Source organism: Nicotiana attenuata, chromosome 8, assembly GCF_001879085.1.
Source record: "Nicotiana attenuata strain UT chromosome 8, NIATTr2, whole genome shotgun sequence".
In the NCBI taxonomy this organism is placed as follows: Eukaryota; Viridiplantae; Streptophyta; class Magnoliopsida; order Solanales; family Solanaceae; genus Nicotiana; species Nicotiana attenuata.
Window position 1 is genome coordinate 25609134 of NC_031996.1, and position 67485 is coordinate 25676618.

Consider the following 67485-nt stretch of genomic DNA (forward strand, 5'->3'; position numbering starts at 1 on the left):
ATCTGGTGTAACAGCCCCGATCCACTATTTACTACTTTTCCCGTATCTTTTCTGCTTATGTGACTTGTCGGAAGGTTTTATTTGTAGTTTCGGAGAGATTTGGGACACTTAGTCCATGAAATGGAAGCTTAAGTTCTAGGATTTTGATCGTAGTCGGAACTGTATGAAAACGACTCTAGAATGGAGTTTCGTCTATTTCGTTAGCCCCGTTGGGTGATTTTGGACTTAGGAGTGTGTCCGGATTGTAAATTGGAGGTCTGTAGCTCAATTAGGCTTGAAATGGCGAAAGTTGAACTTTTGGGAAGTTTGACCGGAAGTGGACGTTTTGATATCGGGGTCAATTTCCAATTCTGGAAGTTGGAGTAGGTCCGCAATGTCGAATATGACTTGTGTGCAAAATTTGGGATTAATCGGACATGTTTTGATAGGTTTAGGCATCGCTTGTAGAAGTTTGAAGTTTGAAAGTTCATTAAGTTTGAATTGGAGTGCGATTCATTTTTTTGGCATTTTTTGATGTAATTTGAAGGTTCGACTAAGTGCCTATAGTATTTTAAGACTTGTTGGTATGTTTGGTTGAGGTCCCGGGGGCGTCGGGTTGATTTCGGATGGTTAACAGATCATTTAGAGTTGTGTTGGATTCGCTGAAGCTGCTGCATCCGGTGTAATCGCACCTGCGCACTTTTGGCCACAGGTGCGGCAACGCAGAAGCGACCATTGGGCTGCAAAAGAGATTATGGACCTGCCCATCTGGGACCGCAGGTGCGGTCAAAGTTCCGCAGAAGCGGACTTGCAGGAGCGGATGAGGGGCGCAGAAGCGGGCGCGCAAAAGCGGCCCTTGCTCGTAGAAGCGGAAATTGGGCACTTAAGTGAAGTCCGCACCTGCGCAAAATCGGCCCTTTACTTTGGGACTTTGAGAGCTCGGATTTGGGCAATTATTTGAAGGATTTTCAGAGGAAGCTATTGGGTAACGATTCTTAACTCATTTATGGTTATATTCCATTAATCTATAGTTGATTTCATCAATTAATTAAGGAATTGGGTTGAGAAATTTGGGGGAAAAGTTGGAAAGTTCTTCAACCAAACGTTTGAGTTTTGATTGGGGTTTCGATATCGGATTTGAGTAATTTTGGTACGAGTGAACTCGTGAGTGAATGGGTGTTCGTATTTTGTGAATTTTACCCGATTCCGAGATGTGGGTCCGGGTCGACTTATTAGGGCGAATTTTTAATTTCTTGCTAAATCTTGATTTCAATAATTATATTAGTTTCTTATAGTTGTATTTATGGTATGTAATTGCTTTTGCCTAGATTTGGTCCATTTGGAGTCAAAAAATCGTGGAAGAGCCATTCTTATTGATTGATTGCGCATGGTTCGAGGTAAGTTGCTTGCGTAACCTTGTGTGGGGGAAATCCTCTTAGGAATTGGTACTATTGTGATTCTTCTGTAATATGTGAGCGCCATGTACGCGTGGTGACGAGTGCGTACATGGGCTAATTATTGTAAAATCCGATTTTTACTGAGCAGGAACCTGTTACATCTTAATTGAGTTATACCAGCATGTGTAGTTACCCTGTTTTAGCCTAATATCACATGTATACTTGTCTTAAATGCTTAATTGAAATATGTGCAACATGCTTAGTTGATTTTTCCTATTTTTCCTTGATCTGTATCAGTCTTAACTGTAGAACTTTTTGCTATTAATTTTTGTATTCATCGTTTCGAGTTGTGTGTTTACTTTTGGATCTACAAGGCGGTACCTCGGGAGATCCCCCTGCATTTTACTTTTGGGGCTACGAGGCGGTACCTCGGCTGCACATTTACTTTTAAGACTATGAGGCGGTACCTCGTGAGATCTCCTTGCATATTTACTTTGGGACTACGAGACGGTATCTCGGGAGATCCCTTGTTGTTTATCCCTATGTGTTGTGCTGCTATTTTCTATGGTTTTCCCTTGTTATATTTCCAGTCTCTTATTACATTGCTATATTCTTCTTCCTTATTTAATATATACCAGTGGGTCTCTGACCTGACCTCGTCACTACTCTACCACGGTTAGTCTTGGCACTTACTGAGTACCGTTGTGGTGTACTCATGCTACTCTTCTGTACATGTTTTGTGTGCAGATCCAGGTACCTCCTATCAGCCCCACTATTAGTTGTGTGCTTGCTGCTGCTCCGGAGACTTTAAGGTATATCTGCCAGCATCCGCAGACCCCGGAGTCCCTCTCTATCCCTTTTATGTTGTTCCTCCTTTATTTCTTCTAGTTACCAATGTATAGAACAGTTAGACAAATTCATAGAGCTTGTGACTTGTGGCTATCGGGTTTTGGGAATATTGTTTATACCCGAGTGTTGGTTATTGTACATGCCGAGCAGCATTTTATCATTTTATAGTTATCTATTGCAGTCTAGTTGTTGAATTCTGTTTCATTTCTATTATTCCGCAAATTGTTAGGCTTACCTAGTCGTAGAGACTAGGTGCCGTCACGACATCTTACGGAGGGAGATTTGGGTCATGACAGTGTATGACAGTGTAATTTTGAAAAACAATGGAAATAAAAGAATGAAGAAATATATAGTTGCATTGAACTAAGGGAAATAAGGCATCACGGAAGAAAACAAGGAATAATATGCCAAGGAAGCGAAGCAACCAAAACACAAGTGATTTAGTAGAAAGGTATCAATAAGAATCACTACCGAGGTACCGCCTCATGGTCTCATATCACAAAACAATTCACAATATTTCCTTATATCACCGCGGGAGCATTGCATTTAGCTTTGAAAATTATTTTTTCGAAATAGCAACTCGTGTTTTCGCCACCTTATCATACCACGTGGCTTCAAGTAGTTCCCCTACTAGAAACATGTGTGTATATATATACCAGGTCCACCTTATCTCACCGCATACGTTTCAACTCCAATCCTTATACCAACGCATGTGTATCAATATCACAACATATCACACCTCAAGTGCCTAAATCACAACTTTTCAAAGAAGTTAACAACAATAGTATTTCCACAATAAATAGCCTAAGGCTCAACCACAATGTACACAAGAGTCTCAACAATAGAAACCGAAAGTGAATAACTCAACAAGAATGGTATTTCACAACTCTACAACTTTGCTTCAATGTGAATCAAAGCTTTTATAACTCAATACCTTTCAAAAATAAGATATTCCAAGAATAATGTAACACCACGAAAAATTTTGAAGTATTTTAAGACCATTAAGAAGATTGACGGGTGTTAATTATATTAATTCGGGTCTGAACAGGACTAATAATATGAAGGATATCAATTGATCATGATAATATATGTAAGAGATGCATTAAGAATGGTTTATGGTCTAAGAAGAGCCTTAAGTTTAAGTCAAGTTGGAAATTATTTGATGGGGGTAAAGTTTCAAGTGAGTTCGCACAAGACCTAACTTCAAACGAGAATAACTCTCAATATATAAAGTGTTATATGGTTTATGATCTATCAAATGAAAGGTATATGTGTCTAGTTTATAATGCTTCAAAAAGTTTGTCATTTGGAGATTTCTATAAGACGTTATGACCTTTTTACTAAAGGGTAGCACAACAGCTACGCAAGTCTTGCATAGCCTACGTAGCATAGCAGCGTAGCCAACGCACCATGCGTAGGCAAATCCAGAAGCTGCCAATTGAAGAGGAATTGAAGGCCACCCTGCGTGGCCTTTGTGCGTAGCCTACGCAGGGGGCTACGCACCCATCAGACCCATCTTTAAAGTGTAGAAATAAGGAGTTTAAAGAGAGAAATAGTTAGTTCTTCAACTTGGAATGGATTTCTAGAGAGAAGGAGGAGCTCTTCCACCATGGATATACTTCAAGGTAAGAATTTTGGTACAAGGATGATTATATAACATCATTTAGTGATAACACTAACATTATTATGGATCAAATCCATAGAAGAAGGGTTGAATCTTCAAGAACACCAAAAAGAGAAAAAGTGAGATTCTTCCACCAAGATGTAATCCCTTCACTTGAGCTTCATATATATGTCATATTGGAGTATGGGTAGCATGTTTATGAGTTTTATTTGAATTTGTAATGGGATATTGTATGAATCCTAAGGGTGGGTCTTGAGAATGCCATTTTGGGTAAAAAAAAGAAGATGTATAGTGATGAATTGATATAATGGAATTGTTTTGAGTTTCTAATGATTCTAATAGACTTGATAACTTAATTGATGAACGAATTGAATTGGGAATCATCATTTGGATTAGATACAACACTAGTTCTTGAAATGGATGTTCTTGAACCTATGGTTTTGTTGGAGAAGACGAAGAATAGTGACTTGATGATGTTGGGTAATTAACGTAGTATTATTAATGACTCCAAATGAGGATTAAATCATCAGAATGAAATTGAATAGGCTAATGAGTGATCCTATTGGATAATTTGGGATGGTTGAAGGCTTGTTGCCGAATTTTGAAGACTAAATGGATGTTTATGAATCTTTTCGTATTTGTTTTGATGTAGTTGGGATATATAATGGTAGATACTGAATTGTGGACGATATTTGGTATTTTAATCAATTGGAGCATTGTAGTATTTTTGGAGCTTGAAGGTTAAGGTAAGTTGATTAAGACACACTCTTCTTGAGGGATTCTCTTTAAAAACATGTCTTAAGTTGATAAATTGTATTATTTGTAAATCAGCATCCGTACTTGTGGGGACACGCGGGAAAGATGTCGCCATGTGTTTCTAAATTGTTGCTTATGAAGTGTCATGTGATTTTATGAAAATCTTGTTTTCAAAATTTGTTGGCAAAATGACACTTAAGGAAATTCTTATAAGTTTTATTAAAACTTAATTGTTGGTAAGAGTATAAAATGCTTGAGTGCTAAATATATGTTTTCATGAAAAAGTTTATATTTCGAAATTTCAACAAAGGAAGCACTAGTTGTATCTTAAGATTGATGTTAATTGCTAAAGGCTTTAACATGAAAAAGGTTATTCATTTGATTTTGTTCAAATGGTTTGGATTGGCTATGAAAATCATGATTTGATAAAAATAGATCCTTTGAGGCAATTATGCTATGAATCTACTTTTGATATGTCAAATATTTTGGGAGTTACTACTGGATACCAGGGAGATTGGTTCAAATGTTGAGTTCGTTACCATAAAACTACACGTGCCAGTATAGGGACACATTCCAAGAAAAAGCCGAGGTTTGTGGGATAAAGTCCCCCAATGAGAGGTCAAATAATCATTACTTAAAGTAATGAGGTTAAGTCGACTCGTACGGTACTATGGGAAGCCGCCCAGACAAGTAGGGTCAAATACTTGTTGCTAGGATGATCACCTAGTAGTTGTTCATTATATCGTTGTCAGTATAGTACTCACGGTGAAAGGTAAAAGAGAACTTTCTTATGTTTAGGCTTAAGGAGCCGAAAATAATTTCAATGACTTAATGAGAATTAAATGGTTTTATATGACTTTTATTAAAATCTTGGGTTGGTAGAGACATTATAAAACTCTATAGCATGGCTTACATTTCATTTGTCTTTTATTTACAATGATAAAGAGCATGATTTATATAATTGTTTATCACTTTATGTCCAATATTGGTTGCATAAGTTTTGTAAAATCTTGTAGAATGCACTGGTTGCGAACGCGGAGCGTTTGGGGCATTACCCTTCACGAACACAACCAGGTTATCGCGAACGTGAAGCATAGGACCTGGGGGAGGGGAAAGTTACTCATCGCAAACGCGACACTAGGCTCGCGAATGCGGAGGCTGGGGGGAGTATGCCTTCACGAACGCGATAAGTATCTCGCGAACGCGAAGGCCTTTGGCCGCTGCGCATCGCAAACGCGACAGGCTTCTTGCGCGAAGAAAACCTATCCAGTGATTTTAAAACAGAACCTAAGTCGGGATTAGACCAAAAGTTCATAATTTCTTCCATAAAACTCGATCCTGGGCGATTTTTGAAGAGGGAATTCAATACCAAATCATAGGTTTGTGTTCTTTAACTCATTTCCTTCAATTTCCATCAACACCCATTAGATTTCTAGCCCTAAATATTGTTCTTTCATGGTAGAATCAGGGATTTTGGGGAAAATTGGGAATTTAGACCTCGATTTGGGGTCGGATTCCAAAACTAATTACATATTTGGGCTCGGGGGTGAATGGGTGAATGGGTTATGGTCCGAACCTCGAGTTTTGACCAAGCGCGCCCGGGGTCGGTTTTTGACTTTTTGAGAAGTATGTTGGGAAACCTATACTTATGCATTAGAATTGATTTCTTTAGCGGTAATTGACGTTATTAAGTTAATTATGACTAGATACGAGTGGATTGGAGGTGAAATCTTGAAGAAAAGCGATATTTGAGCTTTGAGTTGGCCGTTGCGTTGACGTAAGTGTGTGATCTAACTTTGACTCGAGGGATTAGGGATCCCCGACTTACTTGCTATGTGAAATTCCATGTATGTGGTGTATAGGTGTGGTGACGAGTACCTATGCGCCGCCAAATTATCTGTTTAGCCTGTTTCCTTCCCCGTTCCTATTATATTGGTTTTCCCTGTCTTAGTTGCTACTTGCTTATAACTGCTTCCATGTCTAATTGCTTCATGTTAAATATTGTTTTCTCTATTGAAGTATTAATTGTTCTGTAGTTTCATTTTATCATACTGATTGGTTTAAGTTGGTTTATTGGTGCTTCATGGCACACTTTGGTTGGTCTCACTGTGTAATATTAACTGGTGAAGTTTCATAACTGTATAGATCTTCCGTTATTTTGGTATGAGGTATAGATGTTGTGGAGGGTTTCGAGCTAAGTTGTGAAATACTTATTTCTATTTGTGTGATTCGTACTGATATGTGGGATCGGGGTGCACGCCTCAACAGGAGGAATAAGGGTGAATGTGATTGTCTGGTGGGATTGGGTTGCGCGTCGCAACAAGGAGTAATAAGGGTGGACAGGTGGAGTCGGGTTGCACGCCGCAACAGGAGGAATAAGGGTGATATATTAAGGAGTAATAAGGGTGGACTGGTGGGATCGGGTTGTACGCTGCAACAAGGAGTAATAAGGGTGAATGTTCATATTGATACTGATTATATGGTGGGATCGGGATGTGCGCCGCATCACTTTATTGTTTATTTACTTATCTTCTGCTGTCATTTTACTCTGTGGTATCGAAATTCTCTCTTAAGGATTGGTTATAGCTGACTACTGGCAAGACATTTGGGTTCTGTATTTACTTTGGTGTTAATTACTGTTCCAATTTATTTTGTACTTCCTTTTGCTTTATCATATACTGTTGCAGGTTATATTGTATATGCCCCATCGTAGCCTCGTCACTATTTCGTCGAGGTTAGGCTCGACACTTACCAGTATATGGGGTCGGTTGTACTGATGCTACACTCTGCACTTTCTGTGCAGATTTTGGAGTTGTTAATGGCTAATCGAGAGGTCAGTTTCTGATTCTACATTCAGGAGACCCAAGGTAGACCTGCAGGCGTCCGCAGGCCCTGGTGTCCCCTGCTATGTTTATCTTATCTCTATTTTATTTTCCTTCGAGACAAATGTATTTCTCTTCCAAAACCCTTGTTTGTAGTATTCATAGAACGTTCGTGAGTTGTGATACCAGTTTCTGGGTGATACTTATTTCGGCTTTGTCAATAGTATAAGGATGATTAGTTAATCATGAACGTTCGTGAGTTGTGAAACAAGGCCGCACGATGAGGAAAGAAAGAAGAGAAATTTCTCTCTAAGATAGGTATGGACATCATCATACCGATCCACAAGACTCTACTAGACACTTGCTCATGACTTTTTGAACCTATGAATCTAGTGCTCTGATACCAACTTGTCACGACTCAAAATCCACTAGTCGTGAGGGCACCTAACCAATCCGCTAGGTCAGCCAATTGACAGTTAACACAATTCTAATAAAATAAAGGTGATCAACATATGCTATATCTGGATTCCATACAATAACGCAAGGACTGGTAGCACAAGTCATGAGCTACTAAGACTGGATTACTGCAAAAACTAATATGAAATAAATACAACTTCTGCTTGAAATGTATGTAAATAGGATTCAACTCTAAAACTACCCAGGGACAAATGGTATGCACACCCTGAAGGCGCGAATGTCTCCAGAGTCAGCTCCCAATATCCATCGCAGCTCTGCTCCAAGATCTGCACGCAAGGTGCAGAAGTGTAGTATGAGTACAACCGAACTCATATACTCAATATCCTCAATAGCTCAACCAATCCATTCCTTAGAGCGATAACCAACAAAAAACGATAGTAAATCCATAACTTTCATAGTGTGGGAAATGTACTTAAGATATCAAATCGAATGGCAAGGCAACACACTTCGTGCATTTATCTCATCCTCACCAAATATGCATTTATCTCATCCTCACCAAATATGCATATAACAATACAAACCATATGAAAAATTGCCAATAACAGTAATGACAAAGTGGAAAATACACATGTAGCAATAACGAACAAGGCAACACGTATGGACAACGGTAACAGACTAGGTAAAAGGCATATAAGTAATGACAGCAATTAGGAAAGAAGAACATAAATTTTACTAACTAGCATAGTAGAAGGCCTAGATGTAGATATAGCAAATAAGAGGGAAAGCATGATTTTCATGAGCTAACAAATAGAAGACATGAATTACTAACATGGTAGAAGGCTTATACGAAAGTGCAACAAATGAGGAACTGTATGGATGTAGATATAACACCAAGAAGGAATATATTTGCAAGTTAAACATATAGAAGGCATGGACGACACAACAACAATGGAGATAGAGGACAAAGACAGAACAACAATAACAAGTCACATAGAAAACATAGGTAAAACAGTAACAACTCAAGGTAAAGACATGAATATATACACAAGGAAAAGGTATCACAATATAATGCATGTCCCTCGTCCTCGCCTGCACGGAAACACCCTTCATGCCATGAACACGTGATATATAAAAACATGATATATAAATGAAATGGCACGGCATAATCCTTCGTGCTTTTACTCTCATCCTCACATGATAATGTAAAGGAAATCATGATAATGTAAATGAAATGGCACGGCACCACCCTTCGTGCTTTTACTTTCATCCTCACATGACAATGTAAATGAAATGGCACGGTATCACCCTTCGTGCTCTTACTCTCATCCTCACATGATAATGTAAATAAAATGGCATGGCATCATCCTTCGTGCTTTACACTCTTCCTCACATGATAATGTATATGCAATGGCACGACATCACCCTTCGTGCTTTGCATTCTTCCTCACCAAGTATATGTTTATCAATGACAAGCAAGGTAGGAAGCATGAAAAATATCAATGAGAGTGATTAAATGAATATTCCAAATGAACATCAATCACAACTTTTAAGCCAATAACAATTTAGTAAACCTCAAGAACCTTATTGTTCAAGTATTTCAACAAGTCCCAAAATGATTTTCAACTCAAGTACAGAATCCAATATCTCAAGAATAACGATCTAGCAATATATTAGTGATTAAGCATAGTGATGACCGAATTAAACAAATCAATAATTTCACAAAAATTCGTCAAATTTTAATCAAGTTATAATAAGCTAAATCTTAGTTTCTAGCATTTAATTTCATATTCTTAGTAATCTAGAAGTCAAGTAAGACATGAAACAAGAATGTCACGTAATTCTACACGGCGTAATTAATCGTATAATTTACCTCCGAGCATGATTAACCCTGGCACATGCATATACACTCGTCACATCATATATGCATTACCCCCGTATGTAGCAAACAATAGCAATTAGTAGGAAAAATTCCCCTAACAAAGTTAGGCAAGACACTTACCTCAAACAAGCCAAATCAATACACTAGAAGCGCCATCACGCTCAAGTCGTCCTCCGAATGGCTCGAAACTAGCCAAAAGCAACTCAAAATTATCAAATAATGTCATAGGAATCAAACCCAATCGATAAAGGTCGAATCTTTACATATTTATTCAAAGTCAACCAAAAAGTCAAACCCGAGCCCGCACATCGGAACCTGACAAAACTCACAAAATCGGATAACCTATTCAATTACAAGTTCAACCATACGAAATCCGGCAATCCATTCAATTACGAGTTCAACCATACTAGTTTCATTCAAATCCGATTCCGAATTGATGTTCAAAACTCAAAAAATCACTTTACAAAATTTTAGACAAAAACCCCTAGATTTATCTTTAAAATTGATAATCCAGTTACCAAAAATAAAGATAGATTCACGAAATATAATCAAAACCAAGTAGAGAACACTTACCCCAATCCTCGTGGTGAAAATCGCCTCCAAAAATCGTCCAAATCCGAGCTCCCCAACTCAAAATGTGATAAAATAACTCAAAGGTCCGAAATAGAGTACTTATGTCATGTGTCTAGTGGTACTCTACACGATCGTGATGCATAAAATGAGCTCAGCCAAAAACACGCTTCGCGTTTGCGACACTACCCTCGCAAACGCGATGAACACAGGCATCAACACTACGTGAACGCGTCCACAGTCATGCGAACGAGAAGAAGGAAGTCCCCAGCTCCCAGCTACTTTGCGATCGCGAAACTTCACCTGCGAACGCGATGTACCAACCTTTTAATCTTCCGCGAACGCGCTTCGCGTCTCGCGAACACAATGAAGAAACAACCAGCATCTCCCAATACTCTACGCAATCGCGTCTATTCCTCCACTATCGCGAAGAATGCCTGAAACACCAGAACCAACAGAGAATCAGCTATGCCAAACATGAGGAAAAGAGTTTGAAATCAACCCGAAACTCACCTGAGCCCCTCAGGACCCCGTTCGAACATACCAACATGTCCCAAAACATAACGCGGACCTACTCGAGATCCCAAATTACCAATAACAACATCAAAACCACAAATCGCACCCCGAATCGAACTTAATGAACTTTTGAACTTTTAATTTCCAAAACTCGTGCCGAAACATATCAAATCAACCGGGAATGAACTCAAATTTTGCACACAAGTTCCAAATGACATAATGAAGCTATTTCAATTCCCGAAAGCACAATCCGAACCCGATATCATCAAAGTCAATCCACGGTCAAACTTATGAACATTCCAAACCTTCAAATTTTCAACTTTCGCCAATTAGTGCCGAAACCTTCTAGAAATATCCAAAAGCAAATCCGGGCATATGCCCAAGTCCATAATCACATTCCTAACCATCGAAACTCCGATCCGAGGTCAAATACTCAAAAGTCAAACTTGATCAACCCTTCCAACTTAAAGCTTCCTAGTTGAGAATCATCCTTCCAAATCAACTCCGAATTACCTGAAAATCAAAACCAACGATTCACATAAGTCAAAATAAGTCATATGAAGCTACTCAAGACTTCAAACAGCTGAACGGAATGCAAATGTTCCAAACGACCGATCAGGTCGTTACAGTAATAACCTTAAAACTCCATTTCCATATACCATGTAGAGAGGAGAGTTATAGTATACATATTACTTGCTAACAAAGAATCTCCTCTGCCACTAAAACTAACTCTCCGTCAAATGGCACTCCCCAGCTAGAGGTTATTTTAAACTAAATACAGATGTGTTTCTAGCGGAAACCCTGACACTGGAGGATTAGGTGGTGTGATTAATAAATAAACAACCATCCAAACAAGTTGTAAGCTGTTGGGAAAATTAAGCATATTTAGGGAAAACCTAATGAAGTACCATATAATTTTATCAAAGGCCTTTCAAGATCTGTTATAACAGACATGATGAAGGTGATCCAACTCCTTGAAAATGCAACTCCCACTTATGAATCTATTGCACTTGACTACAGTTTGTTAACATTAATCCAATTGGCTAATCAGGCATAATTTCAAGGAAGGAACAAAATGGCTCATTTTTTAACAAAGGAAGGTTCCAAGCAGCCAATAATAATCTTCCGGCCGTGCACTATATTCGGCTCCTCATTTGTTTGTTACTTCCACTGATTTAGCAGATAGAATAGGAGAAACTTTTGTTAAACCATTTCGGCTAATAATTGCAATAATTAGGATAAGCTTGAAAACCTTAACTTCCTATGGGATGAAGTTGTATGAAGTGGTCTTTGTGGTAATACACAATTAGTCCTATTAGTACCCCAAAAAAAAAAGGACTGCGAAGTAGAGGCTTTATTCTATTAGCAATTAATCGTTGAAATAAATATTGTACAGCCTCTTGCAAAAAATGTATGGTAAGGCTGCGTACGATAGACCTTGTGGTCTGATCCTTTTCCGGACTCCGCGAATAGTGGAAGCTTAGTGCACCGGGCTGCCCTTTAATAAATACATTTGTACACTTCATCTGTTCCAATTTATGTGAATCTATTTTTTTTGGTCCGTTCCAAAAGAATGACCTCTCTCTAAATTTGAAAATAATTTAACTTAAGTTTCCAATTCCATCCTTAATGGGAACTTTTATAGCCACACAAATGTTACAGCTTGTTTAGGACCACAAAGTTTTAATTTTTTTCTTAAACTTTATGCACAGTCAAATAAGTTTACATAAATTAGAAGGAAGGGAGTAGTAGTTATGACAAATATAAGAATTATTAAAGTCCTTCCCTATTCATATGGTCCAAGTACTGAAAGTTAGATTACAGAACACAATAATATGCCCACCAGCCACACACAAACTCACAAAAACTACATGCCGACCAACCTCTTTCCAATATTATTGGAAGAAAAGGAATGGAGGGTCCATATCCGAAGCAGCAAACGTACTAAATGAATATTGACAGACTTCACAAAAGTAATATTGACAGACTTCACAAAAGGTGGTGGGCTACTGTACATAATAACAAAGAAAAGAGGACTTCACGGGCATCACGGTTTAGTGCACGTGAACTAGTGCGCACGGATTAGTGCAGGTTAGTGCATGTGAATGTCACGGGCGGCTTTCCAGCCATGCCCCATGATCCCTTGGGCGCGCCCCGTGGCGTCCTAGTAAGCCTCCCAATGCCTAGAACCACGGACGGGCCCGTGGTCTTGGCCGCGCCAAGTGACAAGCGCGCGGGTGCCTCTGTCGCCCCACCGATATCCCTAGCCAGCGCCCAGCCGCAGGCAGATGCCAACAGCGCCGCGCGCGCCGACCGTGATGCCAAAAACGCTGTTGGTGACAACGGACTTGTTTCTGCTTTGTAGAAAACTAAGTCCTTTTCATTGTAAATATAGAGTAGTTATATTTCATGTACTTCTATTATGTTTCTCTAGCTTATTCAAGTCTAGTCTTGTAGCTTTGGATTATTTTTTTTTAAGAATTATTAGGGGGGATCAAGCAATCAAACTTTCTAGCAAGAAAGCAATTCTCTGTACTGGTGTCTCACCCCCTCGACATCGCATTGCTTTTATGTAATAGCTTTCATTACTGCAATCAAGCTTTCTTTCATTCTCAATTCTCATTTATGTTCTCTCAATTGCTCTTGACATTGGTTTTCCCGTACGTCACTGGCAATCTAGTCTAGCGTACGGAGGGGACCTCAGTTGGCGGACGGTAACTGCACTAACATCAGTTGCTTAGCCGTACGTCGCCCTTCCATGGAATCTCAGGAAGGCGCCGCGTAAGAGTTGGTTTCAGAGCCTAGGCTCGACATCGGACGAGGGAACGCATTGCCATTACCACCATTTCAGACCATGGTGAATCATGGGGACCGCATTGCCCTTGAGGAGACAATTGACGTATTATGGCTCATCGTGGATACGGCGCCTGAACTAAGAACCAGCCTATTGCAAAGGTTGGACGACCTGGACCGCAGAGTGCTCCAGGCCGAAGTTGACATAGAAAATATCAGTCGCGACTCTGAGGGAGACTGGCAGACGGCAGCCACAGAGGCAGCCGAAATTTTTGGTAAATTCGAGGAACTCCAACAGGAGCGCACCGAGGATTTAGCCTACAGGGAACAAGAGGCAGACAGGGTGACTGCCATGCAACAAACTATTGACAAATTGACAGACCAGCTCAATGTTATCAATGCTGCTTTACAGGGCCTACTTCGAGGAGGTGGAAACCAAATCGGGGGCGCTGTGAACCATGCTTCCGCGACACAAAAACTGAAAATTCCTAAGCCAAAGCCATACAGTGGAGCTAGGAATACCAATGAAGTGGAGAACTTAATCTTTGACGTCGAATAGTATTTCGATATTGTTGGGGGCCTAGATGAAGCTAAGAAGGTAGCAACTTTTGCCATGTATCTTCAGGGTGATGCTAAACTCTGGTGGCGGGTGAAGTACGAAGCCATCAGGGTCGGTGAAGATGCTCTCGAGACATGGGCAGAACTGAAGGCAGCCATACGCCTACAGTTTTTCCCCGAAAATGTTGAATACAATGCAAGGAGAAAGCTACGGGAGCTCCGCCAGACCAAATCAGTGCAGGACTACGTGCGGGAATTCTCCGCGCTCATGCTAAGCATACGCGACATGGGGGACAAAGACAAGCTCTTCACCTTCCTTGAAGGGTTGAGACCTTATGCCCATGTGGAGCTACAAAGACGAAGGGTAGATACCCTGCCCAAGGTGATCCAAGCAGCCGAATGCCTTGGGACTATCAAATGGAAGCTCGGAAGGATAGGCGTCAACCGCCTGCCTGAACGGGATTCAAAGGGGGCTAGCCTAGCAATGATGGCCCTAGCATAAGTGGGGGAGATCGGAGCTCAACCAAATCTAAGGCTCCCTCCTCAGGCAGCAACAGTGCTGCGTCAAACAACAATGACCGGGGGAGAAAGCCTCCTTCAGGATACCGTCATTACAGCGGACCACATTGGAGCAATGAGTGCCCACATGCACAGATGAACGCACATCAGGCTTGTGATGATGGGACTGATGACGACTCAGATCAAGCGGACCAGACTGAACCAGTAGGTGCCTTTAATGCAATTGCTGGCTCCATTTCTCAGGCATTAGCGAAGACCAGTGCTGGTATCCGTAAGAAGAAGGACCCATGTCCAGTCACCAAGAAAGGGAAAAAGAAGGCGGATGAGGAGACTCCTCTTAAACAAGAGAGGACCTTAATGTTCGTTGAGATGAAGGTGAATGGCAAGCCCATTCGGGCTATGATAGACACGGGTGCTACCCACAACTACTTAGCCTCAACTCAAGTGGAGCGCCTTGGTCTAGTTGTAGGGAAGGTAGAGGTAGTGTCAAGGCTATCAACTCACCTCCCCAGCCAGTGGGTGGAATAGCCAAAGAGGTACCGGTGAAGCTTGGCCCTTACGAAGGAAAATTCAACCTGCAAGTGGTGATCATAGATGACTTTGAGTTGATAGTTGGGTTGGAATTCCTACGGCAAACCAACACCATGCCTGTACCATTTGCAGACATGCTAGTGATGATGGGAACCAATAGGGCTAAGCCCTGCATTATCCCGTGCATGCCCATGAAGATGGTCGTGGAGAACATCTCGGCCTTGCAGTTGAAGAAGGGGGTCAAAAGGAATAAACCTACATTCCTTGCAACCCTCTGCATTGAAGATATAGAACGCTCCTCGGGTCCTATTCATGAACCCGTGAAGGAGCTATTACTGGAGTTTGAAGATGTCATGCCACAAGACATGCCAAAGCGACTCCCGCCTAGGCGTACTGTGGACCATGAAATTGAGTTGGTGCAGGGCGCAAAGCCACCTGCCCGGGCACCTTACAGAATGTCACAACCCGAACTCACCGAGCTTCGGAGACAATTGACGGAAATGCTAGATACAAGGATCATTGTACCCTCCAAGTCCCCATACGGGTCCCCTGTTCTATTCCAAAAGAAACATAATGGCAGCCAGCGACTCTGTGTGGATTATCGAGCTCTAAACAAAATCACCGTGAAGATCAAGTACCCTATTCCTCTAATGGCAGACTTGTTCGATAGACTGGGTGGTACGACAGTGTTCACCAAGATAGACCTCAAGACAGGTTACTGGCAAGTTCGGATCGCAGATGGTGATGAACATAAGACAACATGTGTGACAAAATATGGGTCGTACGACTTCCTGGTCATGCCGTTCGGCTTGACTAACGCCCCAGCTACATTTTGCACTCTGATGAACCAAGTCTTCCGAGAGTACATTGACGAATTCGTGGTGGTCTACTTGGATGACATTGTGGTTTATAGCCAAACAGTGGAAGAACACCTAGTGCACTTGCGAAAGGTCCTAGCCCGTTTGCGGGAGCATGAATTTTCTGTGAAGCTATCCAAGTGCTCCTTTGCTCAGAAGCAAATTGACTTCCTCGGACATGTCATCGAAGAAGGAAGGATCAAGATGGACCAACAGAAGATTCAGGCCATCACAGATTGGCTGCCGCCTAAGGATGTCCACGCCTTGAGGGCGCTCCTTGGCCTATGCAACTTTTACCGGCGATTTGTGAAGAACTACTCCCTTATCGCAGTGCATTGACAGAACTCCTCAAGAAGGTCACACCCTGGGATTGGGGACCGAGGAGAGCAGAGGCCTTTAACGTATTAAAAGCGGCTATGTCTAGTAGCCCCATCTTGGCCCTTCCTGATTTGGCCAAGCCATTCGAGGTACAAACGGATGCATCTGACTATGCCCTCGACGGAGTCTTGCTACAAGAAGGTCACCCTGTAGAGTACGATAGTCGAAAGTTGAAGGATGCAGAGCGACGCTATGCCGCCTATGAGAAAGAATTATTGGTAGTCGTCCACTGCTTGCGCCTTTGGAGGCACTATCTGCTAGGGACCCCATTCGTGGTCAAGACAGACAACACAGCTGTCAGCCATTTCATAACACAGCCGAAGTTGAATGGTCGACAGGGCAGGTGGCAGGAACTCCTAGCTGAATTCCACTTCAACCTGGAGTACTACAGTGGAAAGACCAATCATGTTGCTGATGCGCTCGGTCGGAGAGCTGATCTAGCATCAGTATGCCTACTCGCCACCGTAAGGGGGAACGAAGTGGCCACCTCCATCAAGGACCAAATACAGGATCTACTCATCAAGGATCCTGTTGCTCAGTATTTGGTTGATTTGGTAGGACAGGGCAAGACTCGCCAGTTCTACATGGAAGATGGTTTTCTAAAAGTGAAAGGGAATCGACTTTATGTTCCGAAAGGAGGAGATCTGCGGAGGACTCTTCTAGTGGAATGTCATGACAATCTGTGGGTCGGCCATCCCGGTGAAGAACGCACCATGGAGTGACTTCGTCGGGCCTATTATTGGCCTCAAATGGCCGATGATGCCGCTCAGTATGTGAAGACTTGTCTAGTATGCCAGAAGGACAAGTCGGACCGCTTGACACAAGCGGGACTCTTGGAACCACTAGTTGTCCCAAAGAGACCTTGGGAAAGCGTTTCCCTAGATTTCATCACCGGATTGCCCAAGGTCGGAGATCTCACAACTATCTTGGTTGTGGTAGATCGGTTTTCCAAGTATGCTACCTTTATTGCAGCCCCACAATATATATCAGCAGAAGATACAGCTCGACTCTTCTTCTCTCATGTCGTCAAATATTGGGGCCTGCCCAAAGACATTGTTAGTGATTGCGACTCACGCTTCACTAGCAACTTTTGGACCCAACTCTTTTATTGCTTTGGGTCAAAATTGAGTCACAGCTCAAGTTTTCATCCGCAATATGATGGCCAGACGGAGCGGTTCAATGGTATGTTGGAGGAATATCTTCGCCACTTTGTAACCGGATCGCACAAGAATTGGGTGAAGCTTCTGGATGCTGCTCAACTGTGTTTCAATTCACAAAAGAGCTCTAGTACAAACAAAAGCACTTTTGAAATTGTTACCAGACAGCAACCGCTACTCCCACACACTGTGAATGCACCAAACATGTCTAAATCTCCTCGAGCTGCGAGCTTCTCAAAAGAGTGGAAACGGAATTTGGAGATAGTCGGAGCTTTCTTGTCAAAGCTCAAAAGCGGATGAAGAGGCATGCCGATCAAAATCGTCGCCTTGTTGAATACCAAGTAGGAGACAAAGTGATGGTCAAAATCCCAAAGCGGTACTTATTTGCGGGAGTCCATGACCCTCGCCTATTGCAAAAATACATTGGACCATTATCCATTGAAAGGCGTATTGGGAAAGTTGCATACCGGGTGGATACCCCAGCTTGGTGGAAAATTCATCCTGTCTTCCATGTCAGTCTCTTAAAACCTTTTCGGGAAGACACGGAGGATCCTTCATGGAGCCAGCTCACAATACCCAGTATTCGAGGTACCAATTCAACTGGGAAAAGGCGTATTGAAGCTATCCTTGATGATAGAGTGATTCATGCCTCAAGGAAAGATCACCAATAGTTCTTGGTGAAATGGCAGGGCTGTGATGTAGAAAAGAATACTTGGGAGAGGGGAAAAAACATCAAAGCCTACAAGAGCCTCATTGAAGATTATTTTACAAGTAAGGCGCCGAGGACGTCGCCGACTCAGGTGGGGGAGAATCTCATGGACGGCTTTCCATCCATGCCCCATGACCCCTTGGGCATGCCCCGTGGCATCCTAGCAAGCCTCCCAATGCCTAGCGCCACGGACGGCCCCGTGGTCTTGGCCGCGCCAAGTGACAAGCGCGCAGGTGCCTCTGTCGCCCACTGACATCCCTCTCTAGCGCCCAGCCGCAGGCAGCCAACAGCGCCGCGCGCGCCGACCTTGACACCAAAGACGCTGCTGCTGACAACGGACCTGTTTCTGCTTTGTAGAAAACTACGTCAATTTCATTGTAAATATAGAGTAGTTTTATTTCATGTACTTCCATTATGTTTCTCTAGCTTATTCAAGTCTAGTCTTGTAGCTTTGGATTATTTTTTTTAAGCATCATTAGGGGGGAACAAGCAATCAAACTTTCTAGCAAGCAAGCAATTCTCTGTATTGGTGTCTCTCCCCCTCGACACCGTGTTGCTTTTCTGTAATAGCTTTCATTACTGCAATCAAGCTTTCTTTCATTCTCAATTCTCATTTCTATTCACTCAATTGCTCTTGACATTGGTTTTTCCGTACGGTACTGATAATCTAGTCTAGCGTACGGAGGGGACCTCAGTTGACGGACAGTAACTGTCACGCCCCGAACCTGGGCCTGGACGTAACACGGCACTCGGTGCCTGACTATATGTGACCGAGCGAACCAACTGGATGGCTGAATCAACGTGTGATATTATAACATACTGAATGCGGAAGATAAACTAACACATGCTGACATACTTAAAGTCTGGATGTTATAAATCAAAGTGCGGAAATACTAATACAAGTCTGAAACATATATGTAGCCAATATTGCTTAACATGAAAAACCTAAGACTCTGTCTAACTGTTACTCTAGTCTATGAAGCCTCTATTGAAGAACTGAAAACACTAACTATCTGTAAATATTGAAAGGCTGTAAAGTAATGATAATGCCCCGAAAGAACTGGGGATCACCAAATAGCTGGTACGAGAATCCTAGCTCTCTGAATCGTCGACTTGTAAATCATTACCTGCATTGTGAGATGCAGGCCCCGGGCAAAAGGGACGTCAGTACATTTGAATTGCACTGGTATGTAAAGCAACTGAAAGAAAGAATTATAAAAGCTGAAACTGAAACTAAGCTGATAACTATTGAAACTGAAACTAAAGTGATAACTGATAACTGAACTGAACAAAGAAAGTAAGGATATGAATACTCCCTCTTCTGAATGATGAACAGTCTTGTTTATCTGAATATTAAACTGCAGCCTCAGGCCCATATATATATATATATATATATATATAACTGTGTGTGTGTGTGCACAACTGCGGCCTCGGGCCCAAGTATACGTATACATAACTGCGGCCTCGTGCCCAAAGATGTATAAAACATAAACTGCGGCCTCAGGCCCAAAGATGCATCAAGCATTAACTGCGGCCTCGGGCCCAAATACAGGTGTTCGAAATTCTAGAATTTAAAATCAGGAACTAAGAATCATACTGCAATAAATGATAGTGAAATATTGAATCACGCTGAGTTACATGATACTAAAATACTGAATCATACCGACTTACATAATACTGGAATACTGAATAGGACTAGAATGAGACATGTATTCTTGAACTGATTATGAACACTGAAACTTCAACTGTTTATGACATGTTGAGTAAGCTATACTAAGACTTGGGTATATCAAACCCAAGTCAATATTAAATACGAACTGAGCTCACAACGTTCAGGATGAAAGTCATGAACGAGTTATGAAGCTAGAGAATAGAAGATCTACAACTATTCAAGGAACTAGGCTTAACTATATTTCTGAGGCAATTGATACGTCGTATAAGAAACGTAGTGTAGGGAGAATCCTTAACATCCCCAAACATAGAGAGTTAGCCTCACATACCTTAACTTCCTGCTCTTGAGCGTAATACAACATTCGCTAACCCTTTCAACTTTAATCTATATCAATACAAATCAAAGGGATTCCATATTAGCAATAATTCTTATGTTTTAGTCACTTAAGCATTTTCTCAAACACTTGGTGACATAAAGCTTCATAGTCCTTATTAATAGTGTCTCTATACCCAATAACCCATTCTCTTTCTCCTAGATAAATTCTAAAGTCTCAAATGGTTATAATCAACATCATTCTTTATCACCCATAAGGTAAACAACACCCTTAATCAATAATCAACAATCAACAAGCCAAACCTATAACTGTTCATGCTTTTCTATCAAACCCATCAACTCATATCTCATGAACTTGTAGTCTACAATCATTAATCCAATGCTATAATCAATTAGATGGTGAAGATATTACCTTCTTGACGTTCAATTTTCTTGAATTTGAGTTCTAGGGTTCCTTCTCTCAACAATGATGCCCAATCAAATATCTAATGATATTGAGGGTTTACCCATGTTAATAAGATATTGGGAAATTAAAATTAACTTAGAATCACCATTAGAACTTACCTTGGGTGGTGGAAGGACACTTAAAGAGTTAGGTTTTTGAGAGTTCCCCTTTCTAGAGCAAGTTTTTATCTTTTGGGGCTGTAGGGGACGAAATATGGCTTTAAAACTACCCCCCACGAGCGCCCGCGCTCCTGGAGACCTGACCGCGCTACTGATCGCGCAAAATGGCAGTAACACTACCTCAAAAGAAGCACGGTCGCGCTAGGGGCGCGCTACAGGGCACGCATATCGCATACTGTTCTGTAAAACGCGCATAACTTTTTGCACAGAGATCCGTTCGGGCTCCATAATATATCGTTGGAAAGCTATTTCAAACCTAAACTTTCGTGCTTTAAGTTTTCCCAAATTCCTTACACATTTTCACTAAACCCTGCTGGAATACAGACCTTCTGCAAACTTAGTCGATTTTGTCAAATCTTATGCACCTTACTTTCCATCTTGATTTTGAAACAACTATTTTCACCCATAATCATCCCGATGGGACTTCACACGTTTAAAATATGACCTTACTACTCCTTTAACTCATTCATACCTAAGCCGAATTTATGGGGTGTTACATTATCTCCCCCTTGGGATCATTCGTCCTCGAATGATTGTCCTGACTGTAACTTCTGCTAACTCCGGACCTTAAACGGGTCTGGTGGAAACATGAACTTTCATTAACACTTGTATACTAAACTGAATGAATACATGATTATTGAACTGTTGCGATACTGAACTGAATGACTACTGCATTGACTGAATATTGGTCTACCATGGATACGTGAATACTGAACTAACATGGATATATGAATATTGAACTGGTGCGAATATTTGAGTAGTCTGCGTACTAAGCTGGCATGAATGTCTATGTATTGGACTAACATGAGTAGCTGAGTATTTAGCTGACATGAGTATCTGAGTACTGAACTGACATGAGTATTTGAGTACTGAAATGACATGAGTATCTGAGTACTGAACTGACATGAGTATCTGAGTACTGGAAACTTGAATGTTATAACATGACACGTGAAATACTGGCTGTACCACCACTAATTATGGTGGTAACTCCAACTCATAAGCTAATTGACCGATCCTTCGCAAGAATCTATATGGCCCAATATAGCAGGGACTATGCTTCCCCTTTTTCCCAAATCTCATAACGCTTTTCATAAGCGAAACTTTCAGAAACACCCAATCATCAACTTGAAACTCTAGGTCTCTATGTCGCACGCTCGAATAGGACTTTTGGTGGCTCTGAGTTTTCTTCAAACGCTCTTGAATCAACTTAACTTTCTCTATAGTCTGATAGACCAAATTGGGTCCTAACCACTCCACTTCTCCAACTTCGAACCAACCAATTGGTGATCTATACCTTCGCCCATACAGAGCTTCGTACGGTGCCATCTTGATACTAGAATGGTAGGTTATTATTAGCAAGGTCAATGAGAGGTATGTGATCATCCCAATTACTTTTAACATCAAGGACATATCCTCAACTGTTTGAACAATGCGCTCTGCCTGGCCATCTTTCTGAGGATGAAAAACGTGTGCCTAATCATTTTTGAAAGAAGTTCTAAAAGTTCATTTTAAACTGAGCACCACAATCCGAAATGACGGACAACGGGGTCCCATACATCAGACGATTTCCTAAATGTACAACTTGGTATAATCTTCTACTGAATTTGTAGTTTTTACTGGCAAGAAGCGTGCTGACTTAGTAAGTCGATTTACAATCATCCAATCAAATCTGCTTTCAAGATGAGCAAGATAATCCTGTTATAAACTCCATATTTACCATCTCCACTCAAGATATATGTATTCTGTGATACAACACCAGGCTTTCTGCTACTCGACTTTCACTTGCTGATAATTCAGACAATTGGCCGCAAAGTCTGCGACGTTCTTTTTCATGTCGTTCAACCAATAAATCTCCTCGGTCATGATGCATATTTAGGGAACCTGGATGGAAATAATGCCTGGAATTATGGGCTTCTAACATGATCTTCCCTCTTTAAGTCCATCTATGTCTGGAACACACAATCTGTCTTGGTACCTCAAAGTACCATCATCTCCCCCTTATTCAAAAGTCGTCGTCTTATACTTGTGAATCTCCTCTTTCAACTGCAACACGTAGGGACCATCAATTTGTTTCTCCTTCTCTTCAGCTACTAAGGGGAACAAGTCCTTTTCTAGACAACAACTCTGTCATCTTCGGAATCCAAAGTCGAACTCCTATCTTAGCTGGTGAACTTCTTTTACTAGAGTTATCTTATCTACCTCAATCATGAGTTATACTTCCCACACTTTATCTTCTTAAGCACTTCTTGAAAACACTTATAGCATTGTTGTGACCTAAGTCTTTGACCAGTACTCCGAAGACTAGAGTCTCGTGCAATGGCACTACCCTCATAACACATAAATAGGCATGGTTTTACAGCCTTTTTGTGATCACTTTATCATTGATAACTAAGCTCGGTGATCATTTTACTCATTTTGTGTTTCTTACACATGCTAGACATAATCCCTATGGTAATTACTCCGAAGACTAGAGTCTCGTGCAATGGCACTACCCTCGTAACACATAAATAGGCATGGTTTTACAGCCTTTCTGTGATCACTTTATCATCAATAACTAAGCTCGGTGATCATTCTACTCATTTTGTGTTACTTACACATGCTAGACATAATCCCTGTGGTAATTATACAATTTTCCCTCAATACCGAACTGATTTTCTTTTTCATATCCCATGCTAACTATTCGGGTTTCAAATCTCTAACTGGACTTACTGAAAATTTTCACATCACCCCTTCGACCAAAGGTCTTATACTTGTGGATCCTTCTCTTTTTGTTGGGATCCAAATAACTTTCCTTATTTTCTGCAATTCTTTGCACTCTACGTCAATGACGACTCATCTTCCAACTAACTTCTGAGAAATCCTTCGTGCTAGGAAAGACTATATTACCTATATAAATGGAAAGCTAATGTATTCATAAATATCATACACAATCTTAATGATTTAACTCTGCTCACACTGTCAATCCTGGAGAAACCACGTTTCGATAATTCCTAAATGCTATTCTTCTATAGTTTTCTCTCTTATTTCTAGCTGATTGTTTTTCACACTATCACTATACTTCGGATTTAACTTAAGCTCTTTGGGTTCTAACACACGTTCGGTATTTCAAACTGTCATCCACTCACTAGAGTTAACCTGGCTAAGTGAATCAAATTGTACCTCTACTAGCTCTGCTGAAATCGCTAATTCACTGTATCAACTCAAAACTTACTTATTATTCTTTTACTAAACACCTACTAGAATCATGTTTTCTTGTTCTACTTTGGATAACTAAAGTGAGGAATAAGTTTATTTCTAACTTCACTCATCATCCGATCCTATTTTATGGTCGCATACTATCCCTTTTTTTTCTAAACTATGTGAATAGATCACACTTAGGGAATTCATCTGTCTTAAAAAAAATTAGAATATCTAACCCCAAACATTCTATATAATAAAAAATCGTATCATACTATAAACATCCACGGTAATCACTTAGTTACATAACCTAAGGGGGAACTGCCATATCTTTTATCTTACATCAATAGCTGCTTTTATAGTAGCTTACTAACGTGGTATTTCTAGTTTTGATTTGAATAAATATGAACAACTTAAAATTTCTCCCTGAAATTCACTATTGGCTGCTCTTGGTTCTTATTCCATACATCATATCTACTAGTCATTTGCATGATCACATCTTTGGTAATAACAAACGTTTCTGACTCCTAGGTATTTTACCCTTAGGCTCTTTTCTGTCCAAAACTATAGTGACCAATGTTAGGGTGTGACATATGAACTATCTTCATCCAACTTGTGGCTCCATTTCCAAGAATTAAGTGAAGTTGTTCTAGGAGGTAAAACACATATAAATACACTACCATGCACAAACTTATCCTTCAAAGTATACCATCATCTGATAGATCACTTCCTGCGCCATCCGGTGAGTCTTGGTCTTAATCCAAACCTAAAATATGTGAAGGTTTCTTATAATCGTTGTTACTTACATTTTCTTTGAGAACCCATATGCATCACTGTATACTCACAAGTCACCAGAAATTTTGATACATTGAAAATGGATTTGGTAACCATATAACTGAATACTGGCGTATTAAATAACCATAAACTTGCTAACTGAAAGACTGTATAACTGGAAACTGAGATAAATTAATAACCATAAGACATGATAATTGCTTTTGTACTTTTTGATAAGGTTATGCTCTAATCTGTACTACTATCCATTGCATCCCACTTTTCACATCCTCTCAAGTCTCATATTTACCAACATGTACTCCATAATTATACCCCAATGGGCAATTATCCTCTTTAGGACCTTAGGTTTCTCCTGCGCGTCGCTTGGGCATCCAATACGTTTGGAATTCGATAGGAAGAGAAGGTTAACTATTGCTCTAAGCTTCATGGCACGATCTAGAGTAGAAAGAGATGAGACAATCCTAGATGTCTTGGTAGTTAACCGTTTATATGAGTGCCATGCACACACATATAAAGGAAACTCCACTAGACACGGCTTCATAGACTCCCTAGGACTCTTGAACCTAGTGCTCTGATACCAAGCTTTGTCACGCCCCGAACCTGGGCCTGGACGTAACACGGCACTCGGTGCCTGATTACATGTGACCGAGCGAACAAACTGGCTGGGTGAATCAACATGTGATATCATAACATACTGAATGAGGAAGATAAACTAACACATGCTGCATACTGAAAGTCTGGATGTTATAAATCAAAGTGCGGAAATACTAATACAAGTCTGAAACATATATGTAGCCAATATTGCTTAACATGAAAAGCTTGAGACTCTGTTTAATAGGTACTCTAGTCTATGAAGCCTCTATTGAAGTACTGAAAACACTAACTATCTATAAATATTGAAAGGCTGTAAAGTAATGATAATGCCCTGAAAGAACTGGGGATCACCAAATAGCTGGTACGAGAATCTTAGCGCTCTGAATCATCGACCTGTAAATCATTACCTGCATTGTGAGATGCAGGCCCCGGGCAAAAGGGACGTCAGTACATTTGAATTGCACTGGTATGTAAAGCAACTGAAAGAAAGAATAATAAATGCTGAAACTGAAACTAAGCTGATAACTATTGAAACTGAAACTGAAGTGATAACTGATAACTGAATTGAACAAAGGAAGTAAGGATATGAATACTCCCTCTTCTGAATGATGAACGGCCTGTTTATCTGAATATTAAACTGCAGCCTCTGGCCCAATATATATATATATATATATATATGTGCACAACTGCGGCCTCGGGCCCAAGTATACGTATGCATAACTGCAGCCTCAGGCCCAAAGATGCATAAAGCATAAACTGCAGCCTCAGGCCTAAAGATGCATAAAGCATTAACTGCGGCCTCGGGCCTAAATACAGGTGTTCGACATTCAGGGATTTAAAATCAGGAACTAAGAATCATACTGCAATACATGATAGTGAAATACTGAATCATGCTGAGTTACATGATACTAGAATACTGAATCATACCGACTTACATAATACTGGAATACTGAATAGGACTAGAATGAGACATGTATTCTTGAATTGATTATGAACACTGAAACTTCAACTGTTGATGACATGCTGAGTAAGCTATACTAAAACTTGGGGATATCAAACCCAAGTCTATATTGAATACGAACTGAGCTCACAACGTTCAGAATGAAAGTCATGAACGAGTTATGAAGCTAGAGAATAGAAGATCTACAACTATTCAAGGAACTAGGCTTAACTATATTTCTGAGGCAATTGATACGTCGTAAAAGAAACGTAGTGTAGGGAGAATCATTAACATTCCCAAACATAGAGAGTTAGTCTCACATACCTTAACTTCCTGCTCTTGAGCGTAATACAACATTCGCCAACCCTTTCAACTTTAATTTATATCAATACAAGTCAAAGGGATTCCATATTAGCAATAATTCTCATATTTTAATCACTTAAGCATTTTCTCAAACACTTGGTGACATAAAGCTTCATAGTCCTTATTAATGGTGTCTCTATACCCAATAACCCATTCTCTTTCTCCTAGATAAATTCTAAAGTCTCAAATGGTTATAATCAACATCATTCTTTATCACCCATAAGGTAAACAACACCCTTAATCAATAATCAATAATCAGCAATCAACAAGCCAAACCTATAATTGTTCATGCTTTTCTATCAAACCCATCAACTCATATCTCATGAACTTGTAGTCTACAATCATTAATCCAACGCTATAATCAATTAGATGGTGAAGATATTACCTTCTTGACGTTCAATCTTCTTGAATTCGAGTTCTAGGGTTCCTTCTCTCAACAATGATGCCCCAATCGAATATCTAATGATATGGAGGGTTTACCCATGTTAATAAGATGTTGGGAAATTAAAATTAACTTAGAATCACCATTAGAACTTACCTTGGGCGGTGGAAGGACCCTTAAGGAGTTAGGTTTTGAGAGTTCCCCTTTCTAGAGCAAGTTTTTATGTTTTGGAGCTGTGGGGGACGAAATATGGCTTTAAAATGACCCCCCCACGAGCGCGCCCACGCTCCTGGAGACCTGACCGCGCTACTGACCGCACAAAACGGCAGTAACACTGCGAGCTACAGGGCGCGCATATCGCATACTGTTCTGTAAAACGCGCATAACTTTTTGCACAGAGATCCGTTCAGGCTCCATAATATATCGTTGGAAAGCTATTTCAAAGACCTAAACTTTTGTGCTTTGAGTTTTCTCAAATTCCTTACACATTTTCACTAAACCCTGCTGGAATACAGACCTTCTGCAAACTTAGTCGATTTTGTCAAATCTTATGCACCTTACTTTCCATCTTGATTTTGAAACAACTATTTTCACCCATAATCATCCGATGGGACTTCACATGTTCAAAATATGACCTTACTACTCCTTTAACTCATTCATACCTAAGCCGAATTTACGGGGTGTTACAGTAGCTGCACTGACATCACTTAGCCTTATGTTGCCCTTCAAAACTTCAGCTACGATGCTTAAAATCAGCAATTACAAACAAAAACTTCCACAAATAGAGAACAAAACTTCAGCTACTATGCTTAAGTTCAGCAATTACAAACAAAAATTTCAGCACACTTGCTACTTTAGGCCCGTCTACTAGAATGTTGAAGTTTTGCGTGATTGACTTTGCTACTTCAGCCCTGTATACTGAAGTTACGCGAAAAAGCAGCTACGCTTGCAATTTTTTTTGCAAAGCGGGCACAAGTTAAAACGTGACCCAAAAAGCAAGTATAGATACAAATCCCCCCTTTTTAAGGTAAAAATTGCATGGGGCGCCCTATTTGGTCGCCCCCATTTAACCTATACCCATTTTTTTTAAAGTTTTAATTTGTACCCACTTTTTAAACAACTTCAGCCCCTTTTCTCCTTCTCCTTCTCCTCCTTTATTTTCTTCTTCTTCATCATCATCTTCTTCTTCTTCTTCTTCTTCTTTCTTCTGATGCTGTTGGTGCTGCTATGAAACTTCAGTTTCATGGGATGATTGCCATAAGTATGTTTATCAGATTATTTAAAAACAAATTATAAATAGTTACGTAAGTTAGTAGACAATAATTTGTGAATATTTCCACGTACGGCAAGTTTAAGGTCACACTTAGTGATTCTTTTCATGATAATTTGTTCTTTTCACGTTTAATGTTTCCGAAATTGATGATTTAGATATTGTTGGCAATCTGATTATTTTATAGTAGTAATACACTATGAAAGAATAAGGTGATTATTTATCTAGCATGTTAGAAAGCTTTTTCAAAAACTTCAGCTTATATAGTGCTGAAGTTTTTACAAATGAACTAAATAACTTCAGCATCTTCTGCTGAAGTTTTTCAAAAAGCTTTATGACAAAACTAATGAATCCAGGACAAAAAAAAACTTCAGCTTATTTAGTGCTGAAGTTTTTACAAATGAACTAAATAACTTCAGCATCTCTGCTGAAGTTTTTGAAAAAGCTTATCCAGGACAAAAAAACTTGAGCTTATTTAGTGCTGAAGTTTTTTATAAATGAACTAAATAACTTCAGCATCTTCTGCTGAAGTTTTTGAAAAAGCTTAATGACAAAACTAATGAATCCATGACAAAAAAAACTTCAGCTTCTTTAGTGCAATTACAAACAAAAACTTCAGCAAATGAGAACAAAACTTCAGCTACTATGCTTAAGTTCAGCAATTACAAACAAAAACTTCCGCAAATAGAGAACAAAACTTCAGCTACTATGCTTAAGTTCAGCAATTACAAACAAAAACTTCAGCACACTTGGTTCAACACATGCTACTTCAGGCCCATCGACTAGAATGCTGAAGTTTTGCGTGATTGACTTTGCTACTTCAGCCCCGTATGCTGAAGTTACGCGAAAAAGCGGGTACGCTTGCAATTTTCTTTGCAAAGCAGGCACAAGTTAGAACATGACCCAAAAAGCGGGTATAGATACAAATCCCTCCTTTTTAAGGTGATCTTTAACTTTGGACCATCTCTTCTCCTTTGGGCAAAATTTCAAGATCAAAAGCTTAAAAGTGTTGGGGCAAACACTTGTTAAACCTGAATCTGCTCATGGGGTAAGGGGGGACAAAAAATTGTGTGCTTCGCCAAATTTTTGAACTTTCAACCTAAAATGAAGAACTAACTTAAAAGAAATGTATACATTCAGCCGCTCCCAAAATTAATAGTTTCGGGCCACCGACTATTTTTAATTTAAGAAATTAAGTGGACGGCTAAACGAAAGAAAAACATAAATATATAATCTATGTATACAGTTAAAAAATTAAAGAATAAATCCGATCTATTATTTAGGTAAAGATCCCAAATGTTTTCCTAAGGATAACTCATGGGATATACTAAAAGTTGGATTTGATCCTCATGAAAATAATATGATATGAAATCAACTCTTAGACAAAGAATAATCAGCTACAATTTAATAAGAGAGAATAATATTTATTACAAGAAGATAGAACCTTTCGTGTAAAATTAAAGTTGGTGGATGTTAACTGAATAGATAAATGCGACACATTGTTTGACTCGATTGCACTTGGTCCAAATCTGGGATACCAAATTTTCGATGCGTGAATGCATGAGTTGGTCAGAAATGGCTTCCTCTTGCGTCAATTGAGCAACTGATTGAATAAAAGGTTTCTAAGTGTAGGGTTGTTCCAGAAAAACGAAATATCGAAAATTAAACTAAATTGATATAAATATAGCCATGTTCTTTGACTTATTGTGGGTATCTATGTGTTTGCATATTTAGTCATAAGTAAGTAATATCGACATATTCATGATGCTTGGTTGAGTTTGTGTTCTTCTATACTGGAGTTATTTATAAATAACTACTAGTAATTACTATTAGAACCACATATGTGTGGTGAATATTACAGAAAACTATTCATATAAATTATTATTTTATTTGTTTGAACACATCAAATTTAACTGCTTTAGTAAAGTATCAATTGTTCTTTTGCTTATCTACGTAATGTACCAAAAACAAAAGTTTATGAAATTAAAGAAAGTGAACCCATGTGATGAGTCAATAAATTTTGATTGATACAAATAAATCATGACTATTAGGGGTGTTTGCGGAAAATCAAATAATCGAACCAAGAAACAATTTCATGTTAAAAATAACTTGTCTTTAATAGAGTTAGTAAAATTTATATTACTGTTTAATTCAATTATATTAAAATATCTTGGTAAATGACATATTTACTCAAAGAGAAATTGGTTTGATAAGTATTATGCTGGAATATAGTCTCTGGAATATGTATTTTATAGTGTATTTATCATACTTAAGATAAAAATCGACAAAACCCAAGAAAAATTAAAAAAATTTGACAATAATTGAATCGATAAAAAAACCGACTTAATTGGTTTGATTTGATTCCGATATCTGAGAAAACAACTTAATTGGTTCGATTTCTTTAAGCAAATACCGACCCAAACCGAACCATGAATACCTGACCATATAATTAGTGATAAAAACGAATACCATGGTTCAAAACAAAAAAAAAAGTATATTTACTGACGTCTAAAATTAAATTACGAAAAGCTTATGCATATACTCCTACATTTCGAACTTCAATTTTTATTTGTTTATCATCATAAACCAAAATTCTCAACCCCTCTCACAAACTAGAAAGAGGGGGGTTGCACAGACATGATTATGAATTATTGCTTCTTTGCGAGTAAGAATTAGTATGCACACCATTTTCTTGAGGAGCAAAATAGTCGGAGTTCGAACTTCAAGAAAATCTCCCGACGTTCGCGTGGTAGTTCAATTTCAAGAAAATTTGCTGAAGTTTTAACTATAAGAATTGAACTTCAAGATACTGAACTGTGTTGTGTTGATGTTGGAAAAAAGCATGTGTCTACTACTCCCTCATATTCAATTTGAATGAGGTAGTTTGGCTTAGTCGGAGTGTGATTATAAAAGCTACTCAATTAAGGGGTAAAATGGATTAAATGAAAAGTTTAAAATTGAATTATTTTCAATTATAGAAATGTGTCATTTTTTTTAAACGGACTAATAAGAAAAGTGTTATCTAAATTAAAACGGAAGAGGGAATACATTTTTAAGTTGTTTCAACTTCTGTAAAACGCTGGCTATATTCTAAGCTATTATTTGTTATCGTTTTTACTAAAATATCCATGCGTATACACAAGATGAATTTGTGCTGGAATTTATGCAAGTTCGAAAGTATAAGTTCCATCCACGACAGTCGACAGCTTATCAAAGCAATATCCCACCACTAAATCAATTTAAATACAAAACAAATGATTACAGTACTACTTGTAGTTTAAAATAGTATCTAGTTCTGCTGGCGAAGAGGACATTGTTGTCTGCATTATAACCCACTCCCAGTTATCTTAACATAATAATGTCGCAGTTCACACATCAACATGTATAAAGCCATTATAGTTTAATGTCACAGTCCACGCATATATCAACATGTATAAACCATATCGCCGGCAAGCAACCACTTTTTCGACAATTACCATATATTGCATTACTAATAGTACATAATATTCCACTGTAGAGCAGAAACCCCCACACCAACCCCCACACTCCTGCTTATACACAGGAGATTTCCTCTTTCTTAAAGTTCATCTCACCTCTGTTCTTTCTACATGGTTGTTCGCTTGTGCTTGGTTAGAGACAGTACTACCAACTCTAAGGTTACAAAGCAAAGAATCGCGTCCGGTTAAAAGGATTTGGAAGAATCTATCTGCCTCCTTTGCTAGCAGATCTAGTCCATCTGAAAGTTTTTCTGCTTTTTCAGTCAGTCCTAAAGTTAGAAGCTGCAACTGCTCAGCTTCGTTAGGGTCTACTCCATCCTCTATGATAGGGTACAACTTCTTCACACTTGTATCCACTGCTTCCAGCTCTTTCAGTGCTGTGAGCCTTCCATTCGAATAAATACTCCTGATCTCCCCACTAATAAAATCGCGAAGATCAACAAATGCTTCTGTCCACAAGCAAGTTTCATGAACCTGCAGATCCTTCAACTTCTTTGTAGAACCCGAAAATGTGACGGCAAACATGCTGAATATGAATACAGTTACCACCCTTACTCCATACATTGCTCGCATCAGAACCTTCCCTTTTGCAGAATTCTTGATTTTAGGTAGGTTCAGTGACTCGGTAAGGCTGTCCAAGATGGCAAAGCAATTCTCCAGCCTTGGGTTCTTTGAATTGATATGCCTCTTCCATCCATCAAATGATGAACGGGCTTTCATGAACTGTTTTGAGGTTCCATCCAAGTTATGCAAGCCACATTGAAGATAAAGGCGGCCTTGGCCGAGCCTTGAGATATCAGAACTGAAAGCAATGCAAGTGTCCAGCAACTTCACACTGTTGTCCAAGTACACATCTATCCACTTCTCATCCCAGTCACATACGGGAAATTCAAGTTCGGTAATGAGAGTTTTCACGTCTGTATGAATTGCACAAAGTACACTTATTGCTTGTGTCATCCATGATAAAGTGAGAATATCTTCCTTATCTCCTGGCTTAACACTCTTAACCCTCTCTGCTAATGACTCCTCAAAAGCTTTCAACAGAGCAAGAAGCTTAGGAGACAAGTACGGGCCCTTAGGTAATATAAATTTGAAAGGATTTCCAAACGGGAGAAAAGGACGGTGTGGTTCCTGTGGACGACTCATTTGAATATCAATAAACTGCACAAATAAAAAAAATAAGACGTGAAAAAAGGAAGAAACCCATAGAATGGAGGAGAAAACAAGACAACTTTTTACCGGCGACAATAAGGCAATTGACATCTATTTGTATGTTACAATAGTTAAATTCTAGTTTATTTAGCAACATCTATATCCTAAAACAGTTTTCTTGAACTTTAGAGAAAATAAAATGTGAAGCCAAAAAACATTGCAATCCAACATGCTACATTTGAAGAAAATTGCCCTCAAGTCCTCAACAAGCAACACATTAAATAAACCATTTGTAAATTGCAACTGCCAGACTGAACATCTTTACTCAAACATGAAATAAACATCATCTTGAACTTGTCTTTGTGATATTTTCATTGATCAGAATAACAGAAGACAATATACACACCTTTACTACCTAAACACCCGTAACTTCTATAAGTGCAGAGGGATGAAAGATGAGTTAAAAGCTCAAGTTTAGAAGATAATTTAAGAAAATTACATTTAATAACAGATACTACCTATGATTCAATTTATGTGTCTTCCTCTCCTTTTTTATAAAAAAAATATCTCTTCTATATTTAGTACTCTCTCCGTTTTAATTTATGTGACACACTTTCCTTATTAGTTGATTCCGAAAAGTACGACACATTTCTATACCTGGAAACAAAAATTTTCATTTACCCATTTTACCCTTAATGGGGAGCTTTTATAGCAACACAAATTGAAGGCTCCAACTCCATCCACAAATGCTTTCACATTTAAGCTTTTAAAACTATAAGTTTCAAAAGTAATCTATTTTTTTCCTTAAACTCCGTGTCAAATCAAACTACAACATATAAATTGAAACAGAGGCAGTAACACTTTACCTCCAACATTGTACATCGCATATTTAAGATCACAAGATGCAAGGACATTTGGTACATTACACTCAGCATTATCAAAGGCGAAAAGCGCAAAAAAGCTCTAAGGTCCGTTGGGGCTTTAAGCGCTAAGCGCAAATAAAGGGTGGGCTTTAATGGAAAAAGGCGCAACTGGAGAAAAAGTAAAAGTATGTATATGTAGTCTAAGAACAATAATTATAAGCATGAAAAATAAATATATGGACAAAGAAATTGAAAAAAGATTACGATGATGTGAAATATCAATTATTTAGTGTCGCCTTTTCAAGATTACACTCGTTGGCAAGGAAAAGCATGCCTTAGAACCTTTATGCAACACTGAAGCGTCCACAAAGCGTGGTGAAGCACTCAACATGTTTTGAGCCTCGCTTCAGGGCTTAAGCGCGCCTTTGACAACATTGATTACACTCATATTTATTTTAACACCACAAGATTCAAAAATCTTCTTACTTTTCTTAAACTTTATGCGCAGTCAAACTAAGACACATAAAATAAACCGGAGAGAGTACAACAATTGTTTTACATGTTCAATTCGATCCACACATGAATATCTCCTTATCCCAGCCTTAATCCACCATGCCGTCTCCAAATAAAAATGAATCTAGCTAGTTACTGGAAGAAGTACCGAGAAACTCTGCCAGCTTATGCATGTCTTGGATATTGCACAAGGTACCTCCTACTTCCCACCAGCACAAGTACCGGGTGACTGTGTCCACCATGGCTTATGCAATCGGTCATCTATCATAAGTTGTTTCAAACAGATTGAGATTTATCCAATTGCTAAATAAATAACCTCAATTTTTTAATGACCAAAAAAGTCCATCTGGTCCGGAGTAGATCCTTTGGGCCAATCACAACCTTCGAAACTCATGTATGATAGACTCACCCCTCCACCCTTCTCCACTTAAATACCAAAATTAGTCCGGTTGACACAGGGCTTAAACCTGTGACCTAAGACACAACACCCTCAACCTTTGTCAATTGACCTAACCTCAAGGGCATAAATAACCTCATATTTTTCATTAACACACATCTTGTCTCTCCAAATTCTCAAGCAAAGGACCTACCAAGCAAAAGGAAGACCTAAGGATTTTCAGAAAACCCATGCTCTTAGCACATAACATATCCGTAGATCTAAAACCTAATACTTCAAATTCAACGCATCAAACAAACCTAACTACATACAACGAGAAAAAAAATGAACCCGCTCAAATTAACCACCAATACTAAGCTTTTCAAAACAGTAAACACCAAACATTTCACCGATTCTCACAAAATTACATAAAAATTCCATGTTAAACCTTAGAACAATACATACATACTTATATACTTACATACATACACAAATACAGGAAAAAAAAAAGGAATTATATGTACAAATAAATACAGAGAGAGAAGAGAGAGAGGTTGTACTGTAAAGAGGATGAGAGAAGAATCGCGGCGGAAAGCTAGCTGTGCAGACGAGTAATTTCAGAAATGATGAGGTTAGGTTTTGAAGATGATGTGGAGGGCTATACTCATGCTAAGATAAGAACCGTTGGATTCTCGATAGTCCAACGTGAGAAAATATGGATGGCTAGGATAAGTCTCGTTTAGTGTGGATATTTTCATCCTGAGGAAGCGTGTAGAAGATTGGAGACGGCAAGAATCGGACCGTTTATATTTTGGTGACTTCCGATTAATTACCACTTTATTTTAAGGCCGTGTTTGTTGGACTGTTTTAATTTTCCACAGCACGGGTTTCTCTGGAAGACTAGGAAATTTCCGACAACATATCATCTACTACCATATAGTATAGACTAGGAAATTTGCGACTATATATCATCTGCTACCATATGGCATAAATTTTGGAAGAACTACACCCTTTATCACTCGGTCCAACAATCCTTAAGAAAATGGCTCGTGTTTGAAGCTCTTATCCAGTGTAGCTTAAGTTGTACATAACTTAAAAATTAATTTTCACCAGTTAGCACACCCCTTTTTTCTTTCTTCTTCTTCTTCCCGTGTCACGCCTTTGCACCCCAAAATTCTCTACCGTTGTTATTTTCCTTTAATTTTCCTTCCAGATTCAAAGCTGATAATTACTTATGGAATGTATTATTCTGTAATTTTGTCACTTATAGTTCTAAAATTTGGTTTTTCGATTTATTAGTTGTTTGGAATGGGTGTTGTCCCAATTGATTGAAATCATCAAGAGGTGTTCAAAACTTATATTTCAAGTGATTTGGAGTAGATTTATGCTATATTTGAGTTAAATTTCAGAGGATGCCCAAGGAAGAAGAAGAACCCGTAAAGCTCCATTGATATGATTCATTTGTATAATAATGTATAATATTGTATAAATAGCATATAATAGTGTATAAACACCTCTTATACACTATTGTATACAAGGTTGATACATTATTTATAGGTATTTTGTGAATTTCTCGCATTTGCTTCTTCTTCTTCTTCTCCTTCTCCTTCTCCTTCTACTTATCATTCTTCTTATGCACCTATATACATAGTGTATCACGAATATTTTTACTCTGTGATTATACATCTTTATACACTTTTATACAACTATATACATAATGTACCTATTTGTTTAAAAGTGTATAACATTGTATAAAAGTGTATAAGCATGTATGATGAACTTTTTGTACGATTTTCACTTGTAATTCTTGTATAAAACTAGTCCAAATCTCCGGCAAATAATTTCAAACTTTGTATACCCACTCCAAATTTCTCACAAAATCATAATCGAAATTTAACAAGATTAGTATTAAAGGAGATGAGATTTTAGGTTTCTCACGTCTGATTTTGCATTTTGTAGTTGTGATAGGTATGTATAAACTTGAGGGAAACAAAGAATAAAAACTCACGGATATTTCACGCCTGAAGATATACAAAAAAAAAAAAAAATCGAAGAAGTATTGGTTATGGGAGAAGGCATGAATGAGTGTTGACTGAGTGTCTCGATCAATAGTTACATTAAAAATGGGAAACTGGTTTTCGTTTTCATTTTTGTTTGCATATGATTCTTTTTTATTAATTAAATCAAATATTTATGGGTGAAAAATGAGGAGAGAGCTGCAATACGGGTAGGTAGGTGATGAAAAAAAAAAGATTAGGTTGTTATAGTTAGATAGAATGAGAAAAGAAAAGATCTTATTGATATTTGGCTACACATTTGCAAACTTGCAACTTGGCTAAAATAGTACAAGGTCAACTCATGTAGTACATTATTCTGTAATTTATTCATAGCTTTAATATGGTAATCTAAAAATTAAATAATAATCAGGTATAACAGATTAATAACATTAATTACGTGCAAGCAAAAGATGCATAAGTTAAATCCTACAAATTATATTATCTTCAGATTGCATAAATTGCTCAATGAAAAATTCAGGAGTTTTTTACTCTTTTTATCTTTTTATTTGAAATTCAGATGAGCAGCATATTTTCAGTCCTGACAATAGAAAACATTCTAGTAAAATTGTTTCTTTTCAATTAGTATATATAACACAAATAACGATTATGTCATTCCAACCAAGCTGGATTCATTATGAATCTTTAATATTTATTACGGTACACTTATATCTCAAAAGACTGTTCTGCGTCCATTTTTTGTTTATTTACAAATTATATTACACTTATAGAATTTTCAAACTTCAGATCTTGTGATCTGAATGGGTAAAATGCCGCAGCACGTAGTCTAGGGTCAAGGCCTAGTTTCTAGATACGTCAAAAGTCCAAGTTGGCTGAGCTCAAATTTGCTTCGTTACACAAAACTTGGAAAGGTTTGTTAATTGTTGAAACTTCAAGTTTATACGTCCAAGCAAAAATTTATTCGACCTCAGTTTCACCGAATCACAACAACACAAGGAAACTTTTTCCAGAAATTTCATCCAAATTAAGCAATAAAAATCTGGGTGACGTGTCAGTTTGACGTTTTAATTACTATTTTTGCGCATTTTTAGATAGCACTATTATACTTTAGAGAAGTTTTTTCTTGGGCTAATACAAAAATTTCTCCGAACTTGTTCTGAATTTTCAGTTACATAACAAAGTTTTGCTAGCAACCTAGCTAGCACACATTATCTTTGGTGCAAACTGTATCTATTACCACCACTAAGGTATATAAAGATGAGAATATAGACGTTTATATAAGTTTTATTGCCATTATTCTTAATCTTTTTTCAGGGTCTTAATTTAGGTGTCAGGGTTAAAATTTGCGTCCTGTCAAGACTGCGAACACCTATTTCTGCCAGTGAGAGCAGCACTTCATTGTGAGTGGAAAAATTTTATTTTATGTCTTATACAACTGACACTAGTTGTATGAGTCAACTTTTTTGTCTCATAGTTTTGTGGACCCAGAAGTGTAAGATTGGGGTCCACAAATTTGTGAAACAAAAAGGAAGCTCATACAACTAGTGTCAGTTGTATGAGACACAAAATAAAACTTCTCATTGTGAGTGACTTCCCAATTTGCGCAATCGCCCTCCTATATGGGGTAAAATTGACTTATATTAAATGATCGAATGGTAAGTCGACATGTAGAACCGAACACAGGCAGAGAATAAATCGAGTAACAGTTGGTACCGGAAGCAACAACTGTCATTGGTATCGGATGAACTCCGAAGGAAGCATAGTCAACGCGAACAGATGGAATGTTTGCCATCGGGAAGCATTTAATGAAGAATATTCCCTAGTATTAAATAGAAATCGTTGTAGAGAATTTTGGCATTCATAGTCTGTCGTTACATATTCATCAATGACCCTCTTTATTGTCATTTAAGAGGGGTTTGATCGTAGGATCTTGTTTCCCTGGGTCTAGCTATATATAGTAGGCTCAACAGCCATTGTAACATACGGAATCTTAAGCAAAACTTATGCTACATTCTATTCTCAAGTGAAATAGTACAACTTTACTTTCTGTTGTATATTGCTCTTATTTCTGCCCCTCAGAAGCATCGCTTCCCGAGCTAGGCCTGCCATTTCCTTTGATTTTAACGGTAAGTCTTATTTTTAATCTAATTTATTTATCATTTTGGATCAAGTCAGTTCTCTTATCTATAAACCACGCAACGATTAAATCGTACCGTTTTATGGGTAAATAGTTTGGCGCCCACCGTGGAGCTTAGACAACTGCATAACTGAGTTGATCCATGTGTTTGTTACTGACTTGTTTGATTCTTTGTTTCATAGAAAAAATCAAAAATGGCAGTTAATGATGTCAACGCCACACACAACGTTAAGGGACATGAGGACCTTCCTCAACACGAAGATTCAATCAATGAACACGCAATGAGGGGGACGAGGCAACCTCGGTCCGTGGAGGAATATACCCACGACATATGCAAGATCCAACTCCCAATGACGTAGAAGACGAACACGTTGTGGAAACAGTAAAGATCTTGAGAGAGCAACAGAAGGCCATCATGGGCCATCTCTCAAGGCATGATCAAGTCATGACGGAATTAAAACAGGCATTATCAGGTGCTTCCAACAATGCAAACGGAAGAGGCCCAGCTCCTCTAGGCGTTCCTACAAAGCAGACGACTCAAAGAGTCAATAACAACACTCCTAGGGGTGAGGTCGGCTTTGACGGTGCTGGGGGGACCGGTAGCGGATCCGGTAACGACAACAGTAACGATCTCTTCAAAACCAAACTCATGAGATTCGTAAGGGAGATGAACAAGAGGATGGATCAGAACGCGAAGGAGTTTCACGTCCGAATGGACCAGATTCCCGGCGCACCACTAATTTTGAAGGGCCCAGATTCGAAAAAATATACTCAGTTGTCGTTCAAACTGAGTGCAGCGACGGAGCTAATCCCGAAGAAATTCAAGATGCCGTACATACCAAAATACGAGGGGACCTCAAACCCTTAGGAGCACCTCACAACTTACACAACGACTGTGAAGGGGAACGAATTGGCTCAACTTGAGATCGAGTCGGTTCTACTGAAAAAGTTTGGAGAAACCCTCACGAAATGGGCCCTAACATGGTATTCACTTTTACCCGAGCATTAAGTTGATTCTTTAAAATGCTCGCAGATTCGTTCATTAAGGCCCATGCCGGGGCCAGAAAGGTCCAGGCCAAGAAGGCGGATGCACAGGGTGGGTCCAAATTGCTGCGGGAGTTCTTTTTTAGATTCCAGAAAGAAAGGATGATGCTACCGGCCGTACCGGATGAGTGGGCAGCAGCGACATTAACTAAGGCGTGGAACCTGAGGAGTTCCGACACCTCCCAAAAATTGAAGGAAAGCCTGCTCGAGTTCCAAGCAACCACATGGGCGGATTTCCATAACCACTAATAAGGATTGAAGATGAGCAACTTGGGTTCCCTACATCATCCAAGGAGAGGGACCGAGGCAAGAACCGGGATAAGTACAAGGATGATTTTGATGTAGATCAGCAGTCTTCTAAAGGCCGCTCCTTGCCTTATGAGAGAGACGAAGGATGCGGCAGCAAAGGGTTTCAGTCCCTGGATGGGCTCGCTCCCTAAAGAAGAGCTGACCATGGCCGAAACAACAGACCGTTGAAAGAAAAAGTCATACTGGGGACCCGGGAGTCCACGTATCCCAAGTTGTCATATTATAATTTTAACATCAGCGTGGTGGAGTTGGTATTGGCGATGAGGAATATCAACGAAGCAAGGTTCCCAAAGCCAATCAGATCTTATCCCAGCCAGAGGGATCCCAACTTATGTTATGAGTATCATGGGACACACGCCCACAAAACTGGGGGCTACCGGCATCTGTGCGAGGAGGTGGCAACACTGTTGAAGAACGGTCATCTCAGGGAGTTCTTGAGCGACCGAGCTAAGAATAATTACGGCAACAGCTGGAACAACGTAGAACCTTCAAAGATAAGAGAAGACCCTCCTCGGTTGACTATCAACATGTTCGGAGAGAATGAAATCATGGCATAACCTTTTAGACAGCAAAGAAAACAAATATATCGGTGACCCATAGCAAGAGACTATAGGAGGTCGCCGAAGACGACATCACTTTCACAAAGGAGGACACCGACGGACTTCTTCTGCCGTATAACGATGCCCTACTAATTTCTCTTAATGTTCTATATTTCAAGATTAAACGTGTTTTGGTTGACCTAGGAAGCTTAGCCAATATCATTCAATGGAGAGTGCTGGAACAAGCCTAAATTACCGGAAGTATCATTTCGACAACAAAGCTCCTCGTTGGTTCAACTTAGCAAGCGTGACAACCCGACGAGAGATTCTGTTGCCCACGAATGCTGAAAGGGTCAAGATCACCTTATTTGAAGTGGTGGATGGTGACATGGGCTACAACACAATTTTCGGAAGACCATGGTTACAAGAGATGAAGGTTGTACCACCAACATATCACCAACTGTTGAAATTCTCGACCCTAGATGGAATCAAACAGATAAGAGGAGATCAACCGGCAGTAAGAGAAATGAATACAGTATCGATTTCCAGCAGTAAATGGAAGGATACCAGCAAATAGCAATTATAGGAACTGGTGCCTGCTCCCGTGATAAGTGAATATGATAAGGGCGAGGAGTCATCGGAATCCCACCAGGAGGCAAGATAATTTCAGGTACCGGAAGAGACAGACGCGACCAAATCCACTCAGCTCGAACAAGTGTCTCTATTCGAGGAATTCTTGGAGAGGAATTTCACTTGGGAACAGGACTCAATCCCAAGCTCAGGTGATTTGTTAAGTTCCTTAAAGCTAACGTTGATTGCTTTGCATGGTCGCACTCGGATATGATTAGTATCCCACTAGAGGTGGTCATGCACAAACTAAGCCTGGACTCGAGCGTCCCTCCGGTAAGGCAAAAGAAACGCCTAATAGACAGGTCAGAATCAGCTTTGTTAAGGAAGAGGTAACTCGACTACTTGACATCGGTTCTATCCAGGAGGTAAAGTATCCAAAATGGTTAGATAATGTAGCTGTAGTTCCAAAAAATAATAACAAGTTTCGAATGTGCATAGATTACAAAGACTTGAATAAGGCATGCCCTAAAGACTCGTTCCCACTGCCAAACATTGATTAAATGATTGATGCAACAACAAAGCACGAGTTAATGAGTTTTCTCGATGCTTATTTCGGGTACAATCAAATCAAGATAAACTCGGAGAATTAGGAAAAAACCTCGTTCATTACGAAAATCGGCACATATTGTTACAATGTGATGCCCTTCGTGCTTAAAAATACCGGAGCCACTTATCAGTGGCTCGTGAACAAAATGTTCGATAAGCAAATAGGTAACACGATGGAAGTGTATATAAATGACATATTGGTCAAGTCTTTGAATGCAGGTGATCATTTAAAGTACTTCCAAGAAACCTTTGACATCTTGAGGAAGCTCAACCCGAAAAAATAAGTTTTCAGGGTTGGATCCGAAAAGTTCTTGAGTTTCCTGGTTTCAAAAAGGGGGGTCGAGGTAAAACTTGATAAGATCAAAGCCATTGTGGACATCCCGGACCAGCTGACAAGCGTAAAAGAAGTCCAAAGGCTAACCGGAAGATTGGCCGATTTATGCAGGTTCATCTCACGATCCTTAGAAAAATGTCATCACTTCTTCTCACTTCTGAAGAAGAACAACAATTTCAAATGGACTCCAAAATGTCAACAGGCCTTGAATGACCTGAAACGTTATCTATCAAGCCCCTTGTTGTTATCAAAATCGGGGGAAGACGAACAACTTCTAATATACTTAGTAGTCTCAGAGGTAGCGGCAAGTACCATTCTGGTTCGGGATGAAGAATGTATAATTTCTTGTCTTTTATGTTAGCAAAATTTTGTTAGGAGCGCGACTCGTTATCCGCACCTAAAAAAACTGGCCTTAGCTCTCGTAGTCGCCTGTCAAAATCTTAGGCCTTATTTCCAATGCCACCTGATAACCATTGCGACGACTTCCCCTTGCGGAATGTTTTTCACAAGCCTGAATTGTCAAGCCAATTGGCCAAATGGGCAGTCAAAATTATTAAGTTCTATATTGTATACAAACCGAGGACTACGATCAAATCGAAAGTTTTGGCAAACTTTGTGGCCGATTTCAGCCCCGGGTTATTGCCCATGGTTGCTAAAGAAGCAGTGATGGTATCGGAAACAACATCAGGAGTTTGAACCTTGTTCAGGGGCAGAGCTTCCAATGTGAAAGGGTCCAGGCTCGGGGTGATCCTAATCACACCTTCGGGGAAGACCCTGAGGCAGGCCATAAAAACTGTTCCATTAACTAACAATGAAGCCGAGTATGAGGCTTTGATCGCAGGACTCGAACTAGTCCGGGGACTTGGCTCCGAGGTCATAGAAATCAAATTTGATTCCCAACTAGTAGTAAACCAAGTGTACAGGATTTTCGACATGAAGGAGGAATGTATGCAACAGTACGTGATTAAAGTTCAAACTCTACTTGCACGATTAACGGAGTAGTCGATCACACACATCCCAAGAGAAGAAAACATAGAAGCAGATGCATTGGGTAATTTAGGGACGTCCACAGAAATGAAAGGATCTGACTCCGGTATTGTCGTTCAACTTATGCATTCGGTACTGGATGTGGATGGCTATTGTGAAGTAAATACGACCAACCTAGTCTGGGATTGGAGAAATGAGTTCATCGATTATCTTCAGCATGGTAAGCTACACGAGATCCGAAGGCGTACCGGGCACTATGCACCAAAGCGGCTCACTATTGCCTCTTGGGTGGACAATTATATAAGAGATCATTCCAAGTCACATTGGCCCGATGCTTAGGAGCCTCGGAAGTGGACTACGTGATGAGAGAGGTCCATAAAGGAATTTGCGGGAATCATTTTGGTGCGGACGCGTTGGTACTAAAGCTGATTAGGGCAGGATACTACTAGCCTAGGATGGAATAGGACACAAAGGCGTTCATTCAGAAATGCAACAAATGTCAGTGCCATGCATAATTGGTACACCAACCGGCGGAACTCTTGCATTCGGTACTATCTCCATGGCCATTCGTGAAATAGAGGATGGTTATAGTTGGGCCGCTGCCACTGGGTCCCCGAAAGGTAAGATTCCTTTTAATTTTAACTGATTATTTCACAAAATGGGTTAAAGCAGGTTCTTACCAAAAGATCGGTACGCGCAAAGTGGTAGACTTCCTATGGGAAAACATAATTTGCCGATTCGGAATAGCAAAGGAGATTGCTTATGATAACGGACAACATTTCGTTGGCTCTAATGTCACAAAAATTCTCGATGACATGAAAAAAAAGGATTACATCCTCACTTTTGTCATGCCCCAAACCTCAAGAGGCGTGGCCGACACCCGGTGCCATACTCGGCCCAAACGTACCACTCTGTAACTGTGAAATCTGGAGGGGTAACTCTCAACTTAGGCCGATGAGGCCATATTATGAATCATCTGAAATTAACATCTACATAGGGCTAGTAAAGCCACAATACTGATATAAAAAATATTTACAGGACTGGTCTACAAGCCTCTAAGGATAACTGAACTGTATCATGGTCGGGACAGGGCCTCGACCTACCCATCAAACCTGTATATATAAAATGGACTCCAAGGTATAGACCTGGTTAATTCGAGGAAGTGGAGCTTACCAACCAAGGTGATGTTTGACTTTGTCTACTGGGAAGGTCTATCCAGCTGTCTATCAGGATCTACAGGCATGAAATGCAGCGTCCCCAGCAAAAGGGACGTCAGTACGAAATAATGTATCGAGTATGTAAGGCAACAAAATAATTGAAAGTTGAAATTGAACTGATAGTATAACAACTGAAAGTACCCGAGAGTCAAATATAATTTGAAAATATGCTTACCTGCTGATACTAACTCATCTCTCTATATATAGTAAGTAAAATAGATGCCCGGCCTTATAAGGCTCGGTATGTGTAACTGCTCTGCCGTAGCAGGCTCGTTCATAGGCGCTCGGGCATACTAGGCTCTATATCGCGGCCATTCTGTGCTTTCTCATAGGTGCTCGACCACAGTAGGCTCGGTATATAACTTACCATCTGATCAGAGGTTGCCTAATAGGGGCCTGCCCATCGAATATAGCTCGATGGTGGTGAAAATACTGTAATACTGTATATATATATATATATATATATATATATATATATATGTATATAGACTCTCTACTCTCTTGGCTTAACCTCGTTGAGTTCTTAATAGTTTCCACGCAACTCTTCAAACAACTCAACTCAGTCTACCATAGCAAAAGAAAATTCAAAATCGGTGCTGAGTAAAGGCTAAGTCCATAACTTAAGCTAGTAGCTCGTTTATATAAATTTGGGCAACATCTCCCCTATAAAAAGGGCCTTCTCCAATACCATATACCAAAATCCCAACATACCAATCAACCTTAAATAATCTGAAAAACTCGAACCAAATCTTTACTTAGCATACAAGCACCCGTAATCACATCACAACACCATGAAGACTCTCTTCTTCACTTAGGCTAACTTTTGAGGTTAGGTTTAGGTAAAACACCCTTGTAGCCTTGTATATCTATCATCATGGCTTTACTGCATCTAGGTAGGTTATACTATACCATAACACTTACTTCGGTTTATTATTACCGAGGTTTGCTACCCAACTCCAGGTTACTCTCTCGCTGCTTATCCTATATGTATAAATCTAAGTCCTTTAGTTCTTCCTTATTACTGTTCATCTTAAGAATGGTGGCTTAATCTCATATCATACTTTGGAACTTTTATCCGCCTATTGTTGATTCACCTTAATATTGATCTATAATCTACCACTGATAACTTCAAACCTCTTACGTAATACATTGCCGTTAGGGCTCACATCTCATCGGGAAACATCTGAAGTCATTTTCCTGATCCACCTAAGGATGATACAATACTTTATTAACCATATTTCATAGCATCCCAATGTGGTTCATCTTATGGGGTATTTTAATTCTGTGCAATTCATGAAATCCCTTTTTCTCTAAATAATTACTCAATCGAAGGCCTAAATGCCATCCACTTATCATTTATCAAAATTACACCCTTATCCTACTACCAGGGCAGAATTCCCTCTTTTCTAAATTCTCTTAGTCTTAAACTCCTCCAAGTTCATTCAGGCTGTACTGAGTTTTTTTATAACTTACGAAAACGATCAGCTCTATTATTTTGATGTGTTTAATCCCGAGGGCTTACCTATTCTCGTCACATTCTCACTTACCTTTTCTTATCCTTACTCCCGTCTACCTAAAACCTTGCCGCTCTACCATACTTTAGCTTTCAACCTACACATATCTATTTATACTACTCGCAACCTTTTCATTAACTCGATAGCACCACAGATTTCCTTATGTTATTTTTGAACCTCAAGCGAGACATCACGTCGTCTCTAACTCTTCTTTACTCTCTTAACTAGAGCTCTCGGTACCTAGAAACTATAGGCTAGAAGATATTCCATTGACGACACAACTATCATTTGTGGATACTGAATCACAATGCATCTAACCCTCTACTTGAAGTCTGGGCTATTCACAACCTTCTGCACTTGAGTATCTCGTACCTTCTTCACATTTACCTTACTTACCTTTAAATCTAGCATCATATTTTCTGTCTTTTTCATAACTACCCTTCCACATAGGTGGAATTCACATCCACAACTTGAATCTCTATTATAATATTTTCTCCTCTGGTGCATATACAATCCAGCGAGAGTTTCATACTTACTCTTTATGAGGCCGACACTTTTCTAACTGGCTTTATCATAGAGCCATTATAGAATATGGTTGTTGTACTATCTTTCTTGTACCTATGATATTAAGAGTGATTTTGCAGTATTTTGAATCATGATTTCTATATTTAGCTGGGTCTAATAATAAGGCTCCTGATTCACTTAGCTGATGTAACTCTTTGGTTTCCTCTTCTCTCTCAGCCTTTAAGTAGGCTTAAGCTATCTTCCGATCTGCGGCTTTAGGGTATTAGTTATTACTTTCGCCTTTGGTGGACGCTATGGAACAGCCATAATATAATCTTCTAACTATTCAAGCCTTTGTCTGTGAGGTGGGCTCAATTTTTCTTTTAACTTATACCGGAGTCTCCTATAGCTGTAGGAATGTCAACATATATGATGCATGAATAATACTCTGAAATCTTAAGTGCGTTCATAATGTAACTAACTCTGGGTCATTGATCGAATAGTTCCTTTCGCGTCTCTTAGCTTTTTTCTAAAAAATAAGCAATTACATTTCCTAGTCGTTCTGCCACTTGTTGCATGAGTACTTGGCTTATCTTAGTGCCCACACCTATTGGAATTTTGTGCAACTCATATGATCTCAAATATTACTTTTTTTCCCATTTATTAGCCACGATAGGTGCCACTTTCTTATGGACTGTATACATTGTTATAGTGAGACTGTTGTTATAAGATCATTTCCTCTTTAAGTCACTATGCTTAGCTTGAAGCCTTCTTCCTTATTTTCTCAGCTAGTCTTTCATTGCAGTGCTTAGGGAAGACCCTCTGACTCTTGTAAAGCTGTGAGCTTATTACATTGAAAAATCCAAAATAATATTCGAGATCATATAAGTTGCACGAAATTCCAATAGGCATGGGCACTAATATAAGTCAAGTATTCATGAAACAAGTGGCGGGACGACTAGGAAAAGTAATTGCTTACTTTTTAAAGAAGGCTGAGAAGGCGCGAAAGGAATTAGTTGATCAAAGACCCAGAGTTAGTTACATTATGAACGCACTTAAGATTTTAGGGTATTATCCATGCAGCATATATGTTTACATTCCTACAGCTATAGGCGACTCCGATATAAGTTAAAAGAAAGAATTGAGTCCACGTCACAGACAAAAGCTTGAATTGCTAGAAGGTTATATCATGGATGTTCCATAGCGTCCATGAGGGGCTAAAGTAATAACCAATACCCTGAGCCGCATATCAGAAGATAGCGCAAGCCTACTTAAAGGCTGAGATAGAAGAGGAAACTAAAGAGTTACATCATCTAAGTGAATTGGGAGTCTGATTATTAGACCTCGATGAGTAGAGAAATCGTGATTCAGAACATTGTAGAATCACTCTAAATATCAGAGGTACAAAAGAGATAGTACAACGGCCCTATCCTATAATGTCTCTACGATAAATCTAGTTAGAAGTGTACCAACCTTATAAGAAGTCAGTATGAAGCTTCTGCCGAATAGTGTATGCACATGAGGTGCAAATATTATAGTAGAGCTTTAAGGTGTGGATGTGAATTCCACCTATGTGGAAGGGAGGTTATGAAAGAGATAGAAGATGTGATGCAAATTTAAAGGTAAGTAAGGTACATGTGAAGAAGGTACCAGATGCCGAAGTACAGAAGGTTACGAATTATCCAGATATCAGATAGACGGCTGAAAGCGTCGTAATTTTGTATCAAGAAATGATAGTGGTGTCGTCGGTGGCATATTTTCCATCCTATGGTTTCCAGGTACAGAGAGGTCTAGTTAAGAGAATAAATAAGAATTTGGACGATATGATGTCTCTCTTGAGGTTCCAGAATAACATAAGGAAATCTATGGTGCTTGCAAGTTAAAGGAATATTGCGAGTAGTATAAATAGATATATGTAGGTCGCAAGCTAAAGTATGGTAGAGCGACAAGGTTTTAGGTAGACAGGAGTAAGGATAAGAATAGGTGAGTGAGAAGGTGACGAGAATAGGTAAGTCAGTGGGATTAAACCTATTACAACAAGAGAGCTGATGGTTTCCATAAGTTATAAAAAGCTCAGTATAGCATGAGTGAACTCAAAGGAGTTTAAGACTAGGGGAGTTTAGAAGAGATGGAATGTTGCCCTGGTAGGATAAGTGGGTGACATTTAATGAATTTCACAAGATTAAAATACCCCCATAAGATGAACTACGTTGGGATGCTATGAAATACAGTTAATAAAGTATCGTATCGTCCCTAGGTGGATCAGGCAAATAACTTAAAATGTTCCCCGATGAGACGTGAGCCTTAAGGACAATGTATCATGTAAGAGGTTTCAAGTTATCAGTGGTAGATTATACATCAACATTAAGGTGAATCAACAATAGATAGATGAATGTTCCAAAGTATGAGATGAGATTAGGCCATCATTCTTAAGATGAACAATAATGAGGAAGAAATAAAGGACTTAGATTTATACATATAGGATAATCAGCGAGAGAGTAACCTGGAGTTGGGTAGGAAACCTAGGTAATAATAAATCGAAGTAAGTATTATGGTATAACATAACCTACCTAGATGTAGTAAAACCATAAGGATAGATATACAAGGCTACAAACAAGATATAGCAACAGTCGTAAGTTCGACAAAGTAACGAGTGAAGAACTTCAGTACACCTATATATACCAGGAGGAACAACTTGTCATAGTTCTGTATATGTTCCCAATGTGAGTCCTAGAGATTGGCTAAAAGCTGGAGGAAAAAGGACAGAAGAGTCTCATAGGTGCACATACAAGGACAAAGTCATACAGGCTGCATGACAGAAGGTCGCAACATTACAAGATTAGAAGAATTCTGACAACAAGTCGTGGTGTGAGAAAAGCCCTAAAAGGGGGGGAATGCCCTAGACTTCGGATTTATTCACAGAACAGTTTCCTAGATGTCAAGGACAATATTAAATTATTTGTAAGAGCTATAGTTTATGAAACTGATAAGAGCATCAGTCAACATTCGAGGATGAATGTTCCGAAGGGGGAAATTATGTTACACCCCCTAGTTTCGTAAGAGTACGTCGTAAGTCAATTGATGTAAGCTCTAAAATGAGATCATCTTTGAAAGTACATAAAGTAAGTTAATCATGTTATCTTAGAGGTTATAAACATTTAAGATCATGGACTGCAAGTACCAAGAGGGTTGGAAGTCTTAGAAGCTAAACCAATTGAAGAAAATAAGTTTCGTCGAGTGTCGACAAGTTGGGAATGTTATAACATGTACTTTTGGGGTGAGACTAGGGTTCTCAAAATGATAAGGAGGTTATGTTATGAGTTATTTTTGTCTTATGATAGTCGTGTGTTATGTTTTGAAGTCAAGTGAATTGTGGAACAAAAGTTGGCAAAGATTATCACAAGTTACATTCATAAATATGCTGAAATGTAGGTCAAATGTAGCTGAACTTTTCTCCCAATATACTTGGAATTAGGGTATGATATACCTACCAAATTGAAGATTTACGAGCCTATTTTCTAACTCATTAAACCGTTCATCAATACAACATAGGGGTAGAGAGATATTTGTAGTTTCACGTGACGGCACAGACTGCATAGGTGACAAGTAGGTATGTCACTAAAGCTTTTTGAGCAATACATTTAGTGTGCTATATAAGGACTTTTTTGGACATATTATATACCAAATTGAAGGTCATGGAATTTACTTTTTAACGCTCTTAACCGTTCATTCATATGACATCTAGATAAAAAGATATAAGCGTCTGAAGAAGAGCCAATAATAGGGTGCCAAGCTCGCACCTCTTTGACTTTTCAAAAATGGATATATATACATATATATATATATATATATATATATATATATATATATATAAAATATAGGCCTTATGTCGTCTCTTTCTTTTATTTTCCACATACCACGACCAGAATAAGACCCCTAAACTCATATTCAAGCTCTCCACAAGGGTATCCAAGAATATTAACATCCCAGGTACGAAATCAAGAAGCGATAACACTAGAACGATCCCTACAACGTAAGTATAGCTATATCGCCTCTCTTTTTCTTTGTAGTTTGAGTTTTGGAAGGTACTTCATAGTTAAGAAAACTTCTACTTTCTGTATTTAAGCTTTAAATATCAAGGATGTTTGATAAATTCATTTCCTAATAGTTAGAACTCACGGGACGGTGATCAGAAGCCGTGAGTTCGAGTTATTCGACTTGTAGTGGACTATTTTGTGGGCTGTTTCGTGTTGCTTTTGGGATATCTATTTTGCTGATGTTTTATGGAGTTTAGGAGGATAAATGGTGTGGATAAATACCATAATGTCTGAAGGTTGGTCTGGTCATTCGTCGTTACATTTTTAGGTTGTTTGATACTAATTTTGTTGTCGTTTTATGTATGAAGTGATTAGGGCATGTGAGATATTTTATGATATATTGTGATGGAGATAAGGTTGGAAAATGATGCATACATGTTGTTATTTGTTTTGTTCTTGGTGATTGTTGGTATATGGTATTGGAGGAGGGCCTTGTTACAGGGGAGATGCTGCCCAAATTTACATAAACGAGCTACTAGTTTAAGTTGCGAACTTAGCCTTTACTCAGCACTAATTTTGAATCTCCTTATGTTGTGGTAGATTGAGTTGAGTTGTTTGAAGAATTGCTTGGAAGGCATTAAGGACTCAACAGAGTTAAGGTATGTTAAGGCCAAACCTTTCTTTCATTTTGGCATGATCCATTAACTACATGTGTTTGATAACGAGACATAAAGAGAAGTTCATATTCTTGAATTTATGTACATTTTCCTAGTCTCATAAGTTACAGCATTATCCCTTATCGGGACTTCATATTCAGTTTAGTTTTGCCTTCTGTCAGCCAAGAGAGTAGAGAGTCTATATATATACAGTATTATAGTACTTTTACCACCATCGAGCTATAATCGATGGCAACCCCCTATTGGGCAACCTCTGATTAGATGGTAAGTCATATACCGAGCCTACTGTGGCCGAGCGCCTATGAGCAAGCCCAAAATGGCCGAGATACAGAGCCTAGTATGGTCGAGCGCCTATGAGCGAGCCTACTACTGCAGAACAGTTATACATACCGAGCCTTATAAGGTCAGACAACTATTTTACTTACTATATTGAGAGAGTTGAGTCAGTATCAGCAGGTAAGCATAACTTCAGATTATCTTTGACTCCCATTTACTTTCAGTTATTATATTATTAGTTCAGTTTCAGCTTTCCATTATTCTGTTGCCTTACATACTCGGTACAATATTTCGTACTGATGTCCCTTTTGCCGGGGACGCTGCATTTCATGACTGCAGGTCCTGATTGATAGTTGGACAGACGCTCCCAGCAAACAGAGTCAAACATTAGCTTGTTTGGTAAGCTCCACTTCCTCGGAGTTACCAGGTCTAGACCTTGGAGTCCATTTTATATATACAGGTTTGATAGGTAGGTCGAGGCCATGTCCCGACCATGGTACAGTTCAGTAATCTCTAGAGGCTTGTAGATGAGTCCTGTATATTTGGTATATCAGTAGATGTTCATGGCAGCTTTGTCGGCCTGCACAATTATATATATCAACTTTTGGGTATGTTTACCCCATAGATAAAAGAGGCGTTATTTTCAGACGATTCAGAATATGGCCTCATCGGCCTAAGTTGAGGGTTACCCCTCTAGAGTTCATAGTTATAGAGTGGTACACTCGGGCCGAGTATGGTACCGGGTGCCGGCCACGCCTCTTCAGGTTTGGGGCGTGACATTAATACTAGGTTTGAGGTTTGGAGACAAGTGCTGGAGTCTAAAGGTTTCAGTTGAGTAGGCCGAAAATAGAGTACTTGGAGTACAAGTTCAGTGATGGGATGCCTGAAGCAAAAATGGAAGTAAAGATTGATATACAAGTCATCCCCAGAAAGGATAGTTGCAAATATCTTTGGTCAGTAATCCAAGGCAATGAATTAGATTAATGATGATGTTACTCATCGAATTAGTGCGGCGTGGATGAAATGGAGACTCGATTCTGGGATTTTATGTGATAGGAATGTGCCAACAAGACTTAAGGAAAAGTTTTACAAAATCTTGCGTAGACCGACTATGTTCTATGGAGCAAAGTGTTGGCCCGTCAAGAAGTCCCATGTCTAGAAGTGTTAATTTTTTTAGTGTTACATTGTGAACTTTTCTCGCGTTTGGTTGTTATTACGATTTCATATGATATTATTTATATTGGAATCAGATTGCATGCCGCAACAATGTTTATTGATGTTGGGATCGGGTTTTACATTGCAACAATGTTAATTGAGATTGGGTTCGGGTTGCATGCCACAACAGTATTTGTTGGTGATGTTTGGTTATGATCTTTGTGTGTATTTCATGATTATTGTTCCCTTCGTAAAAATGGTTATGAGGTTATGTGTTGTTTTCCATGTTTGTTAACTTGCCCCGTAGCACTTCAGTTGAATTCTCCTACCATTATTCGACATTTCTCTTGCTTTATTTTTCCTGTTTATTATCTGCACAGGTACATATTAAGTGAGTATCTTTAACTTAAAACATTGTCACTAACTAATTGGGGTTAGTCAAGATACTTACTAAGTATATGGGAACGATTATACTCATACTATACCTCTGCATCTTGCCTGTAGATCTTGGAGCTGTATAGTTGTGGAAGACGAAGTCCGACATTGAAGACATACACGCGTTCCAGATTCAAGCTGCCTCTTGTCCATGGTAGTTTAAGACTTAAATTTTGTTTATGTACATTTCAAATAGATATTGTATTTATTCTTCATATCAACTTTGTAAATCTAAATTATAGTGGTTCTTGGCTTGTGCTACCAATCCTCGGGGTAGTTGTATTGTATTTGATTGTAGTTTCTATATATATATATATATATATATATATATTGATTGGCTTACCTAGCGAGTTGGGTTAGGTGTCATCACCAGTGTTTTAAAAGTCTTTTTTAGGACTCGCCTCGGGGCTCGCCCCAGAGCGGGACACTATCAAAACGCCTTGAGACTCATGTGTGGGGCTTAGTTCTGTGAGGCCTACGCCCTCAAGTGCCCGGCGGTGCGCCCTAAATACACCTAACGCTTAACGCTCGGGACTCGCCCAATAGTTCCTATGCAAATCATGTGTTGAATTCACTAATTTGCAATATTGACTCTCAAAATTTTTTAACAAATGAATGATTAAAGTTCTTTTTATCTATAGAAAATATGAAAATTGTGAATAAGTCAAATAACGAAACATATAATTGCATATTTACTAATTGAGAACATCGTGAGGGTGAATATCACTTGAATATTTCTTCTAAAATAGATAACCAAAATTTATATCTTTACTTGATAGATCTTCATGTCTTAGTTGTATGTCTCTCAAAATTATCATACATTTCTTATTTTACTATTGAAAAATAATTTTATATTTACTCATGAATGAGTAATATTTTGAATTACAATATCGATAAAATTTATTGTGTATTTACTTTTAAAGAGCTAAAATATGTAGTTTGATAATATTTCTTAAGAAATTATAATTATTTGAAAGTTAAGAGGTTGGAGATAATTTATATTTCATAATAACTTAACAGTATTGTATTATTTATACTTGTAAAACATGCAAAATATTTTATTTTATATGAGTTTCTTTAATTCTTTTTAGTTTTCTTGAACTTTTAATGCTTCTTTTATATTTTATTGTGTTATAATGCTATATTATTAATTCATAAATTGAAAAAATTAAAAATTCGTGGGGCTTACGCCCTATGTCTCGAGGCTTTCGCCTCGCCCCGTATTAAGTAAAACACCCCGCCTCATGCCCTCGCCTTTTAAAACACTGGCCATCACGACTTAGTGGGATTTCAGGTCGTGACGTGTATTGGAGTACAAAAAATCATGTCAAAATATCTGTGGCAATGTCATTTCGTTCTGACAAATAATCATAGCTATTAGGCCAACTATTGCCACGATATTTTATAACTTGAAGTAAAAAAAACAATTTTAGCTACAATATTTTATTGAGATAATCTATTATGGCTAAAAGAGTATTATTGCTTTAACAACTTTTAACACATGACAAAAACTTATGATTAGCTACGAAATTTTATTATAGTTATAAACTATTTAGGTAATCATTGCCATGATAGTTAGCATTTATAGCAAAAAATAGGTATTAACTTGCCAATTTCAATTTTGTGGCTGAGAAATTTTCTAAATAGCCAGAAATTTTAATTTTTTAGCTATTGTTAGATACTAGTCACAAAATTTAGATATATAGCTGAGAGAGCTATAAATGCATTATGTTATAGTGCGTGTCTGCGAGGAAAGAATCAAGTATTGGAGTTCTTGTGTGTGGACCAAAGAAGATGATGCATGAAGCTGCAAACATATGTTTATCTGGAGAAGTTTTATTTTGTGTCTCATAAAACTGACACTAGTTGTATGAGGCTCCTTTTTGTTTCACAAATTTGTGGACCCCAATCTTACACTTCTTGTTAGGACTTGGTTTTTCTATTCACTTTTTGTTGTTCAAGTCGATCACTGGTTCATTTTGTTACTAAAAAGGGAGGAGGAAACTCAGTACCAAATGCTTGGTAATCCTTGAATAAATTGACGGTCTTTCCGGAAATGTTAAACAAAAGTTTTCCCCTCGCATCTCGATCACTTTTACTTTTTCGTTACTTTGTAATCCCCAGGGCCGTTTATCTGGTTTTCAGCCATCCTACATTTTGCGTCTATTAGCTGCAGTTGGTGATTTCAACATTTTCAAGATCCTACATACACAGAAGACAATTCTGATTTGTTTTTATCTTTTGTGCTTGACCTCCACATCCCATCCCCTCCCCCCCCCCTCCCCCATACAAAGAAGAAAAAGGTAGAAAACAAAAAAGTGATTTTCTTTATTATGCTTTCGCTGATTAAGTTTTCAGAATGTCACTGTAAAGGGGAAGAAAAACATGTTGCCTTCTTTTTTCAAATATAAATAATAATACAGTTCCTTCTAGTCCCTACTCTATACTCCATATGTTTGCGTTAAAACTTCAAAGAATTTTTGTTTTAAAATGAGAAATAAATTTTAGCCAAGTACATTACTGGTAATTTTAAACTTCAGTCAGAAGTAGATAAATAAATTTGAACATTTATCCGAAGTATTTTAACATGTGGAATCCATAATATCAAGTTCTTAACGGAGTTTAGAGCTCCTCAGTCCATGTTGAAACTCCGCTAGAGTCGAGAACAAATAAGAAACTATCGGCTAATGACAGGCAAAAAATTTGAACATCTTTACTCAGTAAGAGAGTACCTTTTTTGTATATAACGAACAAATTAAACATAGGAAATGACCTAACTCTACCAAAAAGAAACTTAAGGTAAATAGCCACAATAGCAAAAACAGCCACAATTCCAAACATAAACAAAAAGCAAACATGACTAATACAAACTTTGACAAATTTTATTTCCTTACTCCAGAAACAACAATTGAGAGTCCACAAACCGTAATTTTTCTATGGTCGACTTATACTACAAAGATCAATGAATTTGCTGACTGATGTTGAAATATATGATCATTTTGTCTAAAAAGCTTAAACCATCACATAGAATATATACTTATTTTGACTTGTTCTACAAGTGGGAAACAGTCTTCTAAAGGGGTCGTCACTCCGTTCGTACCTTCTTGGCTTCTCTTGTAGAAATACAAAGTAAGGCTGCTTACATCAGATCCAATGTGATCTGACTCTTCCCTGAACCTCGCACACGGTAAGAGCTTAGTGCACCGGACTACCTTCACCGCGGATAACCAGGTGGAGGGTATCCGACACCACTTGGAGCATAATTGGCTGGTGGATATCCATGGGGTTGTGATGGTGGTGGTGGGTATCCATAGGGTTGCTGGGGCGGTGGTGGGTACATAGGGGATTGCTGGGGTGGTGGGGGGTACATAGGGGGTAGCTGTTTTGGGGGATAAGCTTGTGGCTGCGGCGGAGCATATCCAATGGTTGGAGGAAGAGGCTGATCCAAACGAGACATTTGTTGAACAGCCGGTGCTGCCATTGGCCTTGGCCCAAATTTACCATCTCTTTTATTCATTTCTACCTTGTGCTGTGTCTGCAAATTTATTTTGAAGCAACAAAAGTATTTTTAATCAAAAGAACATATAACAATTAATTAGTTTTACACAACTATCACTTAGCTATGTTGCTCAGGTGCGTGTTGGATCTTCATAAAGTAGTGTAATTTTCGAAGATCCGATAATGCAATTTTGGTGGATCAGACACATATGTGACAAAATTTTTAAAGAGTCCGAGCAACATAGGTTATTAGTTCAGCTTTCATTACGTAAACATTATATCGGAGGATGCACTGTTACTATCATATTTTAAGAGAAAAAATGAAGGTAAAGAGTAATATATCAATTTATACATAAAAAATAGCACAAGTTCGAGGCAAGAAATCACCAAGAAATTTTATGACATAAGAAAAACAGAGGAGAATATCCGAAAATTGGATAATTTAAGCAAAAAATTGGATTTAAATGACTTTTAGTTTTTGTATCTGAAAAACTTGGTTTGAGTTATCTTCTAGTTAGATAATCTTTTCAGGACTTCCTTTTGGCATAGATCTAGGAAAATCTATGTGTGCTATGTATTTTAGATGCAGAATATATTCAAGTTATCACCTACCTGCATACAGCTACAAACCCTGCCAAAAGAAAAAGAAAAGTTAATAGAGATGGATATTACGATAACAATTTACACTGTCAGTAGATATAAGTGAAATCCGTGTTTGTAATACTCAGTCAAGTGTCTTACGTGCAGTAAACCATGTCCGAGCAACAGTTGAGAACCCGAGAAGCGTCTTGAAGTTCATCGTTTCCTGTAATACAAGCAATGCAGCTAAATATACATGCTACCTGCTGGAGGCAAAACATGAACCCCTACAACCAAAGCCAATGCAGATTAGCTGAGATAGTAAAAACAAGAAGATAACTAGATAAATCACTTGCAAAGCTGAAGAGAAGTTGAATTTACAATTATGCAATTATCGCATTTTGTCGTCTGCAGATTGAACTCATCTTGCAACATAAAGCGCGTTGAGGCAACTGAATTTGCGAAGCAAAGAAACACCTGAACAGTAGAGAATAATTAAGTAATTAGCTGATAAAGCTCGTTTCACTTAGCTGATAAGCATCAAGTGCTGAAACTTATTTTATAAATAAGCTGTTATATGACATAAATTTTGAGATTGAACCAACCAACCTCTGTGCAAAGACATAACTCAGGGCAATGACTTTCTCCACATCTGCCACTACAAGGCATATAGCCTCCGCAACATGTATACCTATAAGCACGTAATATTTAAATTTTATGGATTCATAAAGAAATGTAGCGAATTATATTGAACACCCAAACAGAGAAAAGACAATGTTTACCTTGACATATCATTGTATAGAGCTCGTTTTCGGAGGATGTATGATGCACAAGGACCGCTAAAACATTCAAAGGTAAACTGATAAACAATTTTGAACATAAGCAGAAGCATCAAAATACAAGTATTTGGTATCAACCACTATTAAATAGATGACGAAAAACAGTATTTGTATAAAAAATCTGCCTTTGATTAGTGATACAGAGGGGATTTAAGCATAATTTCAATAGAAAAGCCAATCGATCAAATGCTTTCTTGAGACTTTTCATTGGTTCAAGATCTTCCCTAGATATTGCACCAAGAAGAATACACTTCAAGGTCTGCGACGAGACGCGAAAAAATAGAAGTCTGATGCAAAGGAAGCTAATGAACAATGAATTCTGTTATAATCTGACAGTCCAAATATTGTAATTAAACATTTCAATTTGGAAAATTCAGCAGGAAAAAAAAAAGATGCATTCTCTACACTCGGGACAGTTCTGATACATATTCACCAGAGTTGCACTGAGTACTTTATTAATGTACATATATAGAAGAGCATTGTCAATGAATCCCTATTCTTTCTGATTCATCTTATGCTGTACCTTCGAGAAGTGTGGATTAAAGCATTCATAAGCATAAAGTAAAAAGAGGAAGAGTATGTAAAGTCAACTTACCACCAAAGCGAGAAACAGCAAACTGCAAAGGTAATCCAGAAAAAAAAGGAGATCACCGTTTGATCAGAGAATATATCCAAATTTAGAGTTTGCATTTCATCCACTATAACAAAGTCACAAAATTATTAATCCAAATCTACCCACAATCGGTGGGGAAGCCCGAATTTACTAAGGGGTACCATAAAAAAGTAAACACACTGAAGAAAATGAGGGAAGTCAACACATATATACATATATACATAAGAATAAATTTTTGAGCGTGTCATTTGACCCCTTTAGCATAAGGTGGCTCGGCCACTTCCCACAAAACTTTAACACTAAAGTTACAAAACTATTTTTTGTCATACTAAAGTAACTCAATTTTACTCACAACAATAATAAAATAACAAAATTTACCCAATATGGTGATAAAACTTGCCATCAAGGTGATTTTACGGTTAAGGACTAAAGTTTTGTGACTTTACTACTATATAGGGTAGTATTCACTTATTTTAATGTGACAAAAAAAAAAAATAATTTGAAACTTGTAGACTTTACTGTTAAAATTCAGTAACAATACATGACATTGTCTTCGGAAACTACTAAGCAATATCGAAAAAATTAATGAAATTTTCGGGTGAAGTGATACGTACAGAGAGGATCAGACTGAGGAGCACGGAGAAGATCAGTGTGCCAGTGATTTCGATAATTTTGACGGAATTTCATTTTCTCCATTTGAGCCTCCGACGAAGCCATTGGAACAACAATTGGGTAGTACAAATTTCACAATTGGGATAGAGCTTAAAAAACATTCCTTTTTTTCCCCTGTCACATTGAAAAAGAAAAAAGTAAATAAGCAAACAAGCTTTCGCGTGTTTGATTAAGAAAATAGAGTTGAATATCCGTAGTCCAAATTCAAGAACGTTCTCCGTGTCTGCGCGGGTGGCTGTGAGAGACTTTTCAAGCTTTGAAGATGAATAAAGGGAGGGAAGAATGTCTCTACGTGTGGGGTTAGGCTAGCTGACCAAGTCTAGGACTAGCTCTAGAAAGGCAATAACATGATTAGAGTCAAAAATATTAAGTTTTTGGCATATAATAAAATGCTTTAGAACATTCGATCATAAATTCGTGTGATTGTAAGAGCATGTCATTAAAGCAAATTGTTTAATTATCAATTACTGCATTCGTAAGTAACCCAAAGCGATTTAATTATAATACAATTTGTGAAGACCATAAGTAAAAGTTCATATTCTTCGATCATTAAAAAGCAATTTGTTAGGCAATACAACACAATTAGTGCAAAATATACAAATTTCAAAATCAACACCCTAGTAAGCAATCATTTTTTTTTTTCGTATACCAATTTCCAACTTCCAATTAAACGATATTTGTTCCTAGCAGTCGTTTCTTTCAAATATTTTTCACATTGAATATATTATGACAAACTACAACGTCACAAAGAGTTACAATTTTTTAATTTTAATTTTTTTAATTTTTTAATTTTTATTTTTATTTATTTATTTATTTTTTTTTGTAATTTGCTGATCACTTTTATTTAGGTTTTGTTATAAGTTTTCACCATGTGGATGTTTTGAATTATTCAAATCCCAACTTATTAAATAATTTTTTCTTTCTTTTTGTAACAACTTATTTGATCTGAATAACTTCGATTCATTGGCGAAAGTGAAGGTGGAAGTGGTTGCTAGAAGTGGCTGGTGGGAGAAGTAATCGGAGGTGATGGTTGTACATTTTTGGCTAGCAATCAAGGTGTGGTTGTGGATGATAGTCGCTAATAATAATTGTGTTGGTGGATGAATAACAATAAAAGGTTAATAAAAATAATCTCTAAGTCAACGTCTAAATGGTCATAAAATTTATGCAGCATTCAGGTGAACCATATATATATATATATATATATATACGGTTCACTCGATTCGATTGTTTTCCAAGAATATTGAGCCGGGTATGTAAGCCATGTATCTGGGAGGAACTTAAATAAAAGAAGGGCTTTCGGTTTTTTGCACCCCGTTTTGGTCTTGCAGCTATTTTTAAAATATATATATAAGAATCCCTTTTTTAGAAGAAAGATTATATATATGTCCAATCTCTAGTGGTGGTGGAACCAACCAAGATGTATGTCGTCCGACCCGACCTCAGACTCTTTCTTCCCGACCTATTTGACTCTCTGGCCGTAGTTATTTAGGTGGTATTCCGAGATCGAATTCCTCCCAGGAACACACGAAACAAAGATATGAACTGGGTAAATAGAAATGGAAAAGAGATGTTTCTATTTCATCCAAATTAGAAGCTTTTTCTACATCCATATGATCTACTAAAGTAGATCGGTATTGACCATATAATAAAAGCAGATCTTGGTCCATGGAGTCCCAAGAAGGTAAGAACTCCAACCTGTCCGATGCTTCTTCGGCCAAATACGATATACAAGTGGGACCTGCACTATGAGCAAGCTGTGCGAAAAACCGCTTCTTTTCCGGTTCCGAAACAACTTGGGCGAAATAGGGTTCTACCGGGAAACCATGGATTTTTGAGTTTTCGCCATTGGTTACTGGTTGAGCCACTGGAATGGAATGAGATAAGAATCCCTGGAGATCTTTCCTCTCCACTTACTCGTAACAGGCTTTTCTTCTGTAGAAGACTTCTTCCGAATGGCATAATTGTCCGACACTACGTTCCTCGATCTTCAAAGAAAACTGACTCCTCCTACTCCTCCTTCTCCTTTAGGATAGGATCCTCCTTGGTCCTTCTTTCACTAATGGTCTCACCATTTTATAGTAGTAGTAGTTCGCGCGAGGGACTCTCCTTTCTATCGCTTGCCCTTGCCTTTCACTCTCATTTGGTCTCTTTCTTCTATAAAATAAAGCGAAGCAAAGCGCATGGCAAAGAAGCAGCCAGCTGACTGCCCCCTTCCACTCGGCCTTTCTTCGCTGTGTGAATAAGGTCTTAGTCTGTATGGGCATTCTGGGCAGGTCGCAATAAGTCGCTAGTCGAAGGTTTAGACCAATCGCAATTCATCACCATCTTGCCCGCTTCCAATTGATGACTGGCTATTATATAAGTGTTGACCTAAGCCCCTGCGCAGGGGCTCGGCTCCCGAACCGTACGTGAGCTGTCTCGTACGGCTCTTCCTAAGAACTTGAAGCCCCCTCTCTCTAAATAGAAAAAAATGCATTTACAAGACAAAAAAGACTTTTTCAAAAAGCCTTCGCCCTCCTATTCAACGGGGCTATTAGAGAAGCAGCTTCGTTCCTTGACTTCTTTTCTCAGTCAAGCTTCCTTGTTCCTTAGTGTAGTCTCGGTCCATAGTTGTTGACTCCGTTCCTTATAGCCTAGTCTATATCCACAGCTGACGTGACTCCGTACCGACGCCTTTCCCTTTGTATAGTATACGGCTAAGTGACTTCGTAACCTCAACGTACTTTTTTTCTTACTGTAGCATAGGCCTTCGTCGGGCTTTCGTCCCTTCGCCTATAGACGGCGGCTTGGCTTCGCTATCGCTCATGACTCGGTATAGAGCCGTGTAATCGTCGGTTTTACCACCAGAATGCCTATGAGATAGTGGTCGGCCTTTCGAATGCCTTCTTCCTGACTTTTCTGAGAAGCCCTTTACGACTATACTATAAAGGACAGGGGGGTGTTCACCTTTGGAAACTTAGCTACTTAAGTCCTTCTCAGAAAGTCAAAGTAAAGGCGAACGGCATTCTGTTCTACAGCTACAACACTGAATATTTCTTATTAATATTAAACATCTTAATAGTAGAACTACTTTCGTAGTACTAAACAAGGAAACCTTCGGTTCCCTTTGTTTGAATAAACGCCGCTTATTTTAGTTTACATTCAAACCAAAGTAAACCAAGCCTAAGCGGTCACGACATCTTGTTGATATTGATTGAGGAGTTTGATGGAGTTTAGCTGACTGAATCCATAAACCTAGAAAGTCGCCGTCACGGGTACTTTTTTATTTAAATTTGACTCTATAGGTAGGTATCGGCGGGGCTTGCGTAATGTAGTTGTAGTTAAGGCTGAAGTAGCGCTTTTTATTTTAGAAGATCTACTGAAGTACCAAAGGCGAACGGGGCTCCCAGGCCGGGACGTCTGGCAGAATGCTTGGCCTCCTGCGCTGGAAGCGAGACCCGAAGGGTGAGCTTATGGCGGTTAGCTTCTAGCACTAAATAATAGGCATTAGGCATTCTGAGCTGAAAGGAGGCAAGCAAATGAAGGGAGGCATTACGGGCCGACTACAAGAAAAGCAAAGCTTCGTAGACTCGGTCAAGTCGCTTATAGAATGCCGACGACTATTTTCCACTTAATTAATAAGTGAAGGGGAGAGGGAAGCGAGGCTTAGCGAGCTTTATAAGGCCGACCACTACATAAGCCGCTGGCGGAGAAAGCTCGAAGAGCTTCCCTTCATTCATTACTAAGCCAAGGTCCCAGGTCTCCGAGTCAGCCCGCGCTTTTTCGAAGAATCCTGCACCCATGGGCATACGGCCTGGCAGGCCTTCCCTTTCCGCCGGAGCTTCATGGGCGTTGCCCCGTTCCCCAATCAGATGTTTGGATGTGAGCTATACTCCGCGAGGAGCCAAACGGGCGTATGGCCTTGCCATTTGACCTCTTTTCCCGTGTGACTAGGAATGCTCAGTGACAACCTCTCAATTGTCACCGCCTGGCCTCTCTTGCTACCACGGTAGCACCTAGTGTGGTCAGCACCAATCGTGTTCGGGCAACGAAGCTTACACTCATTCACATTGGTTCATCCTGCTATGCCCTGGGCCTTTTGCTCTTCTAACGTAAAAGGTGGCCGGCCATTCGTCAAGGCCCAGGAATCCGCTGGACATCTCAGAGGCGGGATTTGATACCCGCATCCGATTGAAGTTGCATTTTAGTGCTCCCCTAACATAAAGGGGAGCTTTTTCTAAGTGGGTCGCTTCGCGCAAGACATTGCTTAGGACCAACGGGTCACACGACAGGTGCACGATCTACTTTGCACCTTCCATCCTTCAGCCCTTCGCCTATCGGCTTGGCAGGCAAGCTACCTTGATCCGTCTTCGGCTTCGATTCGTTACGCTCAGAAGCTCCAACAAGCCCTAAAGTCTCTTGCCGCCTAAAACTCTGCCAAGAGAGCGCTGCTTTACGTTTGATCCTATGTACCCATAGAATGCTATGCGTTCTCCACTTTCGGATCTCGCAAAGAGAGAACGTGTTTTTTCCTCTGACTTTCTCTCTCATTCGCGGAGCGAAGAAAGCGGGCTTTGCCCCAGCTACCGCTATCCTTGGGAAACCAAAAGAGCTACCGAAGGAAAGGGATGCAGTCTCTCCCTTGGCCTTTGGAGAGGAGAGGGCAGAGAAGAAAACGTCCTTCGCGCAAGTTTTTTTGCTTCCTGCGTCCTTACTAGTAAAAAAGGGGCTCTTCGACCAAGAAGGCATTCTGGTAGGAAGGCCGACCACTACATAAGTCGCCATCCGTCCAGGAGAGAAGCAAGCTACCTTTCTTTGATCCCCCTTCCCGGGCAGGGAAGAGAACGAAAATGGACCGCAGATGGTAGTCGTGGTTGATTCGAGGATCTTACGCGGCGGAGCGAACTCTTCTATCGTGTTGCATTTTCTCTGGCGGACCCCCCCCCCGGTCCATCGTACTGGAGCGATTCGAGAAGAACGATTAGGCTCATATTCTATCCTTTCTACAATGCCTATAGACGAAGTGCTTCGTTTCAGATCAATTCTTCGCTGCAATCGCTTCGATCCACCCCCTCGGTGAAAAACCGTAATACGCCCTGAGGAATTCCTACCAGCAGACTTCCCTGTACTCAAAGTGAATTGTCTAAGTGCTCTCCTTTGTCTCATTGTTTATCTCGTAATCATTCGATTCCGCCCCTAAAGCTAGCTCCTACTCCTCCTCCTTCTCCTTTAGGATAGGATCCTCCTTGGTCCTTTTTACATAACACTCTCGGCCGCCCAAGAGGACTGGCTATCTTTCTCTTTATACGCAATATCTTGAAAGGCAAAGAAAAACATCTACCTTGGCAACGTCATTGACTGATATATTCATTGCATGGAATGCCACACTCAATTGTCAGCGACTGGGGACCCGGTCTTCATTAGCAATTTATGGCATGAGCTCTTTCGTTTACAAGGGACACAATTTAACATGAGTACTGCTTTACACTCTTTTCCCGGGTGGGGCTTCTTATACCTAAACGCAGCAGGCCCCGCGAGTAGTCGAACAAATGAGAGGTTGTCGACGAAGGGGTCAAAGGTTGCGCTTGCGATAATCCGAAGGTTGCGCAAGACCCCTTCAACCTCGCCCGCGTGTTAGCTTGCTTGTACTATCGCTCGCCTGCCTGACCTGCTTTCTGGCTAGCTTCTTTATGGCAAGCGCTACCCTAACCTAGCTAGCGCTACATCTTGCTAACGTCGTCTGAATTGCCTTGCAAGCACTACATCTATATGGCAAGCCCATGTCGCCTTCGTCTCCTATTGTAGTCGCCTTCTTCATATGGCAAGCACTACCCGTCGCTTGCACTACATTGTCTGACGATAACCTTGCCTGACCGCTTCCGCTCTGACTGAGCTGACCGTCGCACCTGACTTCTATATCCCATTATCCATAGATCTCCTTCCTTATCGTTGCCGGTCTAAGTAGAAGGTTGCTAAGTCAGATGTCTGGTGAACACATTCGTAATGAGTATGGGTCTAGTAGGTGTACTAGTAAGGAAGCGAGGTACTGAGTTTAGCGTCGACAAGGCAAGTAGTGGATCTTATTATCGAATGATATGGGAGACAGTCAAAGCATCAGTCTCAGCATCAACAGAAGAAAAGGACTGACCGACCGCCGTTCAAGAGAGATCCCGAAGGCTCGAACTTTTTGCTAGCTTTGAAAGATGGGCCGAAGGAAAGAGGAAGACCAAACAAAGTCGCGGTCAAAGCAAAGAAAAAGATGCCAAAAAAGATTAACTTTAGCTTCTAGCTCGCTTAGCTTAGTGTAGGTTGCTTGCAAGACTTTCGATAGCTGGCTCGGCCGAACGGAATCACCGATCTAGATAGAAGGGTCGTTCACTCCCTATTCTTTGAGAGGTATCTTGCGACGGTAGCATTAGCTAGGCAATCAAGGCAGGTCGAACAGAGTCAGTCCTAGGGTGAAGATCATCGGATGGAAAAATGGATTGAGCTGGCTAATCACTTGATGACCCGGTGGAGAATGGGAACAGAGAGTCGCTCCCATAAACGAATGAATGGGACTCCTGGTCCTGATCGAACCAGAGATTCCGACAACCCGGGGAATCGGCAGAAAGAGATGGGTCGGATACTGGAATCTGCCCAAAAGTCCTGACTTTTTCGAGGCAGGGCTTCGACCCGTATCTGGCCAACTCCTCGAACTGCTGGGTGCGGCATATTCATGGACTGGCAAAGCGAACTCTCAATTTGATCAGGAGAGCCTAGAGAGCTCTCTATCTTTCCCCAAATTCCGACTAGCGCGGTTCTTTTTCTCGACCAATTTGAATTCCATTTCATTTTTTATTTTAAGTGTTGTAGAGTAGTAAGTAGCTAGGCGGATTTCAGCGCATGCTGCATTGAGAATCTCCAAAGAAATTAGAAGCGCCTATGATAGCGTATGATTATTCCCATTTGTGACCGACGGTTGCTTGCAAGAGGTGGCGATCGGCAGTGTTCCAAAGCGCCATAACGACGTGCGTTAGAGCGTTATGGCAAACGATCCCCATCACCTGTAGTTATGGGGAACGCCTTCGGCTTGCTATACTCTTTCCCTAACGCATGCTGGTTACCATAAAGACACCGAGGGATATCGCATGCGCTAGTTTCGGGGATGTTGTTTACACTACTATTGGTAACAACTCAAAGTGCCGGAACGACTCTAGTGGTGCAAGCGAAGGTTTCAGTCTTGTCGAGCGAAGCAACCACTAGTCGCCCTTAGTGCTCCAAAACACCCTTTCGCTTGCGTGAGCAACGGCCCCTAGCGCCCAGAGCAAGCGCCTTTAGTGTTCCCGACCGCCTGCCTTTCGGCCTTAGCGTTCCAAACAACCAGTAGTGTGACCGATCTGTGTTCAAAACAACCGATGACGCTAGCGACGACTCGTGGGGCCCCCTAACGCCGAACAAAAAGGACTAGTGCTATAACGACTAGTGGTGTTACGGAACAACTACCCGACGAGTGGTAATAAGGACAACGGAAGTAGGTTTGACAGTAGCGTTAGGACGACTGGTTCTCGTAGTTGTATTGCCCTAACGCAACGACTCAAACAACTACGAGTGCTCCCAAGACGATGAGACGCATGCGCTATACCGTCGAGTATTGCTTGCGAAGCAACCGCAACTCGTTGTAGGTCCTCTCCAACCATTACAGTCGAGTAGCTTTCACTCCTTCGCTTGAAATGTGCGGTTGGTTTACCTAACGCATGGCTTCCCCAACGCCAATAGTCGCATGAGTTCTCCTAGGCCATAACCCATGCGTTGAAAGAAACCGCATGATGCGTTCCGGAGTTGCCGTAGTTCCGTTACCGCCTTGTCGTCTTGGGTTGGGAAGGATACGACAGGCTCAATTCAAGGACACTCAATTTCAGGCTTTCGAAGCTCTGACGCTTTCTGTCGCATTTGTTCTCTCTTTTGTTTACCTTTCATTTTCACTTTCTTTTTATAGAATGTAGTGCCCAACAGTTTAAAGGAAGGGGTGAAGTCTCGGGATCCGCTCTAGTCGAGTTGTTAGATGTCTCTCTCCGGAGTCGCTCCTCTATCTTTTATCTCTCTCT

At 39.4% G+C, this 67485-nt stretch overlaps 2 protein-coding genes across 2 annotated transcripts; both read right to left on the reverse strand.

The window, feature by feature from the left end:
• On the reverse strand, positions 31643 to 35526 carry LOC109231086 (protein BPS1, chloroplastic-like). Its single transcript, XM_019396635.1, has 2 exons — positions 35420 to 35526; positions 31643 to 33116 (listed from the first exon to the last, which is right to left on the reverse strand). The coding sequence occupies exon 2, from the start codon at positions 33099 to 33101 to the stop codon at positions 32043 to 32045; it is 1059 nt and encodes a 352-aa protein (XP_019252180.1). The 5' UTR covers positions 33102 to 33116; positions 35420 to 35526; the 3' UTR covers positions 31643 to 32042.
• LOC109231087 (E3 ubiquitin-protein ligase Hakai-like) lies at positions 56058 to 59657 on the reverse strand. Its single transcript, XM_019396636.1, has 8 exons — positions 59359 to 59657; positions 58727 to 58748; positions 58075 to 58131; positions 57902 to 57983; positions 57674 to 57769; positions 57455 to 57579; positions 57326 to 57344; positions 56058 to 56750 (listed from the first exon to the last, which is right to left on the reverse strand). The coding sequence occupies exons 1-8, from the start codon at positions 59459 to 59461 to the stop codon at positions 56430 to 56432; spliced, it is 825 nt and encodes a 274-aa protein (XP_019252181.1). The 5' UTR covers positions 59462 to 59657; the 3' UTR covers positions 56058 to 56429.

Excerpts from the sequence above, each read along its gene's own strand:
- LOC109231086 (XM_019396635.1), bottom strand. The coding sequence starts at position 33,101 with ATGAGTCGTCCACAGGAACCACACCGTCCTTTTCTCCCGTTTGGAAAT.
- LOC109231087 (XM_019396636.1), bottom strand. The coding sequence starts at position 59,461 with ATGGCTTCGTCGGAGGCTCAAATGGAGAAAATGAAATTCCGTCAAAAT. Across the intron at positions 58,132-58,726 it reads TGCTGTTTCTCGCTTTGGTG|CGGTCCTTGTGCATCATACA; the intron begins GTAAGTTGACTT and ends TGAATGTTTTAG. Across the intron at positions 57,770-57,901 it reads AGTTATGTCTTTGCACAGAG|GTGTTTCTTTGCTTCGCAAA; the intron begins GTTGGTTGGTTC and ends TCTACTGTTCAG.